Source organism: Sminthopsis crassicaudata, chromosome 3 (assembly GCF_048593235.1).
Source record: "Sminthopsis crassicaudata isolate SCR6 chromosome 3, ASM4859323v1, whole genome shotgun sequence".
NCBI lineage: Eukaryota > Metazoa > Chordata > Mammalia > Dasyuromorphia > Dasyuridae > Sminthopsis > Sminthopsis crassicaudata.
Window position 1 is genome coordinate 433,035,076 of NC_133619.1, and position 71,801 is coordinate 433,106,876.

At 36.4% G+C, this 71,801-nt stretch overlaps 4 protein-coding genes across 9 annotated transcripts in view; 2 read left to right on the forward strand and 2 right to left on the reverse strand.

Moving 5' to 3' along the window:
* Positions 1-7,251: 7,251 nt before the first annotated feature.
* PLEKHA3 (pleckstrin homology domain containing A3) lies at positions 7,252-31,199 on the reverse strand. Of its 2 annotated transcripts, none has more exons than XM_074302991.1 (8): positions 30,811-31,199; positions 24,435-24,551; positions 17,875-18,030; positions 16,556-16,692; positions 15,080-15,244; positions 14,038-14,081; positions 11,692-11,804; positions 7,252-8,237 (listed from the first exon to the last, which is right to left on the reverse strand). In XM_074302991.1, the coding sequence occupies exons 1-8, from the start codon at positions 30,848-30,850 to the stop codon at positions 8,110-8,112; spliced, it is 900 nt and encodes a 299-aa protein (XP_074159092.1). In that variant the 5' UTR covers positions 30,851-31,199; the 3' UTR covers positions 7,252-8,109. The 2 variants fall into 2 exon arrangements, with proteins under 2 accessions (XP_074159092.1, XP_074159093.1); XM_074302992.1 differs by having other exon boundaries at positions 24,435-24,492; positions 30,811-31,198.
* Positions 31,200-34,550: 3,351 nt separating this feature from the next.
* Positions 34,551-48,211, forward strand: FKBP7 (FKBP prolyl isomerase 7). Of its 3 annotated transcripts, none has more exons than XM_074302998.1 (5): positions 34,551-34,857; positions 36,549-36,700; positions 41,421-41,554; positions 46,655-46,766; positions 46,953-48,211. In XM_074302998.1, the coding sequence occupies exons 1-5, from the start codon at positions 34,646-34,648 to the stop codon at positions 47,003-47,005; spliced, it is 663 nt and encodes a 220-aa protein (XP_074159099.1). In that variant the 5' UTR covers positions 34,551-34,645; the 3' UTR covers positions 47,006-48,211. The 3 variants fall into 3 exon arrangements, with proteins under 3 accessions (XP_074159099.1, XP_074159101.1, XP_074159100.1); XM_074303000.1 differs by having other exon boundaries at positions 34,552-34,857; positions 46,655-46,830; positions 47,021-48,211; XM_074302999.1 differs by having other exon boundaries at positions 34,553-34,857; positions 46,655-46,961.
* A 1,146-nt stretch (positions 48,212-49,357) lies between these two features.
* On the reverse strand, positions 49,358-59,132 carry PJVK (pejvakin). The gene is made up of 6 exons (XM_074302993.1): positions 58,814-59,132; positions 56,541-56,739; positions 55,252-55,393; positions 53,751-53,868; positions 50,257-50,355; positions 49,358-49,970 (listed from the first exon to the last, which is right to left on the reverse strand). Exons 1-6 carry the CDS (start codon positions 59,022-59,024, stop codon positions 49,675-49,677), a joined length of 1,065 nt encoding a protein of 354 aa, XP_074159094.1. The 5' UTR covers positions 59,025-59,132; the 3' UTR covers positions 49,358-49,674.
* A 1,807-nt stretch (positions 59,133-60,939) lies between these two features.
* The window catches only part of PRKRA (protein activator of interferon induced protein kinase EIF2AK2), a 17,162-nt gene continuing 6,300 nt past the window's right edge, over positions 60,940-71,801 (forward strand). Inside the window, exons 1-5 of one of the 3 annotated variants that reach the window (XM_074302997.1) lie at positions 60,940-61,369; positions 62,100-62,269; positions 65,668-65,749; positions 70,064-70,142; positions 71,235-71,352. In XM_074302997.1, the coding sequence (XP_074159098.1) occupies positions 61,305-61,369; positions 62,100-62,269; positions 65,668-65,749; positions 70,064-70,142; positions 71,235-71,352 (514 nt within the window). In that variant the 5' untranslated portion in view covers positions 60,940-61,304. Of the gene's footprint in view, positions 61,370-61,687; positions 61,816-62,099; positions 62,270-65,667; positions 65,750-70,063; positions 70,143-71,234; positions 71,353-71,801 lie in introns of those variants that run through there. The other 2 variants (XM_074302994.1, XM_074302995.1) reach the window with 2 other exon arrangements.

Here is a 71,801-nt window from a genome sequence, read left to right on the forward strand (position 1 = left end):
CTCTTCCCATCAATTTTGATTTCTGAAGGCAGATAAATGCTATCATTAACCATGTTAGCTAATCCTAGTACACACACACACATCTATAATACACATTAAAGTATTCATTTTAAAAATAGAAACTTCTATTTTGGAGTATCCACAGCAACATTTTTAAACTTTAGATCAATTTTCATTCATTAAAAAAGCAACAAAGTTTTGGGTTTGGCTTTTAAAAAGAAAAAAAGAGGGAGAAAAAGAAAGAAAGTCATGTTTTGACAAGATACAAAGCAAATTCCACCCCATTAGGAAGTGACTTGGCTTGCCATTTTGATCAATCAATCAGTAAAAACTTCTCAAATACTTGCTATATGTCAGGAACTCTCTAAGTACAGGATACAAGAGGCAAAAGATAGTCCCTATTCTCCAGAAGCTTACAATCTAAGGGAGGAACATACAAATTATACACACACACACACACACACACACACACACACACACACACACACACACACACACAGCAAGCTACATACAAGATAAATAGCAAACAATTGACAGAGGGAAGGCACTAGAATTGAGAGGGGTTGGGCTTCCTTCAGAAGATGGGATTTTAGCTGGAATTTTAAGTCAGGGAGGCCAGTGGTTAGAGCAGAGGAGGGAGAGGGCTCCTGGCAGGGAGGACAACCAGAAGGTGTTTTCTGGACAGAAGAGCACATGGCAAGAGAGGATGGGGCTAGGCTATGAATGGCTGCCAATGAGGGTTCCACAATTGCTCCTGGGGATGCCCGGAGGCTGCTGAGTTGATCGAATAGGAAATGACACCAAGCTACACTTTAGGAAAATCAATGTAGGAGTTGAATGGAAATGGACTGAAGCGGAGACAGGCTGTTGCAGCAGGTAACAAGGCCCTGCTTCCAGGTGGCGGCAGTGAGGGAAGAAAGGGGAGCATACCTGAAAAGCACTGCAAAGATGAAGTTCACACGCCTTGCCACAATGTGGATGATTGGGGGGGGGATCGGAGATCAAGAGACACTGAAAAATCTAAAATGTCTCCTAGGTGTGAACCTATGGACTGAGGGGACAGAAAACTTACCAAATGGGGAGGGTTTCGGGGAAAGTTAATGAGTTCCGTTTTGAACTTAGGGAGTTTAGGATGTCTCCTGGCCATCCGGTCTGTAGTCTGAAAAATAGCTAGAGGAACTGTCACAGGATGCAACCCATCAGCATAAAGATGGTAATTAAATCCATGATGAGATTGCCAAGTAATATAGGAGAAGAAAAAGAGAAGGTAGGACATCCCCTGAAGGACATCCAGAGTAATTGTTCTCAAAGTGTGGGTCACAGAATCCTGGGTGGGGGGGTGGCGGGTGTCTCTAAAACAGCTTCAGGTGGTCTATAAATTCAAAACCAGTTTTTTATTTCTAACATGGTAAATATCTATAAATATAACTCACATAAGCAAAAACTCTTCGGACTCAACAATTTTTAATAGTACAAAAATACCCAAAACCTAAGTTTGAGAGCCATTGAGCTAGAAAAGGATCCAACAAAGGAGACAGAAATGGAGCAGGCAGATAAGTAGGTGAAGAAGGGCAGAGTGATGTCCCAAAACCTAGAGAGGAAAAGTGACTAACAAAGGTGACCAAAGGCTGTAGGAAAATCAGGGAGAATAAGGATTAGGAAGAGGCATACTTCTACTCCAGGGTAAAAGGACAGACAAAATGATAAAAAGTATTCAAAATTCACTTTAAAATCTGGGGCTTTGCGGGGGAAGCTTTAAGTTATTTATATACACTTTTTTTATATATTTCCATATGAATTATGTTGGAAGAGAAAAAGCACAACAAAAGGGAAAATACAAGGGGGGAAAAAAAAGATGGAAATGGTATGCAATGATTCACATTCAGTCTCCATAGTTCTCTCTGGATGAGGATGGCATTTTCCATCACAAATCTACTAGAATTGCTTTGGACCACTGAACTGCTGAGAACCAAGTCTAGCATAGTTGATCATCACACAATCTTCCTGTTGCTATGTTCAATATTTTTTGGTTCTGATTGTTTCACTCAGCATCAGTTCATGTAAATCTTTCAAGGCTTTTCAGAAATCAGCCGGTTCATCATTTTTTTATAGAATAATATTCCATTACTTTCACATACCATGACTTAAGTCAGCCATTCTCCAATTGATGGGCATCCACTCATTTTCCATTCCTTGCCACTACAAAAAGGGCTGTCACAAACACTACAAAAAGGGCTCCCTTTCCCTCTTTGATGATTTCTTTTGGATACAGACCCAGTAGAAACACTGCTGAATTAAAGGGTATATACAAAGTTTTAAAGCTCTTTGGACATAGTTCCATATTGCTCTCCAGAATGGTTGGATTTGTTCACAACTCCACCAACAATGTATCAGTGTCCCAGTTTTCCCACATCCCCTTCAACATTTATCATTATCTTTTCCTGTCAACTTAGGCAATCTGAGAGGTGTGAGGTGGTACCTCAGTGTTGAAAAACTGGTTTTCTTTTAAGGTTAAAATTTAAAGTTGAAGTTCAAAGGAAATATAGTATGTACTAAGTACAGAGGTTCAATCTGAAGTGAATTTTTTAAGAAATTCAAAACTAAAGTATTAGAATACCTTGCTACTACCTTCTGGAGAGACATATTTATTCATGGTAGTTTGTTACAAATGCTAAATATACATGTATATATATATATATATATATATATATATATATATATATATATCGCTAATTTACTTAAAGCTAATAAATACATTGCCCAAGATTATACCCTCTCATTGGGATGTTAACAATACTGTCTTGAATTAACCAAAATTTATCTTCTTAAATAAATTAGTTTGAGATCAGGTTGACTAGCTGAAATCCAGAAATCCAAAACAAATAATACTAATGATTACAACAGTTCTAGGAGTTGTTCTTGGTTTGTTTTGTTTTGTTTTAGGAATTACTAAAGACAGATTTGCAACTCCTTTAAAGTACTTTTTAAAAGATGCAATAATTGATATTGATCCCCAAATGCATCAAATTATTATGAACAAGATTTCATGTGAAATTTTACTCAATTCTAAGGTTATCTTAAATCTTCCCAAACATTTCTTCTTGTGATGGCAACTTCATTTTTTTTTAATAATAGCTCTTTATTTTTCAAAATATACGGCAACATTTACCCTGGAAAAACCTTGTGTTCCAAATGTGACTCACTCCCTCCCTCCCTTCCCTCCCCCATCCCCTAGACAACAAGTAATCCACTATATGTCCTTCAATTTTGGAGAGTAACAGTAGCATCACACACACTGTTTTGACTTTTGAGTGAACTGAGTTTAAGTGAGTCAGAATTGCACAGTCACCAGACTCACTCTCTCTTACTGAGTCACTGAAGTCCAGTGGCAGGACAAAAGTCAAGATGACTGATGATGGCCATAGATGCACTGGATTCCTAGGCTTCTTCAATGTCTGACCAAGCTCAAAGCATTCCAAAGAGCCTGCTTCATTCATCCTCATGAGTCCTGGAACAAATTGATCTCATCCACCCATCTGCATGGGGGAAGTCTTCACATGCTTGGGGTAGACAGGTAGACATCCTTCAAACTCACCAACAGATTCCTCTCAACAAATGCTCCAACAGCTTTACCAAAAAAGTGTCTTCATGTAGGTCTAAAGGTGTTGTTGGACAAAATTAAGGGTACTAGAATTATCTTCATTAATTCCAAACAACTGGGGAAGTGAAAGAGTGAAAAATTCAACTTTCAACCAAGTCAAACTGCCTCATTAGTACACATTAAATATCATCTAAAGAGCAAATATGAGTATGTTTTAATGAAAACATACATTAAGAAGTAGAAAAAATTGAAAGGGTAATGTGGAGAATTAGTGGAGCAAGAAAGAAGGAAAGACAGGAAACCCCAATTCATTTTGGAACTTGCCAGCCCAGGGCTTGAGATGACCTCCCCATCACTCACTGAAAGTTTCAACAAAGTCTTAATTGGATGTCTTTGTGCAATGGAAATAGTAGGGTTAAAAGCACACCAACAAGATTTCACCGACATGGTACATATGGTGAAAAGAGTCTTGGCTCGGAGTCAGAGGATCTGACCTATTATCCCAGCTCTGGGACTTTGGGCAACTCTCCTCCTCTCTGGGCCTCTTCTTATTGGCAAAATAAAGGGACTGGATTAAGTGACTCCCAGGTCTAAATCTACAGTCCTATCAATCAACTATTAATTGTTTACCATGTGCTGGACACTGTGCTGCTGCTAAATATGAATATATACAAAATAGTTAAAAACAAGATCCTTTGGGAGGGAAGACACTAACAATTGGGGATATTTGGGAAGGCTTCATGCAGGAAATGGTACCAGAGCTGCATTTTAAAGGAGAGAGGAAAAAAGATGAATTGTACTCCAGGCATATAGTGGACAGTAACTGCAAAGGCACAGAGAGAACAAATAGAGTGTATGTGAAAAACAAAGAGAACTACAACAAAAACTACATGAGGGGCAATAATGTTCAATGATAGGAGGAAAAATAGTAAGATTAGGTTGTGCAGTATTTCAAAAGCTAAGCAGAAGAGTTCATAACTTATCTTAGAAACAACAAGGAAAGTTCATTGAGGACAGCCATCACACGGTCAGATCAGTGCTTAAGGGAAATTACTTTGCCAACAGTGTGGAGGATGAAATGATGAGAGACTTCAGGCAAAGAGACTGACTAGGAACCTGCTGCAACCATCTAAGAGAGCCCTGGCCTGGTGGGAGCGGCACTGTGATGTTAGAAATGTTAACGGATTATTATGGGGGATTAAAGGGAGTCCAGGCTATGCTGAGGCTGCAATCTAGGATAAAATCAAGGTGACTTTTGATCTGATTTTTCATGCACAGCATGACAAATATGGAAATATGTTTAGAAAAATTGCACATGTTTAACTTATATTGAATTACTTGCTGTCTAAGAGAGAGGGGAAGGTAGAGGAAGAGAGAAAAACTTGAACAAGGTTTTGCAAAGGTGAATTTTGAAATGTATTTGGAAAATAAATAAAATAAAGGTGAAAGAAGTGTGTTCATATGCTAAAAAAAAATAGAATTGATTGTATATGGAAATCACAATACTACCATATTACACAATTATTTTGTCATTATTTTACAGAAACATTTTCAAAATGCTAAGTTTGAAAACATTCAAGATAGATAACTAGAACTATAAATAATTTAAAGGTTCCAAGGCATCCTCTGAAGAAAAATTTAGTATTGGAAATTCAATTTCTTGAGCCATATGTTTGTGGTTCTTTTTTTAAAATTTTGGGTTTTGGGGGGGAGAGGGGCACAAGTCTTATTTTAAGATATACAACATGGGAAAATTAACAAATAAGGCATTTACTAAAAAATTTTAAGCAGGGAATTCTATTATCAACAGACGAAGAATTGCTGAGTTAACCCTCCATGGCTCTCAAAAAACACCATTCTTGGCAAAAGCTAAAGACGACTGACTGTACCTGGTACCTGTCCCCAGGCTCCCCACTTATCACTGTCCTGGGAAGCAGCATAGATTTAGAGACAGTTCTGTAATCTTGGGCTAAGTCATTCTTAAACCTCTCAGCCATGATTTCTTCATGTATAAAATGAGGGGGGTTCTTTCTTCAAAAGTTGTTTCTCGTTCTAGATTTCAGATGAATTCTATGTGGTAGTTATAAAGTGTAGAGCAATCTGGCAGGTTTCAAAACATGCCCTGAAACTGAAGCTACAGGAAACAAAAATAACTGAACTCAATGGAAAAGACTGCAATGTATTATGAAGTACTGCAACACTAACATTGCTTTTTTACCTTGAACAGTTGGTGAGGAAATGGGGAGGAGAAGAGATGAAATACCTAACAAATACCCAGAGTTCATTCCTCCAATTCAAAAGAGTCCTTGGAGCTTTTCAAGGGGCTACTCAATATGCTGCATCTTGGTAATACAAATAAAAGTCCATATAGAGACCAAAAGACTGCTCCTTACACATCACCAAAGACTTATTTCAGACACCAAAAAAAGAGGCCCCCCAGTTCACAACAACAAAAAAAAACATATTTAAGAATTCAGCAAACATATTCACAAGACCTATTTGAAAGATAAGTATAACAATTTAGAAAAGCTGGTTTGCTCAAGACTTTTTCAGGAATTCACTGAATGACATAAAAACAAGAATATCCCCAAAGTCTCGAAGCAGTTTTTAAGGTTTTGGGGGTTCTTTTGGTGGTGGGGGAGGAGTGATTAGCTTAAAATGGCACATTTGGGATGGTTGGTGGTAGACGTGGGAGGGAGCAGAAATAAGAAAAAAGGTTAAAAGGACCACCAAAAGCCACTCTATCACTTATACTTTTATTTATTACTATGTAAGTTTTTTGTTAAAAACTGATTGAGGCCAAAGTTTTAACAAAGGGCTTGTTTTCATATATGAGGTATCAAGTGATGTGCAAATGGTAAATGAATTATACCAAGGGAACTTATCTATTGTTATTATATATGAAACTATTTTGTCCAGACTAAAAACTATACTGACAGGAGATAGATTATAAATAGGGCACAGAAAACTTAGATCAAGAAGTATCTCTGTAGTTTCAATACTAGCAAGCTTTCTCCTTGGGATCCCATATGTATAGAAAAATATTCAAAATTCACACATTAGAGCAGAAGGCAACTTGTTCAATAGTATTAATGTTAGGATATTACCATACATAGATTACCGAGGTTCATTTTAAACCACAGAAAAGAAATGCAAATGTCCTGCAAACATATTTAGATGTAACAGACATTAGCTTGCTTAGAAAGAAAGCCCCATGTATAATGAGATAAAATTTAAAGAGCAATGTGCTAAAACCCATTCTCAGATCCTTAAAAAAGGAAATCAAGAACATTCATCAGTTATATGTGGCCTGCAACATCCAAATAAAGGAAACGAAAAACTTTTAAAATATCCAATTATTTTTCTCTTGGTTTTGGGGGGGGGGGGAAAGTGTTTCATGTTCAGCACCTTATTTAATAATTGTCTCCCCAAAGTTAACTGAAAAAACAGATAACAAGGCAAACACTAACAACACAATAGTATTTGTTTACTGATTCAATAATGCCATTCCAAAGTAGTAACATTAAAGAAGTCCTTTTTCTATTAAAAAAATTTCACAAATAAGAAACTTCTCTAAATAGTTTTTAGAGTTGAACACCTTACAACAGCAGCTCAATGAGCTATTTTAGAAACAAGCACAAAAACTCTTATTCCACCAAAAAAAAGAAAATTTATTTCTGTTTTAAAATGAGCAAATTCACTGCAACATTAACCTCTTTTTCTGATACAAGGCAAATAACAACAAGTGCACATCTTAAATTTGGTTGGTCACAAATCAGAATGCTATCCTCTTTTTGATGCAGCAGAAAGTAATAAATAAGTGAAAATTAAATACTTCATATCAACAGTTTGGTATTAACAATTCAGTGGTGCCATCCCTACATTTGAAGGACAACAGAGTCTGGTTTTATAAAAAAATACTTGATATGACATGTCAGTTGGGCTAAAGATATTTTAAGATATAATTAGTTGTTCCTTTTTTTCTTGAAGGAAGACAATGTGATCACTGTCCACCAGTGCAGTAATGCATTTTTAACGGGGATAAGTGACCAGTTGGTCCATGGCACAATCATATATTTCACACATCTGTCAGAACGGACCCTGTGCAAAAGGCTCCATGTATTTATAAGCAACAATACAAACTGACAATGCCGTCAGTCCTTCACACTTTTTAAAAAAATATCTACATTTATCCTCATAAATGCCTAAATGTTAAACCATCATTTGTTCAAAGAAAGAGATGCACATTCATATTGTGAAGTTATTAGGAAAATACTCTTGCAAATAAACTATATAAAGATAAAATACACTTCAAAGGTTTGTTGTTGGGTTTTTTTTTTTGTTTTGTTTTTTTTTGTAGTTGTTGGGGTATTTTTTTTTAACATTATTCTATAAAGTGCAGAGAAATCCTTCTAAGTAAAGGGAAAAAACTACTCCCTATAACAACAATATAATTACAGCAGCTTTTGCATAGCAATACTTAGAGAAAGTTGGACACTTCAATTTCCTCAGGAAGAGAAGGATGGAGGAATATCTTCCAATTCAGATCTTTTTTTGGTCACAGTTCTGATTTCTTCAGGAATGGTTGCTGATGCCAAATCTCCATTGAGCATATTTCTTGAACAGTGAACAGGTCCTATTAAGAGAGGTATTAATACTTTAAAACTTCCTTTCCAAGACAAATCAATGTTAAGTATATTTTTCTATTATTGGATGCTTCCACTATAGTTCTTTCTAGTCCACTGAAAAGATGGTTACTCCAAACTCTATTTTACAAATGAGGAAGCTTAAATCCGAAAAAGGTCATAAAGTAAAATGGTCGCTTTAAAACTAGACTTCAAGTCATACGATTAAAGGACTCAGGGCTTGAAAGGAGCTTAGATCATCAGTTTAAATGCTTTATCCATCAATTAAGATTACTACATACCATTTACAGGAAAGTAATGCAATATAATGGAAAGCATATTGTCTCTGGAACAAGCGGACCAGGACTCAAAAACATGCCTGCATGACCTTAGGGCTCAGGCATTGAATATCCCTGGGCCACAGCCTGCTCATCTATAAAACGGTGGTACTGACCAGATAACTTCTGAGGTCTCGTTCCAGATTATGATCCTATAACAAGGTCTTACACTGAAGCTCCCCAATACTGCCAGTGAACCCAATAGGGCTCAATACAAAAGCAGTTATACACCACAAGAAGTGAAAATTCTTCCGTAATTTTCTCATAAGTCTCAATTTCTCAGCAGTCCAGTGGTATGGTATCTACGCTAACTGCCAGCAACCCACAAAGTTATTAATCAATTGTTAGCCTGTGGCTAAAAGCTTCATCTATTCTTGAACTACAGAGAAGTCTCAAGCCAGGTCTGTATCGAATCTGATATAATCAATACTTTAGGAAAATAGATCTCAAAAATTTTAGAATTAGAATAGGAATGATCCTATCACTGCAGAATCTAAAATGGAATGTGGCTCAAATGTCACTAGGATTGTATAAAGTAATGAAAACTTTTGACTACTGTAAAAGGAAAACAAGAAGGCTATATAGAGGGAGTTCCGCGGTGAGCTCAGATTTTTAAAAAGCATGTAAAAAACGAAAGGAAATGAATGGAAAAGGAAAAGGAAAGACATGTATTTTTTAAAATGGCACAAAAAATGGAGAAAGTAAGTTTAAAGTCAGGAAGGAGCTGAAGTTTCCATTAAGTAGAATGAAAAATCTTATAAAGCTATATTTGGAACAAGATGAAGAACAAAGAAAGAACAAACCTACTTTTTGGGGAAAATGGTGTAATCTTGACAGAATACAATTAGAAATCAGAACTACTTAATTTTGATTTTGTTTCCACATTCTCCATCAAAGAAAGTAATCTTCAAACAATATGGGCAGAGTATGGTGAACTAAAAAGCCTGAAATCATTTGGGACCAGTATGGGATCAGTCCCAAATGGTTCTAGAAGGACCAAAATTTGTCATTCTAATGAATAGGTAAAAATGTTATTCAAATGATGGGGTAAAATGAAATAGATGGGTATTAAAAGAGTGGGGATGGCACTGGAAAAAACTGAATGGTACCACACTTCAGGGATGCAAAAAGGATGCCTGCACGAAGTGAGGAGTTTATCCTAGTACCTGAAGGCAGTCAGTAGTGCACCAGATACTTTGGGCTTTGAATCAAGAAGGCTTAAATTTAAATCATTCCTCAGATATCTGCTAGTTATACAAAACAATTTCTTTCACCCTCAGTTCCTCCATCTGATAAATGAGGTGACAGACTAAAATGAGGTGACTATATCATCAATAAAGTATCTGCACTATTTACAATGATTTTTAACAGGCCCTTTTAACAGTTTAGCCATTGTTTCAGTGCCCTTGTCAAACTTAAAAATGATAAAAAAAAATATTCAGCTTCATGGCAACAATACAAAGACTTATCTACAAGTTGGATGAACCAAGTTTACACTGTGTAGTAAACTGGATTATAAAACTTTCATACCACTTAATGTTAAGTGGTTAACATCAAGAGAAAGATTATCTGAAATCAATAAAATTTAAAGATTTCAAAGAGAAACTATTAGATAAATGATCAATTTATCAATTTAGCCCAATCATGGTCCTTCAAATATATGATATAGTTATCATGTCCCCAAGAAGTCTTATCTTCCCTAGACAAACACAATCAATTCCTTCTACTGGGCTTCATATGGCATAACAAGGGTCTTAACCATTCTGGTTATCTACCTCTGGATGTTATTCAGTTTATCAAAGTCCTCCCTAATATATTAACTTCCAGAAAGGAACACAAGATTCCCAATATCTTTTCTTTAGAAAGAATACAACAGATTAACCCATCTCTAGTCTTTGCTGTTATATCTCTCTCCAATGTAGCCTAAGATCAACTTAACTTTTCTGACTCACTGAGTTTGTCAATAAAACCCAAAGATTTTTTTGGAACAATGTTACCTAGTAACCCTTCTTCCATTTTGTTGCTGATGTTAATTTTCTGTATTACAATGATAATATTTGTCCTGATTTTATTTCAGCCAATGTGCTGGTTATTCTTTGTATCATTATTCTGCAAATTTAGTAAGCAGATCATCAGTGCCTTTATCCAAGTGATAAAAGTAGAAAAAAAGCGCACAAAGCCAACTACAGCTCTCTAGGCTACTCTAATTGAGAGCACCTTCCAAAATAACAGTGAACAATTAGATATGCAGTATGGCATGTAATAAAATGTTCAGGGAATCAATTTTGGAGCCAGAATGACCTAGTTTCTGGTTGTGCCTCAAATAAATATTGAATAACAGAAGCTGGATAGTAACACTGAATAGAGTTCTGGATTCAAATTCAACAAAGCCTGAATTCAAGTCTGCCCTTAAAACATTCATTAGCTGAGTGACCCCAGACAATCACTCATTTTCTTCATCTATAAAATGGGAATAATAATAATTGCACTAGTTCCCAGAGCTGTGACAAATATCAAATGAGACAGTATTTGTAAAGTGCTATGCTATGCAAATTTAAAAGTTTAAATTTAAAATAAAAATTTTAATGTGATAAAACCCACTCTAATTGAGATCTCCTAAGATGGCAGTGAGCAATCAATTAATAGAAATAGTCTCTAAGATAATAAATCTCAAAGAAGATGCTGACTTGCATTGGTAGAAAGATTTCTCATGTAGAAAGTTCCCTGTACCAATGTAATGGTAAGCCTCATCCTTCACCCTCATCAACCAATTATGCTGGCAACATGGAGACTTTCTCTTCTAGACTTGGAATATTCATTAGTTGAATTTCCTTGGGAATCATTTATGATTCACCATTTTTCTCCTTCTCTAACTTAAAAAACATCATGGAACAGCAACAGAAAATATTTTCATTTTATAAAGATATTTAGCATTTCTTAATTACTAAAAAAAAGTTTATGACAAAACACTTGAGTTTCTTTTAACTGTATGTCTCACTCTAAATCACACATGTGTGTGCTAAGGTCTATAGCAATCAGTATCTTCACTCAACAGCATCAGTCTGGGAGACCCACAGTAAGAATGCTAATAAAATCCAAAGGCAGCTACACCTGCTTTCAAACTTACTATCTGGGTCTTCAGGGGGCATATCATTGTAGTCTGTATCTGAGTAGGTTCTTCTGCGCCGTTGGGAAATCCGATGAAGTGAAGGCCCTGGTTCTTTTACAGTGTGACTACTCCTACAAAGAAAGTAAGTTAATTTACTTTTCAATTAAATAAATTCAAACATTCCCAAGTTGACTTGAAGCCTTAAGTCACTTCTATTTAAATGAAGAAGAAATCTCCTTCAAGTTAACACACTAACCAAAACAGATTTCTTAATTGAGTTAGATGAAAAATAGTCATCACAAAATCCAAGTACTTTTCTCTGAAAGGAGAAACTGTAGCCTTCTGAAAAACCTTTAATCAGATTCTTTTGGTTCAGAATTCTAGGTGAACTAAAACTTTTGATTAAAAAAGGTCAGTGGTCTAGTTTTCCAACCACATATAGGCAAATGAAACCATAACTATAATGCTGTTGCATTATTAAAAAAAAATATGCCAAATGTTAATATTTAGACATACTGATAGCAATGAAAGACACTAATTGATAGCCAATGAAGAGACAAAAGCAAGAATAAAAGTAGAGCAGAGGCTTCTAGGAGTTAGAAGAGAAAAGTCCCTTAGCAATCTTTTAGGTCAACACCTAAGTTTTAAAGATGAGGAAAGTGAGTCCTATAATGATGAAATATGTCACCCAAGGTCATAAAGGAAGGAAGTGGAAGACTCAGGATCCAAACCCAAGTTTTCTGTCTCCAAATATGATGACACTCTTTCCACTGCATGGTGGATATAGGGATATTAAATATTGCTAAGTCAACAGTTTGAAGGAATTATTCTATCATAGTATGATCATTATTAACATTCATAATGATCCTAAATCATTAAAGATTAATTATGTTCTACAAATTTTGCCTACTAAGGTAAAATGAAAATAAATCCACAAATAATTCCATCAAAATGTTTATTCAATTAAAATTCCCATCAGATATGTTCAAAATAAAAAGATGTGTTAGCACTTAAAAGTGAGAGGTGCATATAACAGCAGATTTTTTTTTTTATAAGTAAAAAGTGCTGTACATTTTTCTCTTTTTCTTTTTTCCAAAAATTCTTTGCTTTCAGGTTGGCTCTGTGGAAAGGATTAGGAAAATAACTTAGGGAGAAATGGAAATGATGTAAAAACAAAAATTCAATTAAAAATTATTTTAAAATAATAAATGGCAGAAGCTGCAGTTTGCCACAAAATGTACTTATATGAAGCTAGCTAGCTACTCATTTCCTGATGATGCTGGACAAAATTTTAATTAACATATCTGTTTCAGAATTTTCTTTTAAATAATTGAGGCAGAGAAAGATCTTAGACCAAAAAAAAAAAAATCTATTATAAAGGAACACCTAAAACCTTAGCTTTTTGAGAGAGAATATTATAAGGATCCAAATTAGGAAACTTGACTAATGCTAAAAAATCTACATTCCTCTGCTGCATAGACCAATTTAAAAACCTGGGACTATTAGAGATTATTCAAGAAAGTTAAACTACTAAAAAAGAAATCTCCTAACATCAATTTGACTAGTATTTATATTTAAACATCCATGAGTTTTTCTTCTGATTTTTCAGTTTTTCACCCTCATTATAACTTTTTTACCTCTTAATATGATGAAGAAATACAATAAGCTACACATCAACCTTTGAGACCAGAAGTTTCAACCAAATACCCACAGATTAATGTATACTTTGGGATACTTGCAAGCACCTTACAAATATGCAAAGCCATCAGCTGATAAATAGCACTAGTGCTATTTTACACACCAAATCTTATTAATGTCAAAAGCAGCAGCATAATGTATTGAACAAGGCACAGGGCTTTGGAGTCAGGCTGACTTGGATCAGCTCCTGCCTAGAACTCTTACTGCCTATATGACCTTAGACAAACTTTACCTCCATCAACCTCTTCCTCCTCTATAAAATGAGAAGGTTTTATTCAATGACTTCTCAGGTCTCTTCTAGGGCAGCAGTGGATAAGAGCACTGGGCTCGTAGATAGGAAGATCTGGGTTCAAATCCAGCAAATCCAGCCTCAGACACTTACTATCTATGTGGCCTGGGCAAATCACTTAACCCTGTGTTTCTTGGTTTCCGTAACTATAAAAATGAACCAAAAAAGGAAATATTAAATTATTCCAGTATCTTTGTCAAAAACAAAACAAAACAAAAAAACATATAGGAAAGGGGATCACAAAGAGCTGGACAAAACTGAAAATGACTAAACAATAAGGTCCCTTACAATACTAAATCCTATGATCCTGTAGGCTTTCCATGGAGAGGTAGTATATAGGAAGAATGAATAAAAAAAAGAAAAAAAGACAATTTTACCTCTCAGAGCTGTAAGAACCAGGGTGGCTGATGGAACGTTTCATCTAGAAATTAAAAAAAACAAAAACAAGATATAAATTAAAGATGCACAAAATTAATTCCAAAACAATACATACTACAAATATAATCAACCAACTCAATAGTTTGATGGGAAAAGATTTTTAAAAATTAAATACTTCAATACAGCTAGAATTTTAATGGTGTAGACATTCTTTCCAGTAATTCATATTACAACCCAACTGTAAAATTTTTTCATCTTGTGGGAGTTCCCTACACCAGTGAAGTCAAAGATCCAGTATCCATCTGTTTAAAATTTCCAAATATTTTTTCTGGGTTGATAAAAACTAGAAGGGCACTTTTAGTTACAAAAAAGATTGTACTTAAATAAATGTGCTTATATATCTGACTTTGGAAAGTATATTTCTAAAGCTGCATTGTACATTTAACATAAATCTGTAATACACTGGTTATTTCATCAATATTTCTTACTTGAAAAATAACTCACTATACAGGTTATCAAAAGGTCATTTAGGGAACCAAATCTCCAACTTGGCTAACTATGCAATACACTATCTGAGACATCATAGATTTTAGTAAAAATCCTTGCAAAATCTCTCCAAACATTTTTTTCAGGTTAATTCCCAAAATGGTAGCTATGGATATTGTAAATAGAACCTTCATCCCTCTGTGAAAATTATCTTGTACTTTTTAGTGTAAAACCAAAAGTGCCCTTCTGACTTTATATTACTGTTAGGGCCCCACTTTCCCATGACACCAAATTTATCAACCCTAAAAGGACTACAAACTAACTGACCCTGCCAAACAACATACTCATTGTTCCAGAGATTCTAGATAATTTCAAATTGCAAGCTCATATCACTTCACATTCCCCAAAGTTTTTTTCTTTCCTTTCCTAGTTGTACTTATGTAGAATACAGAACTCATTCACATGACACAAAACTATGCCAAGAAAATTGAATTGTTTTCACCCCTTTAACTCTAAACAGTGAAAATAATCCCAGTAGATAAAAATTGCTCCAACCATTTGAACAGGTGAAGGTGATACAGGAGAAACTAAAGGATCTGGATGAGGCAATTGAAACATCTCTGGTTTAAACTTGGCATTTGCTATCTTCACACATTCTTCGAGTGTGGTGATGAATGTGTTACAAGTGGCACTAAGCAGAGAAGACGCTTCGTTCATATTCTAAAAAAAAAATAGATATATAAATGTCAAGGTCAGTAAAATCACAGACATATAAATGAATCTTGTTCAAAGGGGCAACATTACACTCAAGGAAGAAAACATTACCTTCAATTAATACATCTAAAAAACTGCTTTGAGGGAACATTTTACTTCCAAGTACAGGGTATCAGAAAATTGCAGCAACCTGTGGATAGGTAAGTAATAGCCATCTCTTCTTGAATAAATAATATATGAATGAAACTGAATTCAAATAAAATTTTAAAACATGCTTTTCCTTTCTAGTTAGGATAGCGATCTGAAAAACTTTTAGGCAATAATTTCTATATTTCTATATAAAACAGACAGATGAAAATAATTTTCTAATTCCTAGTGAATATAATTTTTTAAATCCCAATTCAATTTTGACAAGTCTTTGTTGAAAAACTATCTCAGAAGTTGTTACATACGATGCCTTGGGAAGGCACCTGGGCCTAGCAAACCAAATATACAAACAAACTAAGCAAATGGCAAAACACCTTCTTCTTCCCTTTCTACTTAAAACCTACTAGGTGCTTAAAAACTCTCCCTTTCTTTAACCCTAGCATTTCCCCAGTTCCTACTTACAACAAATACAGAGGTAAACAAAAGCTGCTCTCTTACATCCCTCTACTTAGAAAACAGTATGTAGCTCCTAGTATTAGTCAACCATTAACACATAATTAGCATAAGCCAACTGGGTATCCATTTAGTGTATATTCATTTAGTAGCCAGATCCTACATATCTGAATTCTAACTTTTTTCTAACAATTTGTGTGAGGGGAATATAAAAGTAAATATTTTGTGAAATTAACGTCATTTTCAGAAATATTCTCAGAAATCACACAGCAAAAAATTTTTTCCCTAATTATCAGATTATTATAAATATGAACAGATATGACTTCACCAGAGAAACATGTCACCCTATGGATACTGCTTTACTTTGGCTACAGAAATGCAGTCCAGAACAATGGTTCCAATTTGGGAGTCCACAGTTATTGCATGACATCAAAATACCAAGCCTTATCACTCAGCTCTTCACAGAGCTCCAGTGAATAGGCAATGTGAATGCAGCTACCATTATGTGGGGAACATGCATGATTATTTTTTTAACATTAAAAAGGATTCCCAATGGAGAATGAATTAATCAGCAGTGATGAGAGCCATGGGATTAGATGACTCTTTAGATATCCTGCTACTCTGCGATAAACTTGACCCAGAATTTCTTATTGAAGAATCTCACCCCAAGGTGACTCCAAATTTGATCAGACCTGCATAGAACATTACACTTAATACCTCTACACTGGGGGTTGAATGACTGTCATCATGATGGACGAATTCTTGTATAGTATGAACTTGCTGCATTAAGAGGTCACAGTAGAGGCGAAGTTCAGACATTTTGGTTTTCAAAGATTCATTGGTTTCACTTATTTCTGAAAGAAAAAGACATTTGTTAGCCTGAACCATTTAAGCATTTTTGTTAATATTCTTTAAGAAATATAATGTTACCATATCATAAAAAGAACACTAGCAAAAGGATTCTGAGATGCTGGAAATGGGGTACAGAGAGAAACTATTCTCTAGAAATCTTTACATGAAAAATAGGCAACTACCTATCTGTCCAGAATTCAATTTAGGCAAAGTAGCTTAAAAAGGCAGGAAAATAAACTATGAGAATGGAGGATGTGTCCCTTAAGATATTTTACAAATGCACTCTCAAAAACTCACTCAAATCTTCACACCTATTATATTCAATTCTCCTTATTTTGACAAGGCCATGCAAGCCCAACACCTACCTATACAACCTCTGCTTATTCATTTGCAAGTATTCCCTAAACCACAATACAAAAGGAGAGGGCGTTTAGAGAAATATGGGAGACCATGCAATCAGGCTGGATGGAGGTACTCCAGAATTAGTGGGCAGGACCGAAACAGAGGAGAGGCGATCAAAAGCAGCTGCAGGTTGGACCTTCCTCTTCCTTCCCTTACTGCAGCTCCCAGCAGAGATGATCAGAAACAGGTTTTGTATAATCTGCTGATCTAATCTAAATTAAATCCCTCCTGTTGAAATCCAAGCCCATTTCCTCATGTTCTATCTTCAGTAAAAACAGAGAACAGTGACTGGTCACCAATCTCTGTAGAATTAATGAGAACTTTCCCATTTCCAAAAGCCATTAATAATTCATTACTTGATTGTGTCCGGGCCAAAGTTTTAAGAAACAACAAATGGACTTATACAGCTTCAAAAATCTGGAATTTCACTGGTGGGGGTATGCTCCTTCCATCTACAAGGGTTCCCTCCACAACCTGGCAGCTAAGTTTTCATGAACTGATGTGGTCAAAATAAAAATTTATCCCTGTGGAAGCCAGCCTTCTGGCAATGGGCCCCTCTGCACTTATCTAAGCTAGTTTGCCCTTGGAGAGACAACATTTGAAACTTTTCTAACTTAGCACAACCTTCGAGTGGTTACCCCCAACTGCTAATACATCTGCAAGAGCCCAGCCACCACAATGCCACAGGACTCGGTTTTCTTGAAGATCAGGGAGATGGGGGAATAAAATAGACAAACAGACAAATAGATAAATAGATAAAAGCCATATTTATCTTTTAATACCTTTTTCCTTTTTTGCTCTGGTGTCAGTCAAACAAGCTTTCGCACTGCCCAGAGCGACTAGCCACCTCTGCCTCTCGGCGGCATTCACAGCTTTCATGTAGAAATGCTGCTCCCCTGGAATGATTAATTCCATTCTTGTATTGTCTGCTGGGTGGACTGTGAGTGAGAACAAGAAACATTGGGAGTTGAAATAAATTAGAACACAGTGGCACCTCCGGGAACATACTGGCACAAAGCTCCTGCAGGAGGACAAGGAGGAAGTAAGGGGAGCCCTCTCCCAGACACTCGTGGCACCCTTCCCCCAGCCCAGACCAGGCCCGGCTGGCCAACCTGAGATGACAGCCAGAGAGAAAACGACTGAGAGAAAAGAACGGAGAGGCAGCAGCAGGAGGAGGAGGAGGAGCACTCTTGGCCTATCCTGCACTACTCCTTCCTCCCTCTGGCCTCCTGGGCTTATTCCTTTTCTGGATCTGGCCCCTAAGAATGAGCCAAGAACAATGATGACAGCAATGTTGACCATTAGCATTTATGCAGCAGGGTTGGATTTACCAAGTCCTTCTCCTACACCATGATCTCCTTTGGTCTTCCCAAAGCCCGGATGGGTTACTGAATCTGTGGGGGGTAAAGTGCTCCTCTCAATGCTGCGGGGCTCACACACACCCCAGGATCAAGGACATGCAGCTGGAAGGACTTCCTTTTAGATAGGCCCTGAATGTAAATGAAGCACACTAACCATGTAGTTTTAAGAAAGAAAACTTGTAACTCATAAAACCATTTAGTGTTATAGGTGGAATACATACTCTGAGAAGGAAGAAGAAAGCAGAATGAATCCTTAGAGCAAGAAAGGGCTTATTGGAGGGGGCCAGGCTCGAGCCACCTCGTCATGGTGGGGATGTCTTTAACACTTTTAAGAAGACCAATTGCAACCATGACTGATAAGCATTTATTAAGGGCCTGGTACTGTGCCAAGCACTGGGTGTACAAAAACAGTCTCTGCACTCAAAGCACTGACCTTCTATCACAGAAACAACATGTATACAAAACTGTCCCCTAGGTCTGAAATTCTACTCCTTATCTCCGTCCTTGGCTTCCTTGACCTTCTTCTGACCCAAACTAAGATGATGTTGTTTATTTATTTTTTCTTTTTCTTTTTCTGAGGCTGGGGTTAAGTGACTTGCCCAGGGTCACACAGCTGGGAAGTGGTAAGTGTCTGAGACCAGATTTGAACTCAGGTCCTCCTGAATGCAGGGCTGGGCTGGTGCTCTATCCACTGCGCCACCTAGCTGCCCCCATGATGTTGTTTAAAAAAAAAAAAAAACAGCACTTATATACAGTTTTATGGCTTGCAAAGCATTTTACTTAAGTTAACTAATTAGACCCTGACAACAACCCTAGGAGGTAGGTGGTACTATTAGCCCCATTTTACAGATGGAGAAACTAAGATACTGGTAGTTAAGTGCCTTGCCTAGGAAAATAAGACCCAGTCTTCGTGACTAAATCCTGAGCTCAAAAATCTCACCTTCAACCAGAAGCCTTTCCCAATTCCCAAAAATATTAGAGCTTTTCCTCTAAGATTGGGGCCAATTTTATCTTGTATGTACCTTGTTTATACATAGTTGTTTGCAAGTTGTCTCCCCCCTTAAAACGGTGAGCTCTTTGACAGCAATGATTGTTTTTTTTTTTTTCCTTTTGAATCCCCAATATTTAGCACAGGGCCTGGTACATAGTAAGGCACTAAATAAGTCCCTGTTGATTTGATTCAACATATATGTAAATAGAAAATATATACACAATAGATTAGGTAGTGGGAGAGGCTGAAGATTAGAAAAGTCCTCATATAGAAGGTGGCATCTGAACTGATCTTTGAAGGCCATTAGTAGCTTTGAGAGATTGAGGCAAGGAAGGTACAGGTGTTAGCAAGGGCAGAGAAAGGGTATCCTGTATGAGGAACAAAAAGTGGGCCTGCCATTGTGATGAAATTAAAGATCCTTAGAGGACATTTCTTCTAGAGTTTCAATAGTAAGCTTTAAACTCAATCCACCCCACTAAAATTCCAAGAGAAGCCCACACATACATAGATGGTACTGGAGAAGAAGCTAAAACCTGTGACACAGGCTACCAATTAGATTCCATATTGACTTCCCAGCACAGGTGCAATCAAGGTAACAGGTTTTTTTAGTAAGATTTTTTATAAGATTCAAAGTAGAATGTACACTTCTCAGTGAGAACAAAACTTTTTTTTGGAATGCTCCTTTTAGGATATTCTCAAAGCATAATCTTTTGAGTATCCTCAATGGTAACAAGTTTTTTACCTTTTTGGAATCATTTTGGAGTCAAATTTAGTGAGTAAAGTAAGGGATCTAGATGAGAAAATTGGGAGTTAATAAAGTAAGGAAGGACTTGGCTTGTTTTTTTGTAGTTCAAAATCTGTCTCCAACAGTAATTCAAAAATGATCCTAAAATGTTTTGAGTAATAGCAACATTCACTGAAGATAAATGGTGGATCTTAAGTCTATGAAATGTAATCCTCATTACAATGTGCAGATTTTATTTTTAGTAGATTTATTTTTTTTAAATCAGTCTCATTTTTGTATGCCCAGAAAATTTCTGGAACATGATCTGACTGAAGTACAATCATACCTTGGAAATACTATGGGTTTAGTTCCAGATCACACAATAAAGTAAATATTGCAATAAAGCAAGTGACATGAATTCTTTGGTAATGCATATAAAAACTACAGTTACACTACATTATAGTCTTTTAAGTGTGCAACAGTATGTCTTTTAAAAAAACAATAATTTGCATACCTTAATTTAAAAATGCTTTCTACTTAAAATTGTTAACCATTATCTGAGCTACTTTAAATAGAAAGTCTTGCCTTGATGTTGATAATTGTTGACTGATCAGGGTGATGGTCATAGAAGGCTGGGATGGCTGTGGTAATTTCTTAAAATATGAAAATAATGAAATTTGCCAAATTGATTGACTCTTCACTTGACCACTTAGGGGCCACTGTAGGATTCTTAAATGGCTTAATTTCAATACTGTTTTCTTAGAAAATAGAAAGGCCTATGGAGAGGGAGAGATACTGGAATGGCTGGTAGGTGGAGCAATCAGAATACATACAATATTTATCAATTAAGTTTGTGGCACCCCAAAGACATTACAAAAGTAACATGAAAGAGCCCAGATCTCCAAAACATACATAATAATGAAAAATTTTGAAATCTTGAAAAAATTACAAAATATAATGTGAGCACATGTTGTTGGAAACACTGATAGACTGGCTCAATGCAGGGTTACCACAAACCTTCAATTTGTAAAATTAAATGCAATGTCTATGACATGGGATAAAATGTCTGTAATCATGGTGTAGTAGAGAAAGCATGTGACTCCAGTCAAGAGAGTTTGAATTTCAACTCTGCTACTTAATCTATCCACAATCAACTTGGACAAGTCATTTAACTCTTTGGGCCTCAGTTTCTCCATCTGTAAAATGAGGGAATTACATTAACCAATCTCCAAAGTCCCTAATTCTTCCTCCAAATTTATGATGCTCTATACAAACCCATATAATGAAAAGCTCTCCATTACAAAGGGTTTCTTTTGTATTTTATCTTATAATTTTAGGTAACACTCCTTCAAAGGATTAACTTGATACACACAAAAAACTGTTCTTCCCTTTTTCCCGTCACTTATCTCCCTAACACTCCCACCACACCTCAAACATCTATTTTTCTCCAACACTTCCACAGTCACTATGAATACACTCTGATTATGCTTATCTAATCACTAGGATCAACAAAAGCCTAAGGATACTCATCTCAAGACCTCCATTAGTTGCTTTTTATTTACTAGAGACAGGTGGTAAAGTGATTAGAACCCTAGGTTTTCTAAGTCAGGAAGTTCAAATTTGTCCTCAGACATGTCACACATAGCAGTAGGGGTTTGTTTCCTTTCTTATTTCTTCTTCTTACCCAGGCCTTGCTGCCAACAATCTCCCATTACACTTACTACCTATGTGATCATGAGCAAGTCACATAAAGCCTCCCCTGAGCTTGTTTCCTCCTCAGTAATGTGGGGAGAAGCTGGCTACTGTAGGGCTCATATGAGAGAGCACCCCCATCGCAGTTGGAACCTCCATGCTCTCTCTCCCTAGAAGTTATTGTGTATGTGAACAGACCCCTGGTGCCATGCCTTTGGGGGACCCTGGGTCTCTCAAAGACAGCCTCAGCAGGGTTCACACTCAGACTTCAGCCACATGCAAGTGTGGAGGGCTGCTTTCCAGGCTTGCCAGACCCTGGTCCCCTGGCCAAGCAGTGACGAGTTCTAGACCGTGATGCCCCCGAAGGAGAGCACACAAAGGGGAGCCCCTTGGCACTGATGGGGACAGGTCAGAGCACTCAGAATCACACAACATTATGTCATCTGTACAGCTTGTTGTACAGGGACATGACGACAGGGTAATGCTGTGAGGGGCGAGGTCTGAGGAACAGAAGCTATGCAAGGTCATCCAGAAACACTAGCCTACTTAGTTAAACACACATGAGGGCTTTTCTCATGATCTCAAGCTTCCTGCAATAGCCCATCTTTTTGATATCATCATTCCTTGTCTGATGTGGAGAGAACACCAAGTCTTTGAAAGTCACAGGTCCCTCAAAGGGAGCTGGCGAGTCAAAGAGTGGGTGTGGGGGAGGTAGCACACCACTACCAGAAATACAGAAATGAGAGCTCTGTGCCTGAAGGAGGAGGGGGCCAGGCACATGAGAGACTAAAGAAAGGCCCCCATCAACACTGGCACCCATTACATCAAGAGATCACAAGGGCAGAGATGTGGAGTCAGGAGGAGGCTGAAAGGTCATTGAGCCATCTCGCCTTTTATCTAAAAGGAAACTACTGTCCCTGAGGGTAAGTGACTTATGAAAGCTCAGAAACCCAGTAACGATCTGAGGGGCATTTGAACACAGCTCCTCCTGAGCCTGCACCCAGCGAGGAAACCTCGGGGTGGCCCACATGGGGGCCTCAGACACCTGACACTAGCTGTGTGACCCTGGGCAACTGCCTCAAAAAAAGAAAAAAATCTACAGGAAGGCTTCACATGCTGAGTGGACTGGGAAGACTCTAGGAAGAACATGAAATAGAATGCATTATGATGACAAGGGCATGGATGAGATGCAATCTGCACTTCTGGAAAGAGGGCTCCCTCTAAGAAGATTACATATCCATTAAAACACCCTAGGATCAACACTAATGCTAATCTCTTGTGGGCCTAGTTTTTCATTCCCACTTTTCCAACAAGGATCCAATACTTTTCACAGTCACTTACCTTTTCTCACTCCTTCCATTCCTACACATCAAAATGAAGTGAACAATCTATACATTTCCTTTTTCTCAGAATGATCAAATACATCATCTCTCCTCCAGAACGTGCATCATACAAAAAAGTTTTTGTTACTGCATTCCAAACAGGTGCTGGAATGTACTCTAAAACATTACTAAGGAAAATAGCCTCTCTCTTAAAGCTCAGCTTCTGAACTTTTTAAGATGCCTTTTGACAATAAAAGACAACTTGCAGAATCTGACTGGATATTAAAAATATTACTTTATAGTCTTTCTCTGACAAGGCAACTAGTTTTAGTGGAAAGATTATATATGCCATGCATTTTGAATTTCCATTCTAGATAAATGAAGAAGCAACAAAAACTATGTTAAGAATACTCTCTTTTAAGCAATTTGGAATTATGCCCAAAAAGTTATCAAACTGTGCATACCCTTTGACCCAGCATTGCTGTTATTGGGATTATATCCCAAAGAAATACTAAAGAGTAGAAAGGGACCTGTATGTGCCAAAATGTTTGTGGCAGCTCTTTTTGTTGTAGCTAGAAACTGGAAGATGAATGGATGTCCATCAATTGGAGAATGGCTGGGTAAATTATGGTATATGAAGGTTATGGAATATTATTGCTCGGTAAGAAATGACCAGCAGGAGAAATACAGAGAGGCTTGGAGAGACTTACATCAACTGTTGCTGAGTGAAATGAGCAGAACCAGAAGATCACTATACACTTCAACAACAATACTGTATGAGGATGTATTCTGATGGAAGTGGAAATCTTCAACATAAAGAAGAGCCAACTCACTTCCAGTTGATCAATGATGGACAGAAATAACTACACCCAGAGAAGGAACACTGGGAAGTGAATGTAAATTGTTAGCACTACTGCCTATCTACCCAGGTTACTTATACCTTCGGAATCTAATACTTAATGTGCAACAAGAAAATGGTATTTATACACATATATTGTATCTAGGTTATATTGTAACACATGTAAAATGTATGGGATTGCCTGTCATGGGGAGAGGGAGTGGAGGGAGGGAGGGGATAATTTGGAAAAATGAATAAAAATAAAAAAAAATTAAAAAAGAATACTCTCTTTTTAGAGGAAAAATGGTATAAAACAAAATGTCATATGAATTGGATAGTTTTGTCAACTTTTAGAATAGATATAGAAACCCACTCTGGATTTAAATTTTCTTCTAATTTCAATTGTTCTCTTACCTTTAATTTCACAAACTGCCATCTTTATACTTCCTTTGCTCCCTTTGCACACATCATCCTGTGAATCATAATAGGATAATATCCCATTATCTAAAACAAACCAGCGAGGTTGCCAACCTAGAGGGAGCACAAGTAGTAGCAATGTTAATGGAAGGGAAAGAAAGCATTTTCATCTTGGAAAGATACTACTGGCAATTACTAGGTTTAAATCAGTCCTTTTTTTGCGGGGGGGGGGGGGAAGAAAAGGGAGAATAGGGATTGAAACCTCTGTTAACAGTTTTATAAATTATATTTCACGTGATACAGTTATGCTTAAGTATATCTACCCATTTCCTCTTTCCCCTAGGTTGACAATTTCTGTGCAATCTTGGGATAAGTAGGGGAATATATGTTTGCAATATTTTTTTTATAATAGTCTCCAAATCTGTTGCTGGCATTTATTTGAACAATACACCTTTTCTCATAGCATATTTTCTACTGACATATCCATAGCCAAAATCCAAAAGGAGAGGAAACACCTACAGGCATCCCCAAAAATCCTAAGCATTTTTAGATTATAACAGCTTAATAGGACACACTGTAGGTAGTTTGGGAGATTCATAAAAACAAGTGAAAGTTTTAAAGGAAGTAGAGATCTCAGCATTTTTTATAAGCAGCAGGGAAAGAATAAATGTCCAGTGAGAGAATTAAGAACATGAAAGGGAAGGGAATTATAAAGAAAGCAATCTGCTAGAAGATTCAGAAGAGAATGGAATAGACACATGTAAGGGGCTTGGCCCTGCTAAAGCAGTCCCCCACCTCATGAGAGGTGAAACCAGAGGAAAGAGCAGGTGATAATATGAAGGGGTTCTAAAATGTAGAATACAGAGAAAGAGGGAGTTTATGGCGGTGAATGGCTTATTTTCTCAATAAGGCAAACTCCTCTGCTGAAACAAGTGGGAGGCTTAAGGAGAGAAACAAAGATTGGAAAAGCCTTCCTGAGCAGTATGAGTCAACAAGACTTTGTTTTGCGGTGAGGACACAGCTGAGATTAGATAACAATAAATCTGTTGTGAATCCAGTCCAGGAGTTTGGGTGACTTTCTCCAGTCCTGGTAGCACCAGGTGACTATTAATGAGGACATTTACAAGAGGCTATAGAATCCTAAATCCCAAATAAAAGACCCCGAATACACCTTTCTTCCCTAAAACCATATTCCTAATATATTCATTTAATTAATACTTAATGAGCATCTTCAGGGTACATAGCTTGATCCTTGGCCAAAACTGCTGAAGTGAAGCATAGTTCCTTCTGCCCCCAACTCCCACGTCCATTCCAAATGAGCAAATGCTCCCTAGATTCATCAAGTTCATGCTTAACCTATAAGCAGTCTGCCTATTCCTGATCATTCTGTGACTACTGCATCAGAATATAGTTCAGTCCTTTTAAGTGCCCCCCCCCAAAAAAAAACTATCACAAAACACCAACTTGCAAAAAAAAAAAAAAAAAAAAAAAAAGGAAAAAGTTCAAATTTTGGTTACGTTAGCTACCTATGTGCTAAATTGTCAGAACTTTGTTCCCAGAACCAGTCAGATACTAATTGACAACAGCTAATCCCAACCTCACCCCCAAAATTTTAGGCAAGTGAGATCTCTTCCCTCTGAAGGCTGGTAGATGCCACATTTTGTACCTTACAAACCAGACCAGCAGCAGCAGGAAAAGCTCTTCTTGAAAGAGAAATGAGGTGGTCCCAACAGGATGCTCTCAGACTGAGTGTTTGATTTTACTTAGTGTACTGGTGTAGTGACTAGAATTAGGGCCTCCAGGTAGTCGTGGAGAGAATGACAGGCTTAGAGTCAAAGAGAACTACCCAGTTCAGACCCTAACTGGCCTTTAGACCCTGGCCAAGTCATTTAACCCTGTTCCTCATCAGAAGGAAATGGCCAACCTCTCCAGTGGCTTTGCCAAAAAAAAAAATCCAAATGGGATCATGAAGTCTGAAGTGGTTAAAATGTTGACCCTGAAATTAGGAAGACCAGACTCAAATCCTGCCTCACTTACATGCTACCTTGGCAAGTCAGTTAACCTCTCTGGATCCCATTCCTCTTCAGTAAAATGAGGGGATTGGACTGGATTAATGATTCTACCTCTAAATCTATAAGTCTATGGCTCTTGTTGTTCTTTTTGTAAAGTTCAGAAGGCAGGACTGATGGTTAAGATAAAACTACTATCATGTAAAAACAAAAAGAATCAAAAGGGAGAAAAAATAGAGTGACAAGAACTCTGCCACTGTACCAACCAACAAGTCCATAGGGCACACACATAATTATGTAAAAACAAATATCTCTACTCTGTTTCCTCTTCTATAAAATAAGAAGGTTGAATTTAATGATCTTCAAAAATCCCTTCTAGTTCCAAATCCCATCTAAAATTCTAAAAGCCATGCTCAGTGTGGCTTATTCCAGGTTACTTACACTAGCCACAACAAAGCTCACATATTTCATTGCTAGAAAGTCCACTCCTCCCCTCAAATAAATTAATTATTCATACTTTACATAATGTTCTTTTTAAAAAAACTCAAAAAAACCCCCATAAAGCAATTTGGTTATCTAGTTTCCCAGAATACAGAAAACTTCAGAAAGATACAGGTGTCCTAGCAGTAGCAATAGGAAGAACAAGATTAGGTGAAACCCAGAAATGAGATCAAAATAGAAAAATTATTAAAAAAAAAAAAAAAAAAAAAAAAAAAAAAAAAGACCATAGAATTTTAAAAAGATAGTAGTTGAGCCATTTTCGTCTAGGAACAAAGAGCTCATATCCCAATAGCTTTTTTTTTCCTTTTAATAGCTTCTAAGAGCAGAATCTAGCTGTAAGCTAGTATAGTAACTCATGGGTCATAGTGGCTGACCCACAGACATTAAGAAAAGGTTAATTTTGTATTCTGTATGTAAACTACTTATGATAGCAAGGAAGCACATCAAAGAAAATTTCTATTAAAATAACAGAAAAGGCTTAAATGCACAATTTTCAGTTATCCAGATGATACCAGAGGCCCAGTCTTAGTGACAATAGTGTGATCATGCTAACATAAGCGTGCAGATGTTAAGTGCTTAATAAATGGTTTTTTGGTTCAGACTAGACTGATGTGTTCTTTCCTTTACAACTTGTCTACTCAGTTTGAGAAATTATTCTTGGTAAGTCTTCGGTGGCAGTAAGCAACAACGAGGGACCAGGAAAAAAAGATGAACAATGGGGGCAATACTGAAGAAGAGTGATATCTGTCCTGAGACATTGTAGTATGCCAAAGAACATGTGCCTTTTAGAATACTGCAAATGTGTACCATTATAGTAAAGGCAGCTATAGTCATTAAAATGATTTCCTGAGACTTTGTAGGCGACAACTGGAACAGCTAATATCTAGAGTAAGTGTACTGTGTATTAATTGTACCGTTAACTATGTTAGGAAATACTTAGTGATGTTCCTGTGAACACGAACCAGAGAAGCCTAAATAAATATGCAGAGATGGAAGAATGGATTCCCTAATCTATTCATTTTTTTAAAAAATAATTTTCTAAAAAGAATAATTTGCTTCAACTCAAGGAAATTTAAGAACCATTATCAACATTCTACCCCATCAAAAAGCATTTACAAATAGCAATGTCAGCATATGAAATATTTTAGCTATATACAGAATAGTATGACATAATATGAAACCATTTTTTAAAAATCCTATTCTATCAAACATCAGATAAAGTTTCAGCAAATTTCTGTGTTATGTGTTGGGATTTAGCTTAAATACTTTGGAATACATGGTGAAAACATTGAAACATTTGTGGTTTTAAAAAATCAACCAGCCGTGCTTGGTTGCCAGATTAAACAAGAAAAATGACCAGTGAGGACATATTTACTGTTGGTTACTAAATTACCTCTCAGCTCAGTTAGTTTGCTCAGAAACTCTGCGGTCCGCTTTCTAAGGCCTGGAGAACATAAGCAGCCCGGACACTCCAGGGCCCAGAACCAGAGATAACTCGGGTTACAGCGCGGCTCGAGCCTCCTGCTGCAAGGGAGGAAGCCTTGGCCTCCCAGACACACAGTTACATCAAACAGCCCAACGTTCCGTGCAGTTGTTTGGAAAATGTCTGCTATTGGGAGAAACTTTTCTTTTACAGGTTGATGTTTTAACTCTTAAGGAAAAATGAAATACACGCTACAAATCTGGGTATAAACTTGGCTTTTTTCTCCCAATAAATGAAATATGTCTATCTAATTTGGGGCAATCCTAGCTCAGTGTGGCTGGACACAGACTTAACAGAAGATTAGAGGTGAAGGAGCTTAGGGTAGCATAAGATTACAAAGAATTTAATGCCTTTTCCCTCAAAAGAAGAATAGATGGACATTAAGTCAAGATTTTGAAGCCTTATCTATCAGGAATAACGAAATTCCGTTAGACTTTAGGAGGTCTGCTGGAGGAACAATGTAGAATAACCTTAAAATGAAGTAAATACGTTTAAAGTCTAACAACTGCAGACCTTAAACTTACTTCATTTTAAGGTTATTCTACATTATTTAGAAAGTTCTTTAAATACCTTGAGATAATCAATCCTCCAGCAGAACTCCCAATTCTACTAAAGTCATTGCAAGGCATTTATTTATTCAAGTTGGTTTTATTCAGGAAAAGCCCTCCCTTCCCCCAACCTCAACTTAATCAGTTTGCTTTAGTTTGTGTCCTTTATTAAAAGTCTAACTAGTTGCCGGAATTAGAAGAATAAACCGAAGCCTCAAACAAAGAGATCCTGGGTCTATAGACTATTAAAGGAAACAATTCCCTCCTCGAGGCGGCTAAAACTTTTAAAAGGTTAAAGGAGGGAAGTTTATTTGTTGTGAGGTTACCCACCCAGAAAAAGGCATTTAACAGTTTATTCAAAGCTGTCCAAAGAAAACTTTAATACAAGCTTTAAAGAAACAGCCGCGAGATGCGCCGGGCAATTCGGAAGCTATCCAAATGACAGAATGTCAGTACCCCTTTGGAAGATGGGGGCAGAGGTGTAACAACTGAGCTAACTGCTGCCTCCCCCTCCCGTCTTCGAACTCTCCTGGCTTGGGGAACAGACGAAGCCGCAGACAGAAAACAGCACTTTGGATTAGAGAGGGAAGGCAAACGGCGGCAACAAGCGGGTTAGAGAGGGATGAGAGAAACCGAGGCCAGGCGCTCCTGAAGCGGTCTCCAGCGCACCGAGGCCACCTTCTACCGTCCCACGTCCCACTTCCTGCACCAGCATCACCGCTCCCGTCAGACACACACGCACGCTTAGGGGGCAAAAGTAGGCGGAAGGTGTTTTTGTTTTTTTATAGGGATGAACCAGGAGGTTTGTATCAAAACTGTAGAGAAAGGGGAGGGGGGGGGAGGTGTTTGGATTAACTGGGGGAGTTCAGGGAGGAGGGTGGTCCACTATGTAATCCACTTTCTTCAAGAGGCTTCCGAGATTGAAAGCCTATCTCCACATGCACATAGATTTGCTTCAAAACGCCCTTTCTCCTAAGGCCATATTCTTTTCTCCACGTCGGTCTGTCTCTGTCTCTCTCTGTCTCTCTGTCTCTCTGTCCTTGTGTCTGTCTGTCTGTCTGTCTGTCTGTCTGTCTCTCTCTCTCTCTCTCTCTCTCTCTCTCTCTCTCTCTCTCTCTCTCTGTCTCTCTCTCTCTGTCTCTCTCTGTCTCTCTCTCTCTGTCTCTGTCTCTCTCTCTCTGTCTCTCTATCTCTCCTTGTCTCTCTGTCTCTCTGTCTCTCCCTCTCTTTCCGTCTCTCTCTCTGTCTCTCTCTCTCTCTGTCTCTCTCTCTCTCTCTCTCTCTCTCTCTCTCTCTCTCTGTCTCTCTCTCTCTCCTCTCTCTCTCTCACACACACATACATACACACACTCTCCACAGACACTCACACCCACTTACACACACACACTCCCACTCACACACAGACACACACTCCCACACACAATCCCACACAGACACACACATACGCTGACACACTCATATACATACACACACATACATACACACACACTCACACACTTCACACTGCTCTCCTAACACGACCGTATCTCGCCATACACAAACACCCCCACGTTCACAGCACCCTTCTACATCCTGTCACACACACGCACACACTCACATACTTCTCGGCCATATTCGCTCCAGCACACATGCACAACACCCGTTTACTACACGCGCGCGCTCTTCTCCCCATCACACATACATGGCTGCTTCCCACCACCCAGCTGTTAGCCCCCTCCTCACGAACGCCTCACACAGCGCTCTTGTGGGCGCGTCCATGCCCACCGCTCACACCCCCCCTTCCAGCACCTGCACCTTCATTCCCCCTCCCCCCGTCGCGGGCCCCTCGGTACCTGTGAGATAATTGGTCCACTTATACAGAACCCCCTCCATCCTTCAGAGCCCGGCGCCGCGCATCCTCCCCGCGGGCGCCCCCGGCTCGGCCTCCTCCTCCTCTCCAAGCGCAGCTGCTCCCGCTCCGGCTGCCCCTCCCCGGGGCCTGCGCCTCCAGCCGGGGCGGGAGCGGCCGCGATCAGTCAGCCCCTCTGCAGGGGGCTCCCCGCGCCGGGAAGCTCGGAGCAGCCCCGGACGGCAGCGGCTGGGTAGCAGCTGGGCGCCGGCCCCGTCATTCCCCGCCGGGGGCTCGCGGGCTGTGGGCAAGCCAGAGCCTGAGCCTGCGCCGCCGGCAGCCGCCGCGTGCCCCGCACCGGGCTGCTCTCGCCCCTTCCCGGCTCTCCGGTCCCCCTCCCACCCTTCCTCCCTCCGGCCTGCCTCCTTCCCTCCTTCCCTTCCCCCGGGCTGCTCGTTTATTTTCTCTGACCCCGGACGTGGCTTTTTACTTCCTGGATGAAAGGGGCCGGCTCCGAGAGCGAAACCCCACCCCCGGCGGCGGAGCCTGGATGGAGGGCCCTCCGCGGGGAGAGAGGGAGGGATTTCTCCGCACCCCCGCTTCTCCCAGTCCTCCTCCTGGCCCTCTCCCCCTTCTTTCCTTTCTTTCCCCCCCTCCCTTCTCCCTCCTCTTCCTTCCTTCCCCTCTTCTCTTCCCTCCTCTCCCCCATCTCCATGTCCTCTTTCCCATCCCTGTCTCCTCTTCCTTTTCCGCTCCTTCCCCATCTCCGTCTCCTCTTTCCTCTCTCCTATCCTTCCTCGTTCTCCTCCCCATTCCCTCTTTCCTATTTCTCCTCCCCTCTTCATGCTACTCCTTCCCCTTTCTGCCTTTTCCCCATTTCCTTCCCCTCACCATAGGAAGGAAGGAAGGAAGGAAGGAAGGAAGGAAGGAAGGAAGGAAGGAAGGAAGGAAGGAAGGAAGGAAGGAAGGAAGGAAGGAAGGAAGGAAAGGGAGGGAGGAAAGGAAGGAAGGAAGGAAAGGGAGGGAGGAAAGGAAGGAAGGAAGGAAGGAAGGAAGGAAGGAAGGAAGGAAGGAAGGAAGGAAGGAAGGAAGGAAGGAAAGGGAGGAAGGAAGGAAGGAAGGAAAGGAAAGGGAGGGAGGGAGGGATGAATCCTGGAGGAACCATCATCCAGGCACTGCTGGCCCTCCTCAATCCCATGGTCCAGCCTCATCTGCATATTACCGCTAGCCGCAGCTACTCGCACCACCACCTGATATACAAAGTAATGCTTTAACGTTTGAAAAGCTATTTCATTTGAGCCTCATAACCGCGTTGGAAAGCAAGCAATTTTTACTTATTTTATCCAACCACCCAAGGTTAAGAAGTGGCTAGTTGAAGCAGGCGTTGGAGTGCACAATTACTCATCTTCCTGAGTTAAAATTTGGCGTCGGACACTTTCTAGTGTGACTTTCCGCAGGTCTCCTAACTCTACCTCAGTTTCCTAATCTACAAATATCTAACAGGAACTGGAGAAGAAAATAAACCACTCCAGTATCTTTGCCCGTGGGAGGGGAGGAGGGGGAATCCAAAAAGAGGTCACAGAAAGAACACAACTGAAACCATTTAACAGTCCCAGATTAAGGGACTTGCTCAAAGTCAAAAAATGAGTGGACGAATCAGAATCGGAATTGGATCTTTCCTGAGACAGAAAGGGATCTGCAACTCCTTCCTTTTACAAAGGAGGAACAAGCTGACTGTAAATATCTTGAACAGGTTCACACAGCTATTAATATCCTCCTCAGTATGTGTCCCCAGCATTTAATACTATTATACATGGCCTCCATAAGCATAATGCTTGTTTCCTTCCTTCTTTAAAGTTGGAAAGCACCTCTGAGGTCATCGAATATGATCCCCTTTTTTCCTAGATGAGGAAACTGAGTCTGAGAAGTATGGTTAAATTCCCAGGGACACACAGCTATGTCTGAAACAAGATTAAAACCTTTCGCCACCTAGCGGCCTCTCTGAAATATAACCTCTCTTCTGTCTCAACTGCTTTTTCTATCATCGGGAAAAGTGGGTTGAATAAGACCCTCATCATTGTGTGACCCTGGATAATTAAGCACACTGAGCCATTTTTCTCATCTATGAAACGATTCGATGACCCCCCCGAAATCCTTTCCAAGTTTTATACTCTTTTCTAATTAATAGTGCTGACTTGTGAATTAGGGACATGCCCTGAAGTTCAAAGCATACACACCTGGAGTGAGTGGAGGGGGGCAGGGAGAGGTGCTGAAAATTCTGGCACCTAATCCGCATTAAAAAAAAAAAAAAAAAAAAAAAAAAAATGCTCTAAGCACGGTGCATGCTTCTTATGTTCCTATCAAATAGCTAGTTGCAAGTTTTAATGAATAAGAACATTCTTACCGTCAGGTAATAAAAGCCTCTGGGAATGTGCCTGGATTTTTTGTTGTTTTCAAATGTTATTTAATACAAGTAAGGACCAAGTCATGATTTTGTTGCTGTTGTTGAATGAAATTGAATATGTTTTCTTTATTCTTATTGTAAATTCTTCCTTTGTATCTTTCCAGCCTATTCTTGGGTCCCTCGGATTAGGGATTTAGAGCTGCCTAAATGGAACTGGGACTCAAAGTCCTGGAGGAAGCGACCTCAGAGGCTATTTTGTCCATCCCCGCTCATTTTACAGATGAGGCAACTGAAATGTAGGACAGGGCAAGCCAATTGGTAGTTACCTAGCCAGTAATCAGTCCTCAAAAGGTAGGATTATGAATCAAGTCCTTTTACTACTCCCAATCCAGTGAGGAAATTGGGACCCAAAGAGAGTGATCCGCCCGTCACAGAATTTTGACTTGTGATCATTTGGGAGTAGGTGTCTACTGTCTACTAACCGTATTCATCCAGGACTGACTTTTTCATCTTCGTCCCCACCAAGTCCCAGCAATAGCCCTGGCAAGACAGTATTTGTGGAAATAGGCCGAGCTGAAAATCACCTTCCCCGCCCCCTCCGTGATTAGCGTCCATCTCCTGGGCTGGGTGCTAGGTTTGTGAATTTGGTCAAGAGAAACCCACTAGTAAGGAAGCCCTGGAGCCAGAGAAGGGTGTTTGAATGATTTCGGGCAACACATCTGAGATGTTTAACTGCCACCGGGTATCACCTCTTATATAACACACCCACCTCATTTCTGGACTCCAGTGGGGACGGCTTGAAGCAGAGTGGGGAAAAGTCCTCTTAGGAATGAGGCTCTGATATCCACTCATATGCCTCAGTGAAAAAGGTTGCTGCTTTCTTAAAAACCTCAAGAAAGTGATAGGAACCTTTCGTAATCCCCTTCCCACGCCTCGGGTTTTCTATCGCTGCCCTAAGGGAGACTGAAATCAGGAAAACCGGACTAAAACCTTCCCCCCCAAGTCGTATTTTCCTTTTAAGCTTTGAAATCTACGCTTTAGCCAGCAACTGCACGACCGCAGATCTCCAAGTACTTGGAAAATTTCCCTTTCAAGGCAAGTAAATTTAATCAGAAGTCAGCCAGTTTAAGTCACACTTATATCTCTGCTTTGCAAGCTGGCAGGCTTTATGACATTTTTCACGCTCTTCCACTGGAGCAGGACAATCAATACAAAACCGCCCAGTCCCACCATGAGACTACAATTGAAATGGCTTTATCTTCCACCGCCCCGTCCCGCCCAGTGCAGACAAGCACCGCCCCTACGAGGGTGTGGCAAAGCTCCGCCTCCAGCGCCCTTCTATGACGTAACAATGCCACGCGTCTAGAGCCTAGTTAGAGGGGGAAGAATAGAGGGAGGTGGTCCTGGGATTTGGGGGGCTACAACTTCAGGAGTCATGCATTTTTCCTTTAAATGCGTTCTTTTCTTGCAGGCTTTAAGCCTCTTTTCTTCCTTTATCCAGGGACAAAAACTAGAGGAAGGCATGGATGAAGTGAAAATAGAAGTTTTACATCTTCCAGAAAACTGTTCTTCCAAAAGCAAGAAGGGGGACCTGCTAAATGCTCACTATGATGGTTACTTGGCAAACGGCACCAAATTCTACTGCAGGTAGGAAACGCAAGCTAACGTCTACGTGTGTACAACCTAACCTTGCTCCTTTCGACAGAAAACCAGTTGTGTTCGATAGATAAATCTGTACTGTACCTTGCACCCTTCTAACAAACCAGATTAAAGTACTGCATTAATGCAAAAGCTGAAGATAGGGTGACTAAGTCTTACGATCAAGTTGCATCTAAGGAAAAAGATGGCTAATTTTTTTTATTCGATTGGATATTACTGTTAAATTTACTAAAAGGTGGAAATTAGACCCAAAATATAATCATATCTTTGCCTTTTTTTTCTTTGAAGTCATTTGAACTATACCAGAAATATATTGAACTATGTATGTATATAGAAATCGAACTGCGTGAGTTTTTTATAATACTCTTTTTTTCCCCTCCAACGTAGTTGTAAAGAAAGGATCTGAGCTTAGGTCCAGTGTTATCCCTTCAGCCCTTCCTACTCTGCATTTCTGGAGTTTTAGGAAGTATTTAGCAATTTGTGCCCCTAGGGAGCACTGTACTACCAACTAGGAGAATTACTGTGGGTGCAACACAAGACTTCTTTGGTATTTCTATTTTTCCTTGATACAACCTTCCAGGCTCAATGTTATAAAAGTTTATAATGTAGTAGTTGTATTTTTTATATTACCCAAATTATTATTTTCCTTCAATCACACTTGAAGTCTTAAAAAAAAGGTGACAACAGGAAACAAGAAAAAAAAATCAGTTCTTTGTTTAGAAGCTAACTAGAATTCTCAGAAGCCAATTATTCCATGAATTCAACCAATTCAATCCCACAAGTATTTATCAAGTACATTTAACTTAATGTTTAAAGTAGCTAGGTGCTTGGGATATAAAAATATTGATTTATGACTTGAGTTCCTAGAGCAGAAGCTATTGGGGAAGATAAGACAACTATAAAAATATAGGTGGTATTAAGGAGGGAGAAAACACTAACAAATTAGGGGGTTAGAGGAGATTAGGGAAAATTTCAAAGCTTCACTAGGAAAAAATTAAGTTGAGAATAAAAATGAAGTAACATCTTGCTACTAGTGGCTTTGGGCAAATTATACTGTTTCTAAGAAAAGTTTAGGCTAAAAAAAATATACGTAGGCATATATAGTGCTCCTATATACTCTTGTAGAAATATAAAACAGGTAACTTAAAGTGTACACCGGAGCCAGTTCAGAGTGGTTATTTAGAGAGCCAGTTATCAAATTTTAAATGTGATCATGTTTATTCTTTGGAAATGGCTAATGTTGGGGCAAATAGATGTAGTGGATAGAGCACCAGCCCTGGAGTCAAAAGAATCTGAGTTCAAATTTGGCCTGAGACACTGAGCAAGTCACTTAACCCCAATTGCCTAAGGGGGAAAAAAAAAAAAAAAAGGAAATGGCTAATGTTACCAATTATATTTTTTTGATCGTTTAGACTTGAGAGTGATAGTATTGAGAAATTATTAAAAGCAGATTAAATTTGAAAGTCGAATACATTAATTTTCTATGAGATCTGGTTATCAAATATTAGCCACACTTCCAGGTATATATTAACTAGTGATGCAGAGCTATTTAATATTTAAAATAGTACCTTTGTTCTGATGTATATATTTGATACTTGTCTAGCATATTATTGCTATTATATGATTCCATGGCATGACTTAATTAAATATGTTTTTTCTTTTTTTTTTTTTAATTGTAGCCGGACACAAAATAAAGGTCACCCAAAATGGTTTGTTCTTGGTGTTGGGCAAGTAATAAAAGGCCTAGATATTGCTATGATGGGTATGTGTTCTGGAGAAAAAAGAAAAGTGACAATACCTCCTTCACTGGCCTATGGAAAGGAAGGCTCTGGTAAAATATTTATTAAAATTGATAATCTTTCGTTTGCATTTCAAAATAAATCATCAGAAAAGCTAATCATACAACTTCTTTGTTCTATATTGCTTTATTCTAGGTGCTTTGGATTTTTTTTGTTTTTTTGTTTTTTTGTAAACATTATTTCTTATGAATTGCTTATGAACCTTTAAAAAGTCATGAGGTACAGCCTCCCAGATCTGAAATCAGGGGTGCTGGGGTTCAGATTCCTGCCCTGACTCTTGCTCTCCTTGTGACTTTGGACAAAAATCACCAAACTTTTTTAGGTCCTCAGTTTCCCACTGCAAAATGGAGTTGGTTGAACTAAAATTTATCTTAATGTCCCTCTGAATCTCAGGTCTTTTTCAGTGTTTAAGCTGATCCCTCAGACTTAAGTTGAGATTGTTTCATTCTTGATTTTTCAATCCTCAATGCCTAGCACAATGCTGGACAAATAATGAGTGATTAATAAATATTTGATTGATTGCTGAACCACTTTCGCTGGATCTTGATTATTGAAGTGGTTGCCACTTCTGTGGCAAATCTTAAAGGACTAACTGGGGCCACTGCTTTTCCACTATTACCTCACCAGGAGTTGGACCTTAGTGGGGAGGTAGAAATAACTCACATTTTTGTAGCACAATGTTTCCTACAACAGCCTTATGCTGGTAGAGAGAGTGTGACTATTATTATACTCATTTTATATATGAGGAAACTAAAGCTTAGTAGGATTGTGACTTGGTTATGTTTATCCACCTAGAGAAGGAAAGAACCAGGATTCAGGCCTAGATATTCTGGTTCATTGCATTACTCTTTTTTTGTATCATGCTTTCTCTCAAGTTGAAAGTCAAACTTAAAAATAAAGACTGCTAATGATAAGAGAGGATATTCCCAGAGTCATTTTTAAATCAGCATCTGAAAATGTAGTAAGCAAGTCACTGACTCAACCACACAAAAGGGAAGATTCTTTATAAAGTGCTGAGCAAATGGGCTGAAGTCTTCAGTGTCCATCTTTTTCTTAATCCACCACAGAGAAAGAATGAAAAAGAGAAATGGAACTTATGCATAGAGACAAAATTCCAGCCCTCCTCTATTGGAGAGAGATCTGTTACAACCCTGGAGCCATAAGGAACATATTAAAGCTTAAAAACAGCATTGAGACTTTCAGGATAATCTACAAAAAGCAGTGGCAATCTAGTATTCACAACCCCTGGTACACAGCCGGTGTAGTGTCAAAGTTGTTGAATTGAATGATCCGTGGTTCATATGTATCAAAGGAAGTGGGACCTCATTCTGTCCATTGTCAGTTTAAAAAGTTGGAAAATCATTAATTTTAGTGACATAGCTTCATAGGACTAAAAGAGACTTCAAGAGATTTGGCTAGTAGCATGTCTTGGATATAGACAGATCAATCTCTAAATCACCTAGAGAGAAGTTTGTCAATATTTCTTCTTCCAGAGTCTAATTATCTCTATCTTAACTCTTGACACTTCATAAAAATTTCTTGAGACTTGAAAAAAGTAATTATACTCTATGTAATAGGAATTTTAATTCTTTATCCTTATAACAAAATCAGAGCATTGTGTAAAAACTGAATGAAGAACATAGATATTAGAGCCAAGTTATATCCACTGAACAAGGAATTTAAAGAAGTAGAAGTGAATGGATGACTTTTAATATTCTATCCTTAAAGAGTAGTAAATGCAGTAACACATTCAGGGACTTTAGTAGATCTATAAAAGGTGAAATAACTAGGAGTTAAGAGAGACAGCTGTCTTTCAGATTATATTAAGTATGTATCTGCCTTCTAACAGGCCTTTGGGCCAATAGGAGTTAAACTCTGAGAAGCTTAGACTTCTCATATGTAATAATATCTAATATGCAAATAGGCATCATCATTGCTGAAAGGAAAAAAATATATAAAGAATCTTAGGGCTTTAAAAAACTTACTAAGGTTTGAATTTGGCTTTTTTCCCCGACTTCAACACCACAGATTTCCTTTATAAGTTAAAAATATTCCCCCCAGTCACATATGAGAACTTTATAATCTATTAATATGACAGATAACTGCCATTGTAGGCTTCTATTTTACTAGGCATTTCAACTAACTCATTCTTTAGATCCTGGTATCATTTTTTAATAAAAAAACCTTCTATTCCCTGGAAAGTTGGTTGGATTTGGATTTTGGGGAAAGGAGGAATAGAAAAGTAGGATTTTTTTTGTGTGATCCAGGTATATTTCTGTATCTGTAAGCAAGCCTTAGGTAACCTAGATTTCACTTCTCTAACCTGAGCACTTTGTATTCTCTGAATAAAAGACTCTTTATAAATCTAACAGATAAACTTGAGTCCTTGTTACTTCATTTAGTCCACAATAGAGAAGAAAACAGCTAGATTTCTTTAAACTATTTTTAATAGCCTCTCAAAGACCATTATTAAATAACTTTTGCCTTTCCTTTTAATTTTTTAAAATAATCATTCTTAATTCAACAATCACTTAAGTGCTTACTACATATGTGGTTCTGTGGTAGGATCTAAAAAGCTCTACTGATAAATGTCATCATACCAGAATATATCTACTTTAAATGCAAAAGAGAGAGCAGTATGTAAGATCATTGTCTTATCCCTCTGTTTATTGTACTATTGAGGAACTTGCATTGGAAGCAGGACAGTAAGGCTATCTATAAGCATTAAGTGTCTACTATGTGCAAGGTACTATGTTGAATACTGGAGAAAGGCAAAAATATCCATGCCCTCAAGGAGTTCATAATCTAATAGGAAAGACTAAAAACAAATAAATGCATAAACAAACTACATCCAATATAAACAGAAAATCATTAACTAGAATTCAGAGTTTTCATCTTTGCTCTGGCATTAATTATCTATGCTGACCCTTGGATAAATCCCTTTTCTGGGTCGTACTTAGTTTCCTTCTATGTAAGACTAAATTAGATAATCACAATGGTTGGTCCCTTTTGCCTCAACATTCTATGCTTCTATGTTATGTGACCACTTTTTAGTTCTAAATTTTAAGTTTAATAAAAAAACATTTGCTGTCTTATGTTATTGTATACTTAATAAACTAAAGTATGTTAAAACATAAACCATAAGAAATCATTTCTAAGAAGCAAGAAATTTGTTCATAATTATGCTTGTTTTTACAAAATTCATTACTATATGTACCTAATCTTAGATATAGCTAATTTTAAGGAGAACTTGAAAAAAAAAATATTTTCTCTGCATCATTCTTATGTCTTTTGCTACAAAGTATTTCTGCATGACTCGAAATGCATGTGATTTTTTTTTTTAAGAGCTTAACTTTGACTTTTCATGTTGTATGTAGCATTTCTCAAAGCCTTCATTTTAGGGGTTTTATCGCATGTCAATCATCCATATAGCATCTTATATGTATTCTTAAAATTCATTGAAATAAATACTTTCATTTTGGTAATACTTTGCATGCATAGCAATTTCTATTCAGAAATTTGGCATGTTTGTGTATACACGTATGTATGTATTTTGACAAAGTATTAGCCTTAAAATTTGAATTTTGAACTTTTTTCCTTTTGTTCTTATCAAGAAAGTTTTCTTCCTGTGACAAGAAGATTATAGGTGGACAAATTAGAAACATGAAAATCAGTTTTCCAGAAATCATCATTGGCTATACTCTCTAGTTCTTTACTTATAGGTCAGGTAAGCATGTTATTACAATACTAACCTTTGCTATTAATTGCATGATGCATAGGTCAGATTTCTTTTGCACTGACTATGGCTGTCATGACTTCCCTTCTATTTTTGTTTCTGGCTTTAACATTCCTTCCTTCTTATATTCTATAAACCTTTTAACAAAATTTTTCTTTATTGTTACCAGAGCATACTTAACCAGTCCCTGCTATGCACATAATTACCAGTTATTGCTGATAAGGAAGAGATATTCTGGCTTAAGTGAATAGAAATGTCAATTATTTATTTTGCATTAATTGGTTAACTGAAATAAATTGTCTCTTAGAAGAAACCTGCCAGGGTGTATGGAGTTCACTGTCCTTGTTTTCTTGCCTTTAGATACATACTAGTTGTGTCTGATTCTGGGCAAGTTAACCTAATCTCTCAAAGGCTATGAATTACACATTCTAAAGTACAGCCTTTCTCCATTATTCTGAGGAAGTTGCCTTGGTTCCCATACTAATAAAATTACAAGTCCAGACCAAAAAAGAAAAGAATGCTATCTAGATAAAAACATCATGTGCTATATTTTCATTAAATTTTCAAATACCCTCTACATTCTTTATAATATATAATATATATCACAAATAAAATCTCTTCATATTCTGCCACTCATGTTTTTTCATTTTGTGTTGAGTCAAAGTCATGGCTATAATGTTTATTTTATATTTGTTTTCAAGTAATTACATAATATTTTTACATCTTTTTTCTGCATTAGTTCTCTTTTAATTACTATGTTCATACCATATTTAAAAATAACAAATTCTGCCAACAAGGGCTAGAAGAGTGGTAATTATTGCTGTTACCTTATTCAAAACATTTTAAGTCAATGGTTCCTTTGTAATGGCATGTTTTGGATAAAAATCATAGGGAAATTCTTGAGATAACTACTAATGCTTCAAAAAGTATTACTTCAGTATTCATAATGTTATTTGTTACTTCATCTTTGACCAAAATCTCTGTTCATATTAAATATTTTTTGGTCATTTCCTTAGCACAAGGTTTGATTCCACCAGATGCAACACTGATTTTTGAGATTGAACTCTATGCTGTGACCAAAGGACCCCGAAGTATTGAAACATTTAAGCAGATAGATGTGGACAATGACAAGAAACTTTCTAAAACTGAGGTAACCAAGACAAAACCTATTGTCACGTTTCACTTATAAACCATTGTTTCAAGACACGTTTATCCCAAAGAATGTTTCCCTTTTGCATTTTAAACTCTAGCTTGGGCTTTTTTTCATATACTTTCAATCCTGCTACCTTTCCCCTTCTTTCATTCTCTCTAGACTTGCCTTCTCTAGTATCATGATTTCTAGCTCCTTAATCTTTTCCTTTTATTTCAGGTTCTCTTCTCTCCACTTCACTTGTGTCCTGTGTTGACCATATATTTTAAACTACTTTCATGATTCACTAATAGCCATAATTCTTGAAGCCTCCATTCTCTTGACTTTTTTAAAAAAATTCTGAATAATGTATATGAAATTCTCATTTAATGTTTATAGAACAAGGAGAGGATTTTACATAAAATTATTTTTTTAAAACTATATTTAAAAATAAAAAGCTCTACATTAATAATGAATTCAACATGTACCTTTAAGAACCTTTTAAGAACTGTGATTTTTTTTTTTCTGGCCTTCCATTTTGTTTTCTTATTTGGGGAATAAAGGGATCCCCTTTTCCTTCTTATTTGAGGAGTAGAGGAATTCCTAGCTCCATCTCACCTTCCTCTCCTCCCTCATTATTAAAATAGCAAGACCAAACCCATATAAACAAGTAAACCAAACCCATAGTGAAACAAAATAAATTACTGAATAGTAATCCAAAACCATCTGAATCTGTGTCTTGAGTCTATCACTCATGAATCATAATCAGTACTCTGAAATCATGACTAATTATTTTACTGAGTAGAGTTTTTCAGTCTTCGAAGTTGTTGTTTTTTGTTGTTGTTCTCCCCAGTAAATGGTGGTAGTTGTTACATAAATTGTTGTTCTGGTTCTGCTCACTTTACACTGCATCATTTCATACAAGTCTCCCCCTATGTCTCCAAACCTTTCTCTTTTATCATTTCTTATGACACAATAATATTCTATTATACTCATGTGGTTCCATTTCACCATTTCATACAAGTCTCCCCCAGTGTCGCCAAACCTTTCTCTTTCATCATTTATTAGACAATAATGTTCTATTATACTTAAGTACCATAATTTGCTCAGCTATTCCCCACTTCTTCAACTTTCTCAAGTTACCAGCCTGCGAATCCTCCAACCTATTTTTGAAGTTGCTAAATCTGCTAATACCTCAAACATAGGCACCCTACCTCCATCTTGTTTCTTAGCTTCTACTCTAGGGATGCTCCAGTATATATTTATGGTATATAACTTCCTCTGGTACCTACTAGTACTCAACTATTTTTTTGTCAACCTTTCATCACTCCTTTATCTCATTCTTCACTTCATACCCATTCTCTTCATTTCCTCACACCCCTCAAGGTGGATGCTTCTCAAAGTTCTGTCCTACTCTTTTCCTTTCCTGACTCTTCATTCTCTGATTCCAGTCTCATTTATTCACATAGATTCAAATTCTACCTCTCCCTACATAAGCCAAAATTATCTCCACCTTTAACTTCTGTACTATTTTCAGACTTGCAACTACAATATACCTCAAAGATTGGAATATCTCATTACAATCTCAACTCAATATGTCCCAAACCAAATGTATCTTTAAGTTTGAACCCTATTCCTCCTTTTGATTTCACTATTTCTATTCATGACACCATCATATCCAGGATTTTCTATTTAAAACTTTAATGTTATCTCTCTTCTTTAATATCCAAATATCTGAAGGATTGCCTAGTATCTGCACTCCTTCCTTTCTTCCTTTTCTAGATCCCTTGGTGAATCAATTCTAATCTATGAGATCCTCTAATCTCTTGCCCCCGTCCTATCTCTGATCTCTGATCATGTCTTGCCAAATCCCTAATTTTGGATTATTCCTACCAATCACCTCTGCAATACCCCTCTCACACACACCCCCAAAGGCAGACCCTGTTTGCTACATAGATTATTATAATTTTCCTAACTGGTATCTTACCTGTGTTGTCACCATTCTATTCCATCATCAAAAACAGTGCTAGATTTGACTAATTGATTTATCTCTTTGGCCACCTCACCTTCTCTCACCCCTTTCTCCCGCAGCCCTGTCATGATATATAGCTTAGAAATCCCTTACTTTTCGCCAACAGCAGAATAGCAAGAAGGGAGTTCATTTCTCTTAGCTATTTGGGTGGGGGTAAATTAGAACTTAATGGCCATACAATATACTACAAATGTACCCACCGATCACTATGGCTAGTTTCTTTTCTTTTCTTTTTTTAACAAGTTACTTTTATGCATATGTATTTGATAATTCTATGCCATCCTCCCTAAGGATATCAATACTGACAACTCTCCATTCAGTCTTTACAGAGAAGCTCCAAAGACCATTAGTCACCCATCACAATCCTCCATTGTTAAGGGCATAAAATAGAGCAGTTTTCTAAAATACATAACTATTTCTATTCCATGAAGCAGAAATACACTTCAGAACATATAAGGCTTCACTATCTTCTTTCTCCATATTATTGGAGAGTCCCCAAAAGGTAACTGATTTAGCTGCTGTTTCCATAGATATCATTACCAAGAATAAAATAATATTGAAAAAGGGTCTGAAATTAACAAATAAGATTACAAAAACTATCAGTAAATGAGTTAAAGCATTAATAATGAACTTACACAGTGCATTTAATTTGTATAATTATAAAATCATACCTAATAAACATTAATAAGTTAGCATTTATATAGCACTTAAGTTTTGTACTGTATGTATATACATATATAAATAATTTTATACTTGCAACAACTCTAGGAAGTAAAGGTACTGTTGTTAATCCTCACTGAAGCCTCTGCTCAGAATATTCATTTAAATAAATTTATATAATCTCAAAAGTTAAAATGCATTTGACTAGGTGTTCTAATGCATATAAATGTAAAAAATGATACATGTAAATGTAAAAAATGATACATGTAAATGTAAAAAATAATATGTAAAACACTGAAATCTTTAAAGAAATATAAATTCTAGCTATCATTATCAGGATTAATTATAATTGTATTAATTCAGTAAATTTAATCGATTAGTTCTAATGAAAAGTCTAATAATAATGAATTTTCAGGGCTTTCTCTTATAGACAATTATAGCAAAAGTAAAAGGGAATTTATTAATGAGCTAGCAGGAAAAGGCATTCTTGCCTATGGAAAGATTTACTTGCTTTCTTAGAAATGACAAGAAGTTTTCTTTAAGCCTTTGATGTGTCTATTTCCTTAAAACAAACAAAAAACTAATCTTTATGGTGTTTTAGGGCCCTCCATAACATTCTCTTTCCTTCCTAAATGAGTTCAGTACTATGAGATCTTAGTCTCTCTGTCTCTCTCTACCCAAACTCCTGACCTCATATTAGGAGAATCAGACAGATATATTACTGCTCCTTCAATAATCAACTTCCCAGTTCCTTAGTTGATTCATTTCCCTTGAGTTCCTCTTCAATTTCACCTCAGCTGTGCAACACAGATAATCATACCCTTGATTTTACCATGTTTCATATGTATTCTGCTTCCATGATCATAATCTCTTACCCCTCTCTCTCTCCCTCTAATTTACCATCTTAATCCTGTCTTTCCCTTCATTGTAATCTCTAATCCTTCCGCTCCATTTTTTTCCTTCCTTCCTTTTCTACATCCCTTAGTGAATCAATTATAATCTATGAGATCCTCTAATCTCTTGCCCCCTTGGTCCTGTCTCTGATCATGTCTTGCCAAATCCCTAACTTTGGATTATTCCTACAAATCAATATACCATTTTATCTTCTGTTCACCTGCTGCTGAACAGGGTTGAAAAGAAGCCATATAACTATGTTGACAGTATACTAGATTAATACCATATAATCTCAACTTGAACCCTCATTGCAGCAAAGCAATCCTTTTAAACCCCTTTAATTCATTTATTCTCTTTCTCTCTATAAAACTTCATAAACAGAAGAAGAGAGAAAATGTGATAGTCAGTCACCAATCTTTGATAGGATTAAAAAAAAAATCATACCATTATCATGTGAGCACACATATATCCAGCCACTCCTTTCTGTCTGTGAACAGCTGATGCAGACCTCATAGAACCTTCATCTTGCAACTGGATACTATATCCAGAACAGGTGGTGGACTGGCCAACATCACTGCTAAAACTATGTTAAAATTTACCTATAGCCTGACATTACCTTCACAGTTTATCTTGCTTTCTTTTCCTTCAGCCTTTATAACTATTGTTTTCCAATAGTTCTGCAACTTTTTCTTTAGTTATGGCCTGAAATATATATAAATGACTTGCCTCCCTACTTTTACTTCCACCTTCCCAAAAAGAGAAATCACTATTTAAGGTCACTTATATATTGTCTTTTCATTCTATATAATTTTTCATGATAATCTGTCAGTTTCCTCTAGTTCTCTATTAACACTTTCACAGTGACTGATAATAAAAATTCCATATTCTAAAAGAAAATTGTTCTTGTGTCAAAAAATACTTTCATGTATTTACCAGTAAAGAAACGGTAACGATACCTGTCTTGGTACTTAAAAATGTTTGAAGAAGTAGAAAAATGTGATACAGATTCAAGTTCATTTTACTCTAAAACCCAGATATTTATTGAATTTTGATTAACATTTTAAGTGTCAGAAGAAGGGTTGGAATTATTCTAAGATTGTGCTTTGATAGCAGAGATTTTTCTAAAATGCTCTCTTGAATTCTATAAGAAAGCATTTTTAAGATATTTTCCATTGTTGGAAGTTGTATGCAGATATGCATAATTAGATTTGTCTGATTTGCTTACAATGCAGGTCCAATAGAACATAGAAATTTAAGAAAAATATATAATGAATAACATGAAATACATAACATAAAAATGAACATTTTGAATAGTTCTTCACAATTAAGTAATGCTAATTTGAAGAAATTTGGGGGATTTTCCACAAAATTTCATTTAAAATTGACAACCTTTAGGTATCCTTTTGTGATAATTCACATGGAAACTGTTGTCTCTAGCAGTAAGGTTTGGGGCTTCATAATGTTTACATTCCTTGTTAAATTCTCTAAAATGCTTTATGACTGTTTCAGCAAGTTTTTTCTTTCTTTTAACATAGATCAATCATTACTTGAAAAAGGAATTTGAGAAAGATGATAAACCACATGACCAGTCATATCATAATTCTGTGTTAGAAGATATTTTTAAGAAAAATGACCATGATGGAGATGGCTTCATTTCTTCGAAGGAATATAATGTATATCAACATGATGAACTATAGGATATTCTTTATAAGTATATTTGACTATCTTTTGTATTATCTACAAAATTATTTTTTCCTATACGAACACATTTTGATACCTTGAAAAAATTTAATTTCTGAACCTTATGTAAATTTTAAATAAATTATGATGGAGATGGCTTCATTTCTTCGAAGGAATATAATGTATATCAACATGATGAACTATAGGATATTCTTTATAAGTGTATTTGACTATCTTTTGTATTATCTACAAAATTATTTTTTCCTATATGGACACATTTTGATACCTTGAAAAATTTTAATTTCTGAACCTTATGTAAATTTTAAATAAATTATGATGTATCCAAAAAATGTAGTTGGAAAAGGTAAGAATTCTATACTGTCTACCTTATTTAGAAATGCATATGAACAAAGATTGCAGTGTTTTGATAAAATGTTTCCAAAAAATTTCCTAAATTTTAACTCATCTTTTCTCCTGAACCTACCCTCCTTTCCATCTTCTTTCTATCTGACAATGACGACAACATTCTTTTAGACATCCCGCATCAAAACTTTGGGTTGATATTTGACTTTTTCTTCAATCCCTATATTCAATCATTATTAGTCAAAGGTATTATTTTTATCTCTACCATATTTTTCATCTGTTCCCTCCTCTCTACTTCTACTGCTAGGCCCATCCCTAATAACTTTGGCTTATATTATTTCTTGTCTGAACTATTGTAATAGCTCCCTAACTGACCTCGTTCCATCTGGCTTCATTCTCCTCCAATTCATCCTTCACACAGTTAGAAAAGTAATTCCTTAAATAGGCAACTCTGATCTATCTCATCACTCCTTTAAAGACTTTAGTTACTCCCCTTTACCTACAGAAAAAAATATAAATTTGTATTTAAGGCCTCCACCTCCTTATGTAGCATGTATACTCAAAGGAAATCAAAGACAAACAAAAAATGTAGTGTATACCAAAATATTCACTGCAACAAATATTAAGTATGCTATTCTTTCATAATTAACCTGAAGAATTTAAAGAAATATGGGAATAAAACTAAAAACTGATGTTTAAGTAAATGGAATTAAAAGAATTATGTATACAATGATTGTAAATAAAAGGATGGCTAAGAGGAAACTGGACTTAGAGAAAGTACAGGAAGACAGATAATGAAACTTACCTTCTCCAGCATGGTAGAGAGTTCGGGGACTAAGGACAAACATGTCTGATTCATTACTTTAGATCATAATTGTTGGCCTTTGGCACCAGGAACTGCGTTCCCTCATAGGGGAAAATTGAACTGACTGATGTAAAGACAAAAGACATCAACAAACCATTTTTAAAGGAAGTCATTATTTAAATTGTTAGCAAAAAAAATCTAAAAAATAAATTTTTCAGAAAATAAAATTTTTGTGCCAAGTTCATTTTAAGACATTTCAATATGCTTTTTTACTTCTGTCATTTTCAAGTAATTGGCTTTATACACTTTTCTAAGTATTCTCACAGTAACCTCTCAGGAAATTTATTTATATTTTTACATATTAAAATATTTTTACAATACTAAAAAAAAAAAAAAAAAACCTTGGATAATTTGTGTTGACTTGTACTTTGGGCTTCTCCAAGTCAATGATAATGATAGATGGTATTTTTGTAATGCTAAATATATTGATTATAAGTAAATATGTATTAATCTGAATATAAAAATTGTATTGAATTGTACTACTTCATAACAAGTCAGATTCTATTCATCTTATCCCTATTGATAAAAGTTTTGGGCTGAAGTTACATTTAAAAAAATTAGTGAAGAAAAAGGTCTCTTTTGAAACTACAAAAAAAAAGGGGGAAATATAAATAGTTCTGTGTAAACACAAGTATATTAATATTCTGTTAGCATAGTACTGGCATTTTGTATTAATATGCACGATTGTTTTATGTCTTTATATGGAAAAAGAACCTGTTGTAATTTTGAAGGTGTATTTTATAATCAATGTGTCATAATGAATAGAGAGTCAACCTTGAAGTTAGGAAGAACTGTATTCAAGTGTTTAACACATTTAGTTCTGTGACCCTACATAGGAAAAGTGCAGTAGAGGGAGTTTCTTCACCTGGGAGATCCTTATACTAATGAAATAACAGGATCAGTCCTCATCCCTGTAATTATTTTTAATTTTAGCATTCTTTGTATGTCTTCTTTTTATAGTGACATTAAAAATTAGGGATGCTTTGTAGTATAGACAAATAAGACCTCCTAAATCTACATACATTAAGGTATTTTGCCGTTAAGCATCTTTATGACAGAGAAAAACCAAATCCGATCTTTGCAATAGATTTGAAATAGCAGTGAGGAGCCTTATAACCTCAGATCTTTAAATGCACATTCAGTAACAACAACCTGTTTCCCAAAATCTAGTTCTCTTAACTTTATTTATGAAACTTTAGGCTTAGAGAATTCTTAATATCTTTTTAATGATACTGCAATTAAATATGTATGATTACATTAAATTATTAACATTTTCCTCATTTTACCATACCATAAATGTTATGTTTAAAAAACAAAACAAAACAAAACATTTCTGCATTCAATTCTTCATTAAAATTTTGAATTGTCAATAACAGAACATTTAGGGAAAAAAAAAATCTCAATTTTTAGAACTTTCTTAATTCACATGACAAAACAACATAATACCACAATCTTTTTATAGTAACTTACAGCTCTTTTTGAAACACTATATTTTGAAATATAAAAATTTTTGAGGAAAATTAAAATACAAATATAATTGAAGTTAATTTTTACCTTTCTTCTCTTTCACAATTAATTGACTCATTTGAATCCAGATAATTTGGAAATGGCACAATTTCGCTTAAAACTACATTAAAGGCACTTATTTTATTTCATTCTCTTGTGCCAAACATCAAAGCAGGGCACAGCATGAAGTCTTACATACTTTTGTCCATTGAAAGAACATTCAAAACATCCATAAACAGTTTCCCTCTTATAGTTTCCCATTCCACAGAGGACACAAGGTCCTTTTGGAATATTGTGGTTGAGTAAATTAACTCGGACATGAGTCCCTTCTCTAAGAGAGAAGTCAGTCATACTGAGGGATTTATCATAGTAGTAATCTGAGAAAAGGTCATCCATGTAAAGTTCAGAGCGAGCAATGGCATCCATCACCCTTCTATCTGAAAAGGAAATCATACAAAAATAAGCATAAATTAAAATTACAAGGAGAAAGATAAAGCCACAAATGAAATTTTTTATAAATGTCATCTAAAATTTAAAATACTTCAACAAGCAAATTCAAGAGTTTTTAAAATCAAGCTACAAAAATTTTTAATTTAAATTCTTCATTTTGATTAGAGATAGCAGACTAAGTAGATAAGTTTTATATTTTAATGAAGAAGGGAAAATATGTATCACAAATACCCTTTCATTAATGTAATTAGTGATCAGTCTCGAATGACATACTTCGTTCAAACAGTATATTTCTTAATCTGTAGAATATTGCGAATGTTGTTGTTTCTTCTCTTTCAAATCCTCCTTTTGACACTGAAGTGACACAAAGGTCTAACAAAAAGAAAAAGAAAAAAAAAAAGCATAGCACAACATTCTTAGGAAAAAGAAACCCAAATCCAGCTGCTCTACAACTTGTTTGTATAGAGTAGTTTGCATGTTGTCTTCCCCATTACCTTGGGAGCTCCTTGGGAGCAGGGGCTGTTTTCTTGCCTTTCTTTATAGTCTCTCACATGATCTGTGCTAGTCATTTATTGGTAATTGCGGAAAAAGCCACTAAAGAGGTAAAATAGAAATTCAATACAATAATCTTCTTCAGATAGTTTTTACACACTACAATAGCTAGAGGGCTCCCTTACCTCAACCATTTGGATTGCATGATCTATCTTTTGTTTTTTGAAATCCAGTTTTGAATTTTCTGTAGCCTTAAAACTGTAAAGTTAGCCCTGATGGTCAAAAACAAACAAACAAAAAACAATAAAACAAATCCCAAAATCTAAACCTCATAGATTACAAAAAACACTACTCATTTGGGTATATCTAATTTCTAATATTTGTACCTTGTTCTCTTTCCTAGAGGCAAATAATTCATATTTGACTAATTTTTTCTTTTTAAATGTTACATGGTATAGTGAAAAAAAAATGACCAAGCTGGGAAAAGCTACTTTAGACAAGCAGTGAATACAAATGAAATGAGATGCATCTAAAAATTCTTGAGTCAGTAAACAAATGGTCAGCCAGATAGACAGCATTAGCAACAGAAGACATCATTGGTAGAGTGGATCTTGGCAGGTTAGAGCATTGGTTTCAATCTAACAAGGTGAAATTCAATAGGTATAAGATTCAAATCTTGTACTTGAGTACCAAAAAAATATAAGATTGTGATAGAAACAACACGGGAAACCTCACCCGGCCCGGACACGGAAAGGATTGACAGATTGATAGCTCTTTCTCGATTCTGGGACTACAAACTCGATGAATCAGCAATGCAATGTGGCAAGTACAAATCCAATAGATTTTGTGTTTCATTAAAAAAAAAAAAGGCATAGCTTCCAAGAAAGCTGTTTTCATCTAGGGTATTGTGTTCAGTTCTAAGCACCGTGGTATAAAGGACATTGATAAACTAGAGAGTGTCTAGAAGAGGATAGCTAGGATGCTGATCAATTCTGCTGATTCAAGATCAACTAAAGAAAGAGCATGTTTAACTTAGAGAAGACTTAGAGGGGGTAGATAATAGTTAAATTCAAATATTTGATGTTATGAAGAATTAGACTGTGCTCCTGACCCCACTGGGTAGAAGCAATGGGGAGAAATTACAAAGAGGACAATTTGGGCATTAGAGCTGTGTAAAAGTGAACAGGGATCCCCAGAGAGGCAAGATATTCCTCTTCCTTTTAGGGATCTTCTAGCAGAGAATAAAAAACCTCTTGTCTAATCTGTGATAAATGAGGGTATTCTTCCTATAGGGGTTGGATAAGATGATCACTGAGGTTTCTTCTACTTCTCAAAGTCTGTGATCCTATAAAAGAAGGGGGTCATCAGAGATTCTTTAAAAGGGACAAAAGGGCTGCTTATAGGATTCAATTCAATAAACATTTGTCTAATGTGTGAAATACAGAAAGGATTGTACCACAGAATAAGGTAAAATTATATAAAATAGTCCCTGATCTCAGTACCATTAAAAGGATTATATGAATTCATGCAAAGTGAAATGAGTAGAACCAGGAGAAAATCGTACACTGCATCTACAACATTGTACAATAATCAAATATGAATGACTTTGCTTTTCTCAGCAATACAATGATCTAAGATAATTCCAAAAGACAAATGATGGAAAATGCTTTCCATTCAAAGATGATGATGAAGTCTGAATGCAGAATTTTCGCTATTTTTAATTAACATTTTTACTATTTTTCCTTAAGTTTTTTTTTTTCTTTTGGCCTATTCTTTCACTGCATGACTAATATGGAAATGTTTTACATGATTGTACATATATAATCTATATTAAATTGCTAACAATTTTAGTGAAAAGGGGAGAGAGAGAATTTGAAACTTTAAAAAATTTTAATGAATGTTAAAATTTTTCTTCATGTATAATTGAGGGGAAAATGCTGTTTAAAAGTACCTGAGAAGTGCAGAGCTTTGTGAGATTAGGGAGAACACTACTCATTAAGAGGTTCAAGGAAAGCATCCTGAAAAGAGGTGGCTTTTAATCTGGGCTTTAAAGGATGTATAGGACTTCAACAGGAGGAGGAGGAAAGATGGCAATTTAGGATATAAAGCCAAAAACCAGGCAGGGTAGGTGTGGGGGATAATGAAGAATATTTAGAATAGATGGTGATATAAATTAAGACTGGAAACAATCATAGGATTTAGATTCTGGACCAGATCTAAGAAGCCATATATCTCAATCTTTACATTCTGTAGATTTTGAAGAGCAGTCTGGAGTAGCTCAAGGAATGCTGAGCTAGAAGTAATGATAGATCTATTTGTAATTTTGATTATTATTTTACCACGAGTAAATCACTTTCTCTCTCTAGATCTCATTTTAAATTGATATAACTCTATTCCTAACTTACGAGTTATTGTGATGAACATCCCAGCATAGGAAGATTTAAACATTTGTCAACATTTTAAACACTTAATACTTATTGGGTATTTATTGTTTTCAGAACACTCACTTTGTTAGATATTATACTATAAAGTATAGATTCATAACTACTTCTACCTAGTTTCATATCCTGCTTGGAAGAAAAGAAGTATAAAAAAACTAAGTAAGCAGTTATTGTCTCAACAAGCAAATATTTTAAAATCAGTTTTTAAAGATTTAAAAAATATAAAACAGAAATTCACATACTTAAATTGAACAGCCACCAATGTCAAGATTAGGAATAAATTTCCCTGTATTTATTTTATGTTCTTTATGTCCTTTGGAGTTATTTGTTAGTTTAAAAAATAATAATAATCTTTTTTAAAAGTTTGTACTAGAAATCTGTAAATCAAAACCAGCAACGCTAGGCTATTTTCTTACTTTTCCCCTCCCCTATTTCTTCTTCCTATCCCAACAAATGTACTATCTTTTCAGGTGTTTAGTCCTCATTTTTTCTTACCCTTTTTCTCCACCCCTTCAATCAAAATTTTAGAAAATATTAGTTATTTACATCCTAGCATAATAGTAGTTCAATATGTTGTTTCCAATCATTTTTAACATCAATATCTGAATTAGAAGATACAATACAATTGCTTAAAGATATAACGTAAAAAGCAGGTGATTGATGTTTTTGAGAATGGAGGATCCTTATAGATAAAAGTCACCTACTTTCATTTCTGCATAAGAGTGGCCCTTCAGGAAAGTATTACTACATTTTAATGGTTTCATATAAAATAATTGTAAAATAGTTTATTTGAAAAGCGTAAGTATGTGGATATCTCACAAACAGATTACTTACCAAAGGCACCATCCAAATAAATGAAAAGTTCAAAAACACTAAAAGCTATGGTGGTATGTGCTGGAAAAACAATAGCTTTGTCTCTTCCCTTTGGGTTTTGTTCATCAATAATGTGAAACTAATATTCAAAAAAGAAATAACATGCATTAGTTCAGGATCAATTATAAAAGGGAAATTCTTTTGAATATGAAATATTGAAAGAATAACATTTATTCAATTCTCTTATTCAATTATTTTTAGGTAAACCTATTTTTAATGTAAAGAACTATCTTGTTTTAAATTATTTGACTCTTCTAGGGACAATAACTCTACTAGAAAATGGTAATTTATCTTAAGGAAGGAAATATTTTATTCCATTTCACTCACATTACTGTTGGACTTAATGTTAAATCCGTTGCAATAATAATGCTCTCCCAAGAGCAGAATCCTTAATCCCTTTCACTCCTTTTATTCTAGTTACAAATGCAAATCAAATAGATTATTTTAAAGTTTCCTTTGGTCAACATTGTTGTGTTTTAAATGTCTCTCACTCACATACTATAATTATTTTAAAAGTACATTTTTTAAAAGTTATGTTATGATAATGACAATGGCTTAAACCAAATTTTCAAAATATCAATTTATCAATTCAATTTAAGCAACTAAAGGAGGTTATGCAATTAAATGATGAGCTGTTCTGATGCCTTGGGACTTTCAGCAGCCTTTGAAAGATAATCTAAACTTAAAAGCTTGTCTGTGTCTTTCAGGCAAATCAAAGTTCTAATTCATAGGTGAATGGTTTGTTAAACTAGCCAGATTAAATCAATACTTTCTCTTTCCGTTTCAGTACAAATCAGTAGCCCAGGCAGACAAAGCTTCACTTTACTAAGATTTAGATAAAATTTTGCCAAAATCTTACCTTTCCATCCCTAAAAAATGCAATTTTTAAAAAATAAATTAGTCAAATCATTAAGTTTCACTAAATGAAATGAAGAAATATAATTGGTCTAAAGATTTAAGTAAAAATAACTTTCTAAAATTATTGTAAACTAAAAGTTTAAACTCTGAGATGTTTGAAATATAACAACAGAATATTATAACATTATAGTTTCCTATAAACAATTGTTTCCAAAGTATTTAATTTTTATGATTTAAAAAAAGAAAAACATACACTTTGAACCAAACACCTGCTTTTATTCTTGTAGCATCATTTCAGTGATTAAAGGATGATCTTTAATTATATGCACTTTATTTCACAACAACAGATATTTGGACATCATTAAATTCCTTGAATTTAATATCCAAATTTTCTTGGAGATTTTTTCACAAGTTTGACACACAAATAAAAATTCCAATGCAAGAAATATCACATTTTCTGCCATTTTCTATCAAAATGTTAAACAAAACTATGCTATTACAACCATTCCTTTGTCATAGTACCACTAAAACACTAGTTTCTAGTTTAAAAATACATGCATCACAACCTTTTAGTTAGTAAGAGAAGTCTTTTAAGGATATTTACCCTCACTGCTTCCCCACGCATTCCAGCATGAACAGATAATGAACACTGGCGTGTTGTTCTAATACTTTCCATGACTACACACAATACTGCCTTTCTACTACTCCTTGATTGACGGATTAAGCAGTGATCAAAGTTAATTTTTCTAAAATAAAAAAAGAGAAATTCATAGTTAGTTTTGTAATACCTAATTACATTTACTTGTTTTCTAATTATTCATAAAAATTAATTAAAAACCTATTTGCATGTAACATAAAACATTTTGAACAGGCCTAAAAGGAATTCATATTGACATATTGATTAAAAGAAATTTAGTAAATTCTTTTAAAAGAATTCAACTAATACCAAACCTTGATTTTAGGCAATCACGGAATTGCTGTAATTTGCTGGGAAAGCAAAAAAAATATTTATTTGTAAAATACCTTGTTTCTTAACTGTGAGGTTTTTGCTTTGTTTTGTTTTTCTATACTTTCCTATTCCTATTCCTATCCTGTGTCTATGTCTCTTTCCTCATCTGCAAAATGGGAATAATAATAGTGCCTACCTCCAGGGATTTGACGAATTTACATTCTTTGTTTAGTTTACCATTCTCTTCTGTGAGTCAATAAAGATTATTGTTATTGTTTCCAGTTCTACTCTATGAAACCCCATTTGGGATTTTCTTGGCAAAAATATTAGAATGATTTGCCATTTCCTCCTCCAACTCCTTTTACCTTATACTGAGGCAAACAGGATAAATTGACTTGCCCAGGACCACTGGGCTAAGAAGTTGAGTCTGGATTTGAACTCTGGAAGAGGAATCTTACTGATTCCAAGGCCAACACTATTCACTGAGCCATCCCCTAAGTTGCAAAGTTATAAGTATTAGATATAGGTCCTCAAGGGCAGGGACAGTGGTTTTGTTTGTTTGTTTTGTTGTTGTTGTTCTTGTTTGGGGGAGGGAGTTTTCCCAACACTAAACAGTGCCTGCTACATTATAAATAGTTAATAAATGCCTACTACTTGCCTGAATAAAAACCCTCTATTAAGTGACATGGAAATAAATATTGTGAGGAGAGGAAGAAGTAGCATTTATCAAATGTGGCCCTGAGAAAAGCACCTTTTATGGACCAATCAAGAACTTTTTTCAAATGATTTTTAAAACTCACAAGATTAACTGTAGAATTCTGAACTTAAACATTAAATTGCTCAGCTTTATAAAATAATAAAACACATTTTAAATGTATTATAGCCAAATTTGTAATAATCAGATATTTACCTGGATTTTAAAAATACATCAAAAACATACTGACCTCGTAGTAAGTTCTTTGAGTAATGTCGTTACTTCTACTTCATGCTTAGTTACCACACCAAATGAAGCTTTTACTGCAATAGAATCTGACCCAGCAACATTAATCCCAACATCATTCACCATATGATTTCCTCGTCTGTTTCCATAGAGGGAAACATCTGATTTATCTTCATAATTCAGTAATTGGTAGGATGAAATACCTTTAATAAAAGAACATTGTTGTGTTTTAAATGTCTCTCACTCACATACTATAATTATTTTAAAAGTACATTTTTTAAAAGTTATGTTATGATAATGACAATGGCTTAAACCAAATTTTCAAAATATCAATTTATCAATTCAATTTAAGCAACTAAAGGAGGTTATGCAATTAAATGATGAATAATATTCTTTTCTTTGTACTCAGGAAAATGTTGTATGAAAAGAGGAATAAGGTGGTGGGAGTATTTTATAAGTAACAATCTGTTGTTAAAATGCCAATTCAAACTCCTGTGTTCCAAATAAGTCTAGAAAGATTGAGTTAACTAAAATACACTACATATATATATATATATATGTATATATATATATATATATAATATATATAATATATATATATATTAATAACTTATATGACAAAACAACAACAATATGACAACCGTAAGTAGTGGTAGTAGAAATAATGATAGGATAATTTCTCCATTTCAAAGTACTTTTGCTTCTTTGTAAGCAATATGAGTGCTTATTTGAAGTTAAGATGTTTCGGTTATTTTCAGTCCTGTCTGACTCTTAATGATTCTGTCATTTTCCTTGCAAAGATACTAGAATGGTTTGCCATTTTCTTCTCCAGCTCATTTTATAAGAAAGAATCAAGATAAACTGAGTTAAATGACTTACCCAGTGTCACATAGCTCATAAGTGTCTGAAATTAGATTTTAACTCAAGTCTTCCTGACTCCAGGCTCAGCATCCATTCTACTATAATCACCTACCTGTGTAATTTGAATAAGGTTAACCTGTATTCGAATTCTGCCTCTAGATTCTTATTCTGTATGCTGTTTTTCTGTGGTCCATAATTTGTCAATACCATCCATAGGATTTTCTTGGCAAAGATGGTGGAGCTATTTACCACTTCCTTCTCCTGGGACTAAAGCAAACAAGGTTGAATGATTTGCCTCCAGGGTCCTTCAGCTAGTAAGTATCTGAGTCTAGATTTGAACTCAGGTCTTTCTGATTCCAGGACCAGCCCTCTAACTCATCTACTAATCCCCTTAAACTGCTTCAGTATGTCTACTCTAATAATCCATACTATTTGTACGACACTAAATAAATCATTGAACCTCTATGTGCCTTAAGCAATTTTCTAGAATTTATTTACAGTGTCATAAATGGGAAGTTCCTTATAATTATGAAATCCCCTTCATCATCTGATTTAATTCATTGTTCCCATTTTGCAGTCCTTTAATATGTGAAGTAGCTAGGTGGATATAGTGATAAAAGCCCTGGATATAGACAGTCAAGACCACCAGTAACCAACTGTGAGTAATTAGGAATGGTAAGTCTCTCAGTTTCCTTGTCTTTATATAATAATAGCATTTACCTTACAGAGGTTTTCCAAATTCAATAAAATATGGAAAGGGCTTTGTAAACTCTAAAGCACTACATTTATATAGTGCTAATATCATTGTAAAGTGATCTTATTACAAACTGATTTGGTAAAAATCTATTCAATTAAATACCTATTTATTGAGCACGTAAAAGTCAGGGACTGTGATAAGCTAAGACCACACAAAGATAAAAATGAAAATTATCTCTGCCCACAAGAAGTTTACCATCTACTCAGTGCAAAGGAAAAGTTATAACAGCATATATGTATGTATGTATATATATATATATATATATATATATATATATATATATATATATATATATATATATATATATATATATATATATATATATATATATATATATATATATTTGTGTGTGTGTGTGTGGATGGATAGATATATATGCACAAAGCAATAGGGAGAGAGAGGGGAAGACGTGGCAAATTGAGGAGTTCCATGCATTTAAGAAATCTGAAAATATTTTGAGCTCCTATTAATTTTGATGATATACAAATTTGAAGCACTTTCTGTTACTAATATCAACCCACCAATCTCAACAGAAAGTTTGACAACAACAAAAAAAATCATACTATTCCTATAACGTGTTACCTGTATTTAGGTTAGTAATAGAGTACAAAGAGTAGTTATTCTAAAAACAGGCTTTCAAAAGCTATTGAAAAACTTACCAGCTGAAATTTCTCTGTCTCCTAGGAGAATATCATTCAGTGTAAAAGGTGTTGAGGTAAATTTAGCTCTCTGTAACAAAAAGCATCTTTTCTTTTTAACCACAAGGCTCAAAGGCTGATATTTGTCAGCTTCACTGAGGCTGGGAACGGGAACTAATCTCCCTCCATCTCCAACTTGTTTAACAAAGCTCTTGGTAGCAGCAGCAAACATATTAATATAATATTAATGATAAAACACTTCATTAACTGAAACTTCCAGATATAAATCCATAGTCAAAGCCTCGTATTTTAAAGAAAATTACTAGGCAAAAAACTAAATCTAGAATGAATTTTTAAATACAACTATATACTTAATTAGAAAAGCAAAATAACCTGTTTTCACTAACTAGTTTCCAGTGTGCAGAACCCCCAGCTCCCTTTCAGTTTCATGTACTCAGCATAATGAATTATACATCAAGTGTAAACTGATACACTAAAGGTAAGACTGAAGCGCCACCACCACCATCCTATATGACTAAAAAAGCTCATAGAAGAAACTGATATTGACAATGATGCTTTTTGTCAGGACCAGAGCTAAGTAAATATGATGGGCAATGGATCCCGGAGGAGACACTGGCAAGACCCGAGGATTGAAATGCCCAGCATTTGCCCTGGATACAATCTTTAGTGGAAGTGATCCAGAGGAAATTTCTTCACAAGTTAATGATGCCAGTGTGGGGACAGTATGTTTATGCCCTTTCCGACAATAGAAAAAGAGTCCTTTGGGAACAATTTAAAGACTCCCGATTTTCTTATGTCTCATAAGAAAGAGGGTACTCTTCTGCACAGCAACAAGTGAGGGTTGATATTAAATGAACATTCTTAGCACATGTTATTGTCTAACCATCTCATGTTAGTGTTAGTCTCTGGATTTATGCTTAAGGAGACAGAATGAAAAACATTGTTGTAATGGAGACCTGAGAGTGTTTTCCTTCATGATTTTATTCTTGTTTTCCAAGCTGTGGCTGTGGAGTGAGGGTCGGTGGTGACAAGCATTTGGGGCAGAAGGTACATTGGCAAATGCAGAACGATGCTTAGGGCCCGAGTGGATGCTCATTATTTTAAAACAAGAGCTATCTTCTTTGGGGAGATCCAATTAGAGTGCAGGTGTGGTTTCCAAAAAATTTTATACACCTGGCCTTAACGCACTGTTTTAATAAAATTTAATTTAATAAAATAAATAAATAAAACTACAATAAGGATTAAAAAAAAAAGAAAAGAAAAGAAAAGAAATCCTTTTCATGTTCAAGGTTTGGGCTCTCTCCGCGGGGTGGATGGCAGTACCGAAAGCGGGGCTCCGGAGCTCAACGGTCCGAAGCATGGATGAAGCCGAGAAGATTCCAGCAAACCCCAGGAGGTGGCGAGGGGAGGGGAGGGGGGAATTGACTCGTCAGAAATGGGAACGCGCTGCTACCAGGGACCGTTTCACCCTTTGTACTTGCATCCTCAACGTCCCACTTAGCGCGTGGCAGAGTGGACACTTGTGGTGATGGATGCCCTCCCTACACCAGCTCTGACATGACGTCATGGCGTGTGGCCCGGCAAGCCCCCGGAGCCCACTAAGTTACTGGTTCGTGCTCCCTGGATTTAGGGGCCCCTTGGACCGAGGACAGCGTCTGGGGCTGGAGAACACGCTTGTTACACATAAACAGAGGGGCGTCACGTTTTAGTTAGAGAATGATCACTTGTCATTCGGACGTGCTTCCATCCCAGCTCAGGAAGGAAAGCATCACCGGGCTTTCGGCTAGAGGAAGGAGGGAAGAGAGTCTGACGGTGTGTCCACGGGAACCCCGCTCTGGAGGATCTCGGAGGGGGTGCTCCCACTATGGCGGCCCAGATTCGCCCTCTCCTCAGGCGGAGCAAGCAGTGCCCGGGTAGGGAGAACGATGACCCCGCTCCCAGAGCCCGGCTCGCGGGGCTCGCGGGAGGGGGCGGGGTGCGGGTGGTAGTGTCAGTGGCCGCACGCCGCGCGCGCTCGCGGACTTGAGAGGGAAGGTCAGTTTGCGGACTGAGATCTGGAGAGCCTGTGGCAGCTGAGGGCCAGCTGGGAGGAGCGAGCGCCGGGCGGGGGGCCGGGGCCGCGGCGCCAGCAGCAGGTGCGGGCGCGGCGGGGGGAGTAAGGGGGGGGCCGCGCCGTCGGCTCCTCCTCTTCTCCCCCGCCCCCCGGAACCACAACAGGGACGCGGAGGAGGAGGGGGGAGAAGAGGGACAGGAGACAGCAGCAGCAGAAGCAGCAGCGGCAGTGGCAGTGGCAGTAGCAGAGGGGAAAGGGGAAGCGACCAACACGGCGACCGCAACGGCCACAGCCACGGCGGCCCCGGGGGCCAAAGAGGCCCCTCTCGGGGACGGGCCGCCCAAGGGAAGGAGAACGAATCCCCGGCCTCGAGCTCCCGCCTCCGCCCCGGCGGCCCCGGCCACGCCGGCAGCTCCAGCCGCCGCCTCACGGCCCAACATGCCTCAGGGCGGACCCCATCCCGCGGCCCCGCCGCCAGCCCCTCAGGACAGTGGCACCTTCAGGTCAGTCCGCAGGCGGGCTCTTGCCGGCCAAGGATACCAGGTGGGGCCTCGCGGGGGAGGAGGGGAGGAGGCTAGAGAGGACGAGGAAGCCTCCGAGTGCCTTGTGGGTAATAGTACACCCCTTCTTCCCTCCCTCCCCAACCCCCACCACTTCTTGGAGCCGGGAGAAGCCCCGCCCTCCAGGGCTCTACTCCATCCCTCCCCCATTCTGCCCCCCCGCGGTCCTGCCATCCCGTCCCGGCTCCCAATCCTTCACTCCCCCGTCCCCCCCCCCACCTCCGGGCCGCGCCGGGGGGGGGGGGGGGGGAAGGAGAGGGGGGTCGGGCCAGAAGAGTTGTTGCTGTCGCATCCCAGAAGGCCTGGGCAGCTCGAGTTACCTGAACCCCGATAGGCTTGAGAAAGAAGACGCCCGCGCTGCCTCGGAGATGGTTTCGTTCCCGGAGCAGGTGCTACCGGAGCCAGCTTGTGGGGCTTTGTCTTCCTGACCCTCCCTAACCCCCTTCCCCGCCTGTCCTGAGCCCTGCTACTGCTGCCGGCAGGGAAAGCGGGAGCTTGCCCACACTCCCCACTCGGAAGAAATGCAGCCGCAGTCTTACGAACAGTGAACTCCTTCGCTTAGTTCTCGAAAGGGCCTCATCTGACGCTTAAAATCCCAACTTTGATGCCCTTTATCACCTGCACACCTGCCCCTTTGGCGTTTCAAGCCAACAAACCCTTCTCATTTATGCAGGTTGGGGAAAATGATCACAGCGAAACCTGGGAAAACACCGATTCAGGTGTTACATGAGTATGGCATGAAGACCAACAACGTACCAGTTTATGAATTTGAAAGAGCCGATGGACATGCAAACACGCCGAGTTTCACCTTCCGAGTGACAGTGGGTGACATAACCTGCTCAGGTGTGTATGCGCTGTTAACCCAGCGTCGTCCTAGAGACGGGCAGTGATGTGTTCGTTAGGAAGGGGCTCCGGGAACTACTGAAACTGGAAATCGTCACCTCCGAAGAAAGGCGTTCGTTCATCTTCTTTTTCTCGTTTTCTCTACCGATTTTTCCTTCTCTCCCCCCCACAGGACACCCTAAGCCCAATTTAAGGCAGGAGTAATGGAGGCCTCCTACTCCCTAAGATAGTCTCTACAGAAAGAGACTTTAAAGATGAGTAGGGACTCTAAAATAGTTTTTAATGTCGTTTTAATTTAAATAATATAGCTTGTGTCCAAGCTAACCATCCCTACCAGTACCTTGATTTCCTATTTCTCATTTCCGCGTTACAAGTTAAACTCAAGTGAAGCATAAGTTCTCTTCTTCCTTCACTGCAAGAACTAAGAACGTTGTTGGGCTTTCCTAGTCATTGTGGTAGAAACAAGTGTATTTTATTTAGCAAACTGAGAATCCAAAGGGAAGGCAATGAATTTAGATAATTTACTGGTGAATTTTCCTATTAAGTATGGATACTATCTTCTTGTCACTAACTTCCTGAATAGGGAAATTCAGAGAGACAACATTCCATTTTACTTGGGGATGGGGAGGAAACAACACTCCACCCCAAAGTCAAGTTTTATGATCTGTTCATCTAAAAATTAGGTCACGATTTTTGTTTTCTTACTGAGATGAAATTACATCTCATATTCTCTGGTGAAAGGGCATAGGAACTGGGGCTGAAGGCTGATCCCTCGGGAGAACTGAGAAGGAATACCCACTCTTCTCTGAGCTGAGAACTGGAGCAAAAGAAAGAAAAAGAAAAATGCATAGAAAGGAAAGCAAGTTTTAACTTCATATAGTCTAATCCCCTCATTTCCTGCTTAAGAGAACTGGGCCTGAGATAGCTACATGATAAGTCCAAAGTTACCTATCAGGTAGAGTCAGAATATAAATCCAGGCACTCTCGCATCCTCCCCTCTAAGCCAAGTAGTCAGTTTGTAATTCTACTTAGAGGAAAACTGCTAAGTCATGAATTTTGGTTGGTAATCTGTTAAAAAATTAACAGGACCTTAAAATGTTTTTTTTTTTTCTCTTTATTTTTTTCATAGTGTGATTGAGTTAGAGTTAAGTACGATGAGCCTCAGTTTACTGATGTCTAAAATGAAGATGAAAATGTTTATACTATGTGCCTTGTTGAGTAAAACAGTTTACTCTCTCAAACACAGTATAAACGTAGGCACTATTATTAGTAAATGTGTTCCCTTACAAACCGAAGAAATAATAAGGCTGTTTCAATAGTCTTTGTTTCTGGGATGTTGTTTACATATACCACAAAGAGGCAACATAGCATAATAATAGATTTAGGAAGACCTGGATTCAAGTTTTGCCTCTTGATATATATTGGCTGTGATACTGGGCAAGTTATTTAATTTCTCAATGCCTGGGCACCTCAATATTTTAAAATATAGAGTGTTGTTAATCTGTTTAGTTATATATAAGCTATTTTTAAAAAATAGTTCCATCTTTCCTTCAATTTCCCTTAGACTTCTGACCAGAAATCTATAGAAATCTTCCATTAAAAGATGACTCCATACAATGGCTGTCTGAAATATTAACATATCCTTGCTCCATTCCCACTCCTTTTATTGATAAAATGGAGGTTTTATCCTCTTAAATAAAATGCCTTATTCCAGAGACTATTATAAGTTATTAAATCTTAAAGGTTAAAGGAAACTTAGAAATCTAGTCTACTACCTCCATTTTACAGAAAAAGGAAACTGATACTCAAGAAAAAGTAACTGCTGGGTTGGCAGAGTTGGAAATTGAACTTGGGTCTCTTGGTTAGACAGGAATTTGTTTCACTACATTACTTTTAAGGAAGAAGAGGAAAATGTTAGATGTTTTATTCACTGCAGCTTTTGAAATTAGAAATAGAGTATGCCCTCCTCTCTCCACCCTCTTTCTCAAGTCATAATGGGAATATAGGTTGACCTTAAAATGAGGAAGAGGTCACTCTCCTCTCCTCCTCCCTTGAAAGATTACTGTTATACCTTATATAGAGTCATTGATACACAACTTTTAACTGGGGTTTGATCAGGCACACAAGGATGAAACAAGTTAGAAAAATGATAATTTCACTGTTAAATAATTTCATTGCTAAGTGCTGCAAAGGAAAGCTTACTCTTTAACATTGCCATAGCAGGCTATGCTACATTACAGAAATTCAGGATTCTATGCTTAAAACATTGGTGTTCTCCCTTTCACCTAGGCTTCAAGGAGAAGTGAATATGTTCAATACCTCTGAGCATGAAATATAACTTCTTTATCATTTTATAGAGCATTTATAATTTTAAAATGTTATTTATATATAGAGAGAGAGAGTATGTAAAGAAATCCTTTTAGAGATATATTTTGGTTATCTTTTGTTTTTTATGTGGCCTAGATATTCCCCATATTCTTTCCTCTCTCCCATCCCAAAGAGTCATCCTTTATAACAGTTTTTTTAAGACAGGAAAAAAAAACTTTTATAAATTTAAAAAAATCTGGTAGCATATGCAATATTCCATAAACTTGGATCCTCATCCTCTCAAGGATTTGAGCTGAGGGAGATATCTTCTTATATTTCTGTCTGGTGCCAAACTTATGTTTTGTTTTGTTTTTAATAATTTTTCAACATTTCATTTTCAAATATTTTATGGTTGTAGAATTTTCCATTCACATTGTTGTAATAATTTTCCTTACTCTGCTTGCTTCTGCTTGCATCAATTCATGCAAATCTTGCCATGCTTTTCTGTATTCATGTCTGGCATTTCTGACAATTATAGTACTATACCTTTGTTTATGTACGTTGATTTGCTTAGCCATTTTCCCAACCAATGAGCATCTACTTAGAGAAAACTTTTTTATTATATATATTTAGATTTCATTATATATTTTTAACTTGTATGTTAAAGAGGCAGTGTATGTGGATGGAGTGCTATATATATGGAGTAAGGAAGATTTGGATTTAGATCCTTTCTTAAACCCTGCTGTACTACAGGCCCTCATCTATAAAAACCAGGAAAACAGTAGTTATATAGAGGACCTGCCTCAAAAGGTCATTGTAAAACCAAAATGAGATAATGTATGTGAAGTACTTTGGGGGCAACTAAGGGGGCACAGTGGTTGGAACACTGGTCCTGAAGTCGAGAGGACCTATACTTACTGTGTTATCCTGGACAAGTCACTTATTGCAAAATTTTAAGTACTACATACAATCAGTATTCTAATAAATACTAATTATGCCATCCTTCCCTTTTGTAAATTGAAATCATTTGCTCATATCTTGTTGATGTTCTCTCAGATCATCTTGACTTTTTTTTTTTTTTCCTAACACAGGTGAAGGTTCAAGTAAGAAAATGGCAAAGCATAAAGCTGCAGAAGCTGCCATTGGCCATTTGAAAGCAAATGCAAGTCTTTGGTGAGCTACAGTTTTGTTTTGTTTTGTTTTGTTGTTGTTGTTGTTGTTGTTTTTGGTGTTGTTGCATTTTTCAGTTTAGAAATATTGCTGAGGCAAAAATGAAAGTTTTGAGTATGTTTGCAAAAACAACAGAATGAACTGTTGTATTTAAACTGGAAACCCTCATTTTTTTTTTTTTTAATGAAAACTCTCACTTCTGGGAAGGACTTTAAGAATAAATAAGTTCAAGAATTAAATTTAAATCAATGCTGTATTGAGGAAGGCCCTTTTTTCTCCCAAAAGGATTTTAGTAGAAGATCCAGTTATTTATTTTTCTTTTTTTTTTTAATTTTTATTTTATTATAGCTTTTTTATTAATAGAACATATGCATGGGTAATTTTTCAACTGGTATTGTATTTGCAAATGTTAGCAGATAAAACTGTCTTCTAAGGTTCTGGCATGAGATTCAAGCAATAAATTTTCCTCCAAATCTACATTTGTTTTTCATCACTGGAAAGCTATATATAATGTAATAATGCACTATCCATTATAAGTGGATGTTAATATCAGGGCTTTGCAAATTATTGTATTACATGGTAGTTAAGCTGTAAAATGAACTATTGGAAAGAATTTTGATTTGTTATCAGATATCATAAGGATCTATAATTGGCTGATATATTAAATAGTATTGTGTATAGCACACTTTTAGATACTCCCTTATTTATGTCAAAGATTGAGAAAATTTCAGAATTAGAAGGGACTATAGTGCCTACATAATCCTACCCATACACAGGAAATAATCTCCTCTACAATATAGCCAGCATTTAGTCACCCAGCCTTGGCACGAAGAACTCCAGTTAGAGGAATCCACTACATTTTGAGGAAGTCCATTCCACTTCTGAACAGCTTTGTTTCTCAAGGTATTTTTACTTACAAGCAAGTCTTTGCAACCTACACCAATAGCTTCTGGTTCTGCTGCTTGGGGTATTCTAAATAGGTTATAATAACTCATATATTTGGAAGACAGTTTTCATATCTCTGATTCATTTCTTCCTTCCTTTCTATCCCATCCCTAGTCTTCCTTTCTTTAGACAATCATCACCAGTTCCTTAAACCTTATGTGCAAGGAAGTTGTGGCCCTGATTCACCATTCTTGTTCTTTGGATGTTCTCCAGCTTATTAATATCCTTCCTAAAATGTTATACCTAGAAACAAACACTGTATTTTTGATGTGGTTCAATCAGGGCAGAATAATATAATGGGACTATCACTATCTTATTCCTAGAAGCTATATCTCATTTCAGCCCAATATATCTGTTACTAATCTCTGGGCCAGTTCTAATGTCCTTAATTCACACAAGATGCCATTTGTTTCTAATTGATGCCAGCATCCTCTGTTTAGGTTGTTATAGACACTTTGCCTTCCTCTACCTTTCCACTATGGAGTTTTGCCTTGGCACATTCCTATTCTCTCCTACTTAATACTTAGAACTGTTACTATAGAGACCTTATATACGAGCACTTGTATTTAATATTCCAGAATAACTTAGATTCCTGAGAGTGGGGATCACATGTAATTGATATGTACTCATTTTCAAGACTTGGCCAAATCATTGCCTGACTTTTTTTTCCCCTGCCCTTGATGATTGCCCTTTTATTACTGTGCACCAAAAGGTTACCAGCATAAAACATTCAGTGCATTTGGCACATTGTAAAACTGAATGGCATTATAAGAATGAGTGTATTCTGTGAAAATTTTCCTAGTGATGTTTTAGATATAAAGGGAAAAATAAGCCAAAAAAACACTGTATATTTTTATTTCATTATTTCATGACAGGAGGAAAGGGTAAGTTGTCAGAGAATTGTCAGGCATATATGACATCCAATGTCATAATTTTCCTGCCTTTTAATAAAAATTATTTTGATAATTTCAAATTACTACATTGTACATGAATGCATATAGAATGACAATTCAGACAAAAGTTTGAAACCATGCTGGCAGTCAGAAAAGAAACAGAAGATAGTATTTATCTGAAATCTCAGTAGTCGTAGAAGTTGTCCATCGAGTCAATTAGCCAAACTCTGTGCATACAGCTTAATTCTACATTGGTTCTGGCCTTCTAAATAATTAGGGACTTCCTTCTACTTAAAGCTGACTAACCTAAATCAGTCTTGTCTATTTTAAATCTTTACCTCTACTCTCAAAAACTAAGAATCTACTTTATGCAAAGCATAACATAGACTTATACCATGAGATTGTTCAATCTAGAACTAGATAAGAGATATAAAAAATATATTATCAGATCATTTCAGTCAAAAGTTCATGAATATTTACCATGTCTGAAGCACTATTGTAGGCACTAGAGAAAATAGAGTTGAAGAAGACAGAATACTTAGCTTATAAATCTCCTAGTTTAAAAGAAGTGATATACACAAATAACTACAATGGAAAAATAAAATATAGGATGTCCAAATTAATTTTATACTCTGAAAATTTCCTGTCAGTTTCCACTTGTTTTAACTAGTATTGTAATATAATAATGATGGTGGTGATAATATATTTACATTATATAGAGCTTGATAGTATGTAGAGTGTTTTCACAATATGTTATCTCATGATTTTAATACACTCTTATGAGGATAGGCATAACCAGCATTATCTATATTTTTCAGGTAAAGAAATAGTCTCAGAGAAACAAAATTATTTATTTGACCATATAATAAGTAAATGTCTGAGCCAGGTCTAGAACCTGGAGATCTTTTGGTTCCTGGGGTACTGTGTATTCCATTATACCAGTCTATTTCATTTAGGCCTCTGATAGAAAAAAAATTGATTCAAATAAGTCACCATTTTTTTTTTAAACAGCTGTTCACTGACAGCTAACTCATTAATATCTTATGTTTCTTCTGTAAGAACCAGTGAGTCTTTTGCTCATAGTCAGCACTCCATTTGTGTTCTCTATTTCTATATTAATTAAACTTTTTGAGAGTGTCTTCAGTTTTTAAAGAAATTTTCTTATGATTCAAGATTCATTCTAAATGACTTTAATAAAATGTTAATGAAACATTTTTTCATCTTGAATTAAAATTCAAAATTTGACTACATTTTTTTAAAAGAGTTTTGCTTCTGATTTGGTTCCACAGCTCTTTGTAACTTTTATATGTATTTAGATTTGAATTCATCAGTTTAATGTTTGTATTTGTTAAAAATAATGTGGATTTAAGTATGAAATTAGAAAATTCACTTTCTTTTTGACATTGGTTTTCAAAGCATCCAACAAGAAACTGTAGTTCTCAAATAATTTCTAATTTGAAGTTCACATACCTTCTCCATAAGTTTTAATTTCCATTACATTAAGATAATTTTGTAATATATAATATCCTATCAGATCGTGACTAAGGGTCAGTCTTTGACATTATAATGGATTTCTTGTTTTAGAATAGGATGTCACAATTTATATCAAGAGCAGCTCTAATTAATTTAATATAGCTTATATTTACCAGCATTTGGTTTACACAGAATTTTAAGGACTGCATATTACATTAAAAAGTATACTTTTAATGAATGCCTGTATTGTTTGTCAGTAGAGTTGATTCAAAAAGATACTTGCAAGTGAACTGTGACCTTTCAGTCAACTGTTAAATTATTTTATTTTTAAAATGTAAAAATCATTCTTGGCTCACTGGTCATACAAACAGGTGGTAGGCTGGATTAAGTCTACAAATTATATGTAGGTTGTTGACGTCTGACCTGGCAGAAAGCTACAGTAATCCAAAGGAGATAATAAGCAAAAGGTATTAAATTAAAATTTTATGTTTAATTTTTCATTAGCTATGTTTTAATATAATATACTACAAACAAAATAGGATAAAAATTAATACAAAAGAATATTCCTCTATTATGTATTACAGATTCAAAATAAATATGTGTTTAGTTATATTCAAAAAGTTATTGGGAATATTGAAAGTAAAAAAGCTATTGAATTAATAAATAAAACCAAGAGTTGGTTTTACGAAAAAGCCAATAAAATAGATAAACCTTTGGTAAATCTGATCAGAAAAAGGAAAGAGAAAAATCAAATTGTTAGTCTTACAAATGAAAAGGGGGATCTTTCCACCAATGATGAGGAAATTAGAGAAACAAAGAGTTATTGGGGCAGCTCGGTGGCACAGTGAATAGAGCACCAGCCCTGAAGTCAGGAGGACATTAGTTCAAGTCTGGCTTCAGTCACTTAACACTTCCTGGCTGTGTGACCCTGGGCAAGTCACTTAACCCCAATTGCCTTAGCCAAAGTTAATTTCATAATATATAACATATTTTTAAAATAATTTAGTTTTGCAGTTCCAGACCCAATGGCTCCTGATCCTTCCAAGCAACCAAAGAATCAGGCTAATCCTATCGGTTCATTACAGGTATGTTGTATAATTATGTTTTTCATATATTTCCTATGTTTTTCATCATTTTTTCACTAAAAAAAAGATATAACAGTGGTTTTAGTACAATTGTGTTGCATAAGAAAGGGAATGAGTTTTTAAATATATTTTGTTTTCCAAAGCAAAAACTTTGCATTAGATATTACAAAACTAACTTGAAAAGATTATTCTTTTTATCATGTCTTGGATTTTCCTCCCATATACAGTATCTGCCTTTGGTTTGTGGAATTCTCATTTAAGATCAACAAGACCCCTATGCACATGGGTAGAGTGTTTTATATTTTAAGAATTTTATTACTATTTATGACAGAAGACCTTTTTCTACTTATGTTGTGAGAGAAGCCATCATAAATACCCCAGACTGGATAGGATAGGTCAAGGAAAATGAAGTAGTATATTTATTTGCTTATTCTGCCACAAAAAAAAAAAAAAAATGCAAGCAGCTTTGAATTATTGCATGCAGATCATCCTTCTTACAAATGATTACCTATGCATTCTTTTGGACAATTACCCATCCTCATTTTACAGTTGGTCCTGTTGAATACCTTCTTCTCTTATGTGGGCTTTTCCTTTGGCATTTTTTTCTCATTTTTCTTCTGCAACTTTCACCAAAAGTCTTGGTTTGCTTTCTTTGCTCTTCCCTGTTTCACACAATTGCATTGGTTAGCCAGCTTCTGGACCCAGAAATTTTCAGATATGAAAGTAGAGGCCACAGAAGTCAATAACAGTGAATTCCTCAAAATATCCTCTCTAATATTCTACAAGGGGCTTTTAGCAGCCTGGCTTCTCATTTGATCTCTGAGGTGTCAGTGTATAATAATTAAATGGAAGCATTCCATTCACAGGAGGACATTGCTTCTGTGTTGATATTGATGACTTTTTTTATGTATAAAATGTTAGGATGTCTATGTAAAAGTAGGAGATGAACTTTTCCCTCATTTTTTTCATTGCCATACATCATTACTTTTTTTACCCCTTATATAATAGATTTGGGGAAAAGAAATTATAATGTTTTCATTATAATCATTACATAAATGCTATTTTAAATGAAACTTTACTACTGTTTTGAAGGAACTGGCTATTCAACATGGCTGGAGACTTCCCGAGTATACACTTTCTCAGGAGGGAGGACCCGCTCATAAGAAAGAGTTCACCACGATCTGCAGACTTGAATCATTTATAGAAACTGGTATATATGTCTTGTAAAATATTGTAACATGCTGTGTCAAAAGAAATTTTTGTTCTAGTAGAATATTATTACTTTTCTTTTAAATTTATATTTTAAGTCATTGCTTTGGAATACTTTAGTAAATTATAACTTTAGTACCTATGCCCATTACCATATATCCTGGGCCTAAACCAAGTCTTGTTGCACAATATATTAATAAGCTAATGCTTTTTGCTCTCAACTTTTTAATGCCTTTTTCTGACACATGAGATGAAATTTTGAGTGCATTTAGTTGAATGCAGATGTTTTCATAACTCTACAAAGAATATGTAGGTTTGAGTAGAGAATGGATCTAAAGGGATGAGATAGTATTTCTAAATTAAGGATGGACATAGTGAATTTTTAAAAACATATACATATTTTGCACTTTTAAACCCAACATATTAAAGCATATGTACATATGTACATAA

Excerpts from the sequence above, each read along its gene's own strand:
- PLEKHA3 (XM_074302991.1), bottom strand. The coding sequence starts at position 30,850 with ATGGAGGGGGTTCTGTATAAGTGGACCAATTATCTCACAG. Across the intron at positions 16,693-17,874 it reads CAGAGCAAAAAAGGAAAAAG|AAATAAGTGAAACCAATGAA; the intron begins GTATTAAAAGAT and ends TTTTTCTTTCAG. Across the intron at positions 14,082-15,079 it reads CACCTTCACCTGTTCAAATG|ATGAAACGTTCCATCAGCCA; the intron begins GTTGGAGCAATT and ends TTTAATTTCTAG.
- FKBP7 (XM_074302998.1), top strand. The coding sequence starts at position 34,646 with ATGCATTTTTCCTTTAAATGCGTTCTTTTCTTGCAGGCTTTAAGCCTC. Across the intron at positions 36,701-41,420 it reads CTATGGAAAGGAAGGCTCTG|CACAAGGTTTGATTCCACCA; the intron begins GTAAAATATTTA and ends TCATTTCCTTAG. Across the intron at positions 46,767-46,952 it reads AAATGACCATGATGGAGATG|ATGGCTTCATTTCTTCGAAG; the intron begins GCTTCATTTCTT and ends ATTATGATGGAG.
- PJVK (XM_074302993.1), bottom strand. The coding sequence starts at position 59,024 with ATGTTTGCTGCTGCTACCAAGAGCTTTGTTAAACAAGTTGGAGATGGA. Across the intron at positions 55,394-56,540 it reads CTCAAAGAACTTACTACGAG|AAAAATTAACTTTGATCACT; the intron begins GTCAGTATGTTT and ends TTTTTATTTTAG. Across the intron at positions 49,971-50,256 it reads AAATATACTGTTTGAACGAA|ATAGAAGGGTGATGGATGCC; the intron begins GTATGTCATTCG and ends TTTCCTTTTCAG.